The sequence below is a fragment of the Papaver somniferum genome, chromosome 4, assembly GCF_003573695.1.
Source record: "Papaver somniferum cultivar HN1 chromosome 4, ASM357369v1, whole genome shotgun sequence".
NCBI classification, from domain to species: domain Eukaryota; kingdom Viridiplantae; phylum Streptophyta; class Magnoliopsida; order Ranunculales; family Papaveraceae; genus Papaver; species Papaver somniferum.
The window spans coordinates 21402817-21474905 of NC_039361.1; the positions used below are offsets into that span (position 1 = coordinate 21402817).

Consider the following 72089-nt stretch of genomic DNA (forward strand, 5'->3'; position numbering starts at 1 on the left):
ACACGAAGAACGGACTCGCAGCAGTAGTCGTTTATCAACAGTGTCTAAGACACACACTCGTGGGTCGTAGTTCGTCGTACAACAGCAGTTATCATTTATCGTTCTTCTTGTAACAGCTGAACAGCGCCTTTGCAACAGTTATTTCTGTTGCGATTTTTCTGTTCAATTGTTTTACACCTTTTCATCATTTGTAAACCACTTTTTGAGCAATAAATAATTATTTTGAGAGCATTTTTACTATGATGAGCTAAAACCCAACACTGGGACGACGAAGGAGGCCAAACTTCATACTTGGGGTAATTTCATTAATTCTTTTTAAGACTTTTGCATTAATTTAAAATTGAAATATGATTTGAATTAATTGGTTGTTATTTAATTTGATGATGTATGCTTGGCTTAGGTGTTTTGATACATCATGCTTAGGACTTACAATCAATGTTTTGAAAATCTATTTTGGCAAAATAAGAGTCCATATAATTTATGTTTTGAGCGATTATTGTTGAGAATAAATCATTGAGCCCTATGTTATGAAAATTGGCCGAATCATTAGTCCCAGTACCTCTCGCCCATTTTGACAAATATTGTGTATATATTTTTATTTTTAAATCCTTACAAGTCCGAGCAACGAACTTTTACTACCACTTTCAAAACTATAACAATAACCAATTTCTGTTAGGGTTTTGGTAAAAGGTCGTTTTAGAAATTTATCCCCTATCTTCATACCTTTTAAAGATGAATTTTTTCCTCCTTAATATGAAGATTTCATATTTCACACTCTATCATGTCCTCTTCAAGTCTTTCAAGCAAAGAAAGTGATGTTTGGACTGTTCTGTTTTCCTCTAAGAAGATTTGTTTTGATTCTTCCGATAATGAGATGTACTCTGACAAACGAGTTTCCTCTCCTGATGGGGACTCCTCTGTCTCTCATTTTGATAAGCTCTCTTTAAACATGAATATCGTCTTGGAACAAGTACGTGCCCTGAAAAGTGAACTCGAAGCTTCCTCCAAGAGACTTGAAGAGAAGATGGATAATCTTGAATCTAGGATTGATCTGATCGAAGATGAGATTGATGAATACATGGAATATGAAAAGAGGATTGAAAGTAAGTAAAATGCTTCATATGAGTTGATTTTGTCTAGTAAATCTTCTTATGAGAATTTTATTCTTGTGTTTTTAGGAAGAATAACTAGAGTTTGGAATATCCATTATTGTGATTACACATAGCTATGTCCAATGTTTTCATCTTTATTTATTAGGTTTATTTGATTAAATTCTAAAATTGTTTGGAGGATGATTTTTGCAGTATTAATCTTTATGGTTTTATATATTACAAATTTATTATGAGATATGTGTGTTTGCGTCTGTGAACTATGATTGTCCCATACCTTGTCAAAAGTTAAGTCTTTCGTATGTCCACATGCGAGTATTGATAAAAGAATGAATTAATGAACTTTTGACATGACAAAAGTTTTAAGCATATTATATGTCATTATGCGAATATTGATGGAAGATAGGATGAACTTTTGTTTACGAGGATTATGTCTATTGTATGTCATTGTGCAAATAGTGATGGAAAATAGAATGAATCCTTGTCTATTCCGCAGTATTGATCTTCCATGATCCATATTTTTTATGTGTATATTGTGTGGCTCCATGAGTTCTCTTATGTTGAGCATTTCCGATTAAATTAATCATGGGTTTTCTTGTGGTTAATTTAATTGAGTATTTTTGGATTCAAATTCATATTCGTGTGTGATTTGTTATGGCCAAAGAAATCCTTATTTTCTTGCGAAAGTAAGGTCTCTCTTGTTGTTCTTTCGGGAATGAAATTTTATGGGGGAGAGTTATTAATTGAACTTGTGCTTAATTTCCAAATCTTTGTGGGGAATGCGGCCGTTGAATATTATAGGAGTTATCTGGTATCTTTATAAACTCCTTGATGAAAGCATTTAGCTTCGGCAATATGATTGCATCTAAAAAGTTGATAAGTGCTTTCTTTTGGTCATGAATGTCTTTATGGAAATTTCATTAGGATCCCACTAGTTTTCGTACCTTTGCCAATTTTATTGACAAAAAGGGGGAGAATTAATGTGTAGTTCACACTACAAATAGGAGGAGAATTAGTGTGAACTACAAAAACATATGGTTTTCGGATCATTATGTAAGGGGGAGTGGTTTCCATGTGAAATGGAGTATTGACTAAGGGGGAGTATATCACCATAGTATCATTGTCGAAGTTGTGATACAATTGAACTTTGATGTTGAATAATAATATTATGACACTGGTAACAATGATCGAGAATTCTTTTTTTCTCATTGTTATAGCTACGGATTTTCAACAACCATGATACTAAACTTACAACCTTTGGAATCATTGGAATACTTGGAAGTGACGAAGATTTCGAGTAATGTTGAAGAACCAAGAAGATCATGCATGTGGAAGAGAATCTACAAAGTTTATTTATTTATTTTGTATTCCATATGTATTGATAGTTTTGTCACTAAAATTGACAAAGGGGGAGATTGTTAGAGCACTGCTCGGTCAAACTCGCATGCATTGCTATCTCAAGCATGTTTGTCAATGTTAGTGATCAAAACTATAAGTCTTGATTTCTAGTCTACTTATAGCTAAGTCTCGGACTAGGATAGAAAGTGTAGTTGAGCTCAAGACTCCATGGTGATCATCATACAAAGACGAAGAACTACTCAAGGAACTGGTGGAACTTCATCGACTAAAAGGTATGTGGAGACTTGAACTTATCTATCACTCAAAAGTCTATCTACTCTATCTCATATCTTGAGACAAAAGTCGTTTTGCTATACAGACTTTGATTATACACATTTGCTATTTCGTGCCGAGTTTATCTCGCTTATCTATTTCTCGAAATATGTGTTGGTAAGCTTTCGATTTGGCCAAGTTCATCTTTACTAGTGACGAAAGTCATGATATGTTTCAATTACTTGAAAATGGCTTTAACGAAAAATGATTTGTGAATAACAATCATATAACGTCCTCTAAGAATGTTTCAATGATTGAAATGAGAGTTTAGATTATATAACCATGGTTGGATATAAACATTTTGAGGTAACTCATACGTGTATAAGTCCTTATTCCTTGAACCAAAGTATGTGTACTTTATTGCTCAGGAAAACCGAAACAAGAGTCTGTGTACCAAGTCCGCGTACCATGTCCGCGTACTGTCGGAAGTTCTCATACCGAGAATTTCTGCTGGAGTTTGTGAATTGAAAACAAACTTATTCCGGGTACTTAAGTCCGCATATTTAAGTTGGTTATTTTCTAAAAATGATTATTCGTGAACTTAAACTTATATAAACTAAGGAATGCAAGTTTGCAAACCGAGGATATAAAGTTCATGAATCGATTTGAGTGAATCAAATCGTTTTTGTTTCAATTGTGTCTATTATAAAGATATAAACAATTGAACAACTCTCTAACTAGTTCATTTGAGTCATTTGAACTAGTTGTGGTAAAGAAGAATATGGTTGATATGAAAGTGCTCATATGGCTAACCATTTGGTTAACTACTGTTGCACCAACTAGATGTACATGTTTGGGTACGGTTACACAAACCTAAAAACGTGCATTTCATTTGTGTGTAACAAGCTAAGTTTCTATCTAATAGTTGAAAGATATTAGCTTGAATCTAATCAGGTTTTCATCTAAAGGTGAATATTGAATGCTTTGTTACTAAGCTAACATTGATTACAAACCCTGATTTGAAAGACTATATAAGGGAGAACTCTAGCAACTGGGAAACCTAATCCCCACATCTCCTGTGCGATACTAGTTGTATTAGCTAGCTAGAGTCGATTCTCCTTTAACCTTAGGTTTATTCTCGAGACCCTATAGGTTAACGACTTGAAGACTTCATTGGGATTGTGAAGCCATACCGATACTACTTTCTTGTAGTTGTGTGATCTGATCTTGCTGTTTCTATCGTATTTGAGTACAATCGTAAGATTGGCTTGAGATTGATATCTCCGATAGGAAAGATATAAAAGTAGTCACAAACACCTTCGTCTCATCGTTTGTGATTCCATAATATTTTCTTTCGCTAGTCGATTAAGATTATTGTGAGGTGATTGATAATTCTAGGCTGTTCTTCGGGAATATAAGTCCGAGTTATCAATTGGTTCCTGTTCACCTTGATTTATCAAAAGACGGAACAAAAACTCGTAGGTATTTCTATGGGAGACATATTTATCTATTACCGTATACTTTTCTGTGTTATACAAATTTGTTTTTTAAAGTCTTCGACTTTTCGTCGTAGCAACTCTTAGTTGCGGGTGAGATCAGCTAAGGGAATCAAGTGCGTAGTATCATGTTGTGATCAGAGACGTAAGGAGCGGAACTGTACCTTGGATCAGTGTGAGATTGATTTGGGTTCAACTGCAGTCCAGACCGAAGTTAGTTTGTAGTAGGCTAGTGTTTGTAGCGGCTTAATACAGTGTGTGTTCAATCTGAACTAAGTCCCGGGGTTTTTCTGCATTTGCGGTTTCCTCGTTAACAAAACTTCTGGTATCTGTGTTATTTCTTTTCCGCATTATATTTTGTTATATATAATTGAAATATCACGGGTTGTGCATTGAATCGATCAATTGGGAAATCCAACATTTGGTTGTTGATTGAAATTGATTGATCCTTGAACATTGGTCTTTGGTACCGTTCAAGTGATTTCTCTTGTATTCAATTAGACTCGCAGATTCCTATTTGCTTGAGTAAGTATTGAGTCGAGAAAGAGAGATATAACTCTTTGATATACTTTTATTAAGATTGAGTCTGTCTGTCTAGTTGATTCTCTTAAAAGTATATTGGAGTTAGTCCATACAGATTGCTAAGCGAAATATTCGGTGTGGTTGTTAGACCCCTGCTTTTTCAATATCGAACAAGTAGAGAACCACGAGCAACATGCTCTCGAACAAAATGATAATCAATATCAATATGTTTGGCACGAGAGTGCATGATAGGATTAGAAGCCATGTAGGTAGCACTGATATTATCATAAAATATAATAGGTGGTTGCTTGATGTATAAACCCAAGTCATACATGAGATACAATATCCAAATAACTTCAGCTGCAGCAAGAGCTAAGGCACGATATTCAGCTTTCGTACTAGAACGATAAACTGTAGATTGTTTCTTGGAGGACCAAGAGATTAAATTAGGACCAACAAAAAAAAAAGTGCCAGCAGTTGAATGACGATCATCAGGGTTACCAGCCCAATCAGCATCACTGTATGCATATATGTGATGAAAAGAACCTCCAGGTATCTGAAAAGATGATGATGTCTTAAAAAATAAACCCCTCCAAATGTGGCTTTGTGATAACGAAGGATTCGCTTGACCGCAAGAAAATCAAAGTCAGTAGGAGCATGCATAAATTGACAAACCTGATTGACGGCATAAGTAATATCCGGCCTAGTCATTGTTAAATACTGTAAGGCACCTACTAAACTGCGGTATAAAGTAGCATCATGAAATAAAGTACCCTCATGAGCTGACATCTTTGAACCGACAACAATAGGAGTAGAAACTGGTTTCACAGTTAATAAATCAACACGCTGAATAATATCAAGAGTATAACGTGTTTGAGATAAATGAAGACCAGAAGAAGACCTGTGTGCCTCAATTCCAAGAAGAAAAATGTAAATCACCCAAATCTGTCATAGAAAACTGTTGTTTGAGAGCCGCTAACAGATGAGAGAAATAGCGATAGTCAGACCCTGTGATGATAATATCGTCCATATATAATAGAAGCAATAGAACACCAGTAGAAGATTTGTGAACAAACAGAGAAGCATCTGACTTGGAAGCAATAAAACCCAATTCTGAAAGATAACAAGTGAACCGCTGGAATCAAGCCCTGGGAGCTTGTTTTATCCCATATATGGCTTTATTCAGTTTACAAACATGATTGGGATATCTTTTGTCAACAAACCCCGGAGGTTGAGACATGTAAACTTCTTGATCTAAGAAACCATGCAAAAAGGCATTCTTAAGACGAATAGGCCAAGAACAAGAAACAACAATACTTAAAACCAATCGAATAATAACAGGTTTGATAACCGGACTGAAGGTTTCGTCGTAATCAATACCAAATTGTTGAGTATACCCCTTAGCAACTAAATGAGACTTCAAACAATCGATGGTGCCGTCTGATTTTCGCTTAACACGATAGACCCATTGACAACCTATAATATTCATATGAGGTTGTCGAGGAACATATGACCAAGTGTCATTAGTTTGCAGAGCATGGTATTCATCTACCATAGAATTTTTCCACTGAGGAATCTTGCAAGCTTCAGTAAAGGATTTGGGTTCAAGGATAATATCTTGCAATGTAGAAAAAAAAACATGAAGCAAGGGCATGCTTAGTTACATCAAGGAGATTTATGGTATAGAGCCATTAGGGCTGTCTTTCTCCTTTTTTTTCTCTTCTCTAGCAATCCTAGTAGCCATGTCTACAGAATCATCAACTATTTCCTTTACCATGTCCTCTATCATCTCTTCTCCTGTTTCTACAACTCCTTCTTCTTTGAAACTTAAAACTTCCTACATCTCTTTCAAACTTGATGAAACCAATTATATTCAATGGTGTCATCAGATTCTTCCAATCCTCTGCTCTCATGACATCTATAGTCATGTGGATCCTGATATTGCATCTCCGTCTCATTTTATTCATGGCTCATCTGCTGAAGCACCTCTTCCAAACCCTGATTACATCACCTGGTTTCAAGTTGATACACATCTTCTTAGATGGCTTCAAGCTACCCTAACTCAGTCAGTTTTTGCTGATATTCGTGATTTCACCTCTTCTCGTGAACTCTGGCAATACCTAGCTAATACCTATGTTGCTCCAACTGTTTCTCGTTCTCTTCAACTTCGTCATCAGCTGCAAATTCTTCAGAGATGCAAACTTTTCCATCTCTGCATACTTCCAAAATCACCTCTATTAGAGACTCTCTTTTAACCTCATCTTCTCCATTAAGTGATGTTGAACTTGTTCTTAATACCCTTCAAGGTCTAGGGCCTGATTATCAAGCTTTCTCAGCTGCTATTGAAACTCGTTTTACTCTCCCTTCCTTCTCTGAGTTGAAACCATTGCTTCTCAATCATGAAATCAGACTTACTCAATACAATCAAACCATGTCATATTCTACTCATACCACAACCTTCTATGGTTCTACTTTTTCCTCCTCTTCTTCCTCAAACTTTCCCCCTTCTCGGTTTTATAATAACTCAGGCCGTGGTGGTAATAACTCCTACAGAGGTTGTGGTGGTGGTAACAATGGCCGTGGTTATCGTGGTGGAAGTCGTAGACATGGTGGTTACTTCTCTGCTCCAACCCATTCCTTTGGTAACAAGTCTCCACAACAGAATCAGTCCATTCTTGGTGCTCCTCCATCGCATCTTGCAGGAAGTAAACAACCTTTTCAAATTTGTGACTCAAAAGCGCATACGACATTGACTTGTGCAAACAGGTTCAATCATTCATTTCAGGCTCTGATACCATAAAGTTGTATGAACTTTCTTAACCCTAAACTGGGTTTGAGATAGCTATTTATATTAATCAAGAATACATAGGTTTCCCATTAGGCAAGTAAGCAATATTATAAACCATTACAGACACATCCTATACATAGCAGGCTAGTCCTAGGTTACACCAACAGGGTCTTGTGTTAACAGCTATTGTTGCCGAGACAAATTAAGGGTTTCATAAGACATTTTAACTAATGTGGAAGTTGGCTGCGTATGACAATATTTGGAGTGTTGGTGTGAATTTTCTCTTGTCAAAATCTAGGTTTGAGACTTCTGGTTGTGGATCCATGTATCTCCGTACAATTGACAGATTATGTCACATTTTGAACACTATTTGTTTTACAGAGACCAAACTGTAGAATATTTGAAGCCAACATTTTGGGTATACGTTAATGTTACAAAGCTCTACATACCCACAAAAAATAAGTACATACCGAAATTTATAACTTCACTCTTTGAAAATCAACGAATTTTTAACCGTTCAAATTAAGATTGCTAGCTGGTGACGTTCTGATATTTCGGTATGAAAAGTTTTGTAAGACGAGCATATCTTCAAAATATTAGCTCTAAACACACAATCGTTTAAATTTTATTAAGAAAAAAATGTCTCTCAAAGTGTGAGATATTGTGAAAATAAGAGTGTGAAGAGATCCTTCCTCAAAATTGAATACAAATTAAATTTAGTTAGTTACACCAAATTGTGTAGAGTTGTTTTCACTAGTGAAACCTTTCAACAAAAATTGGAAACTTATCCTAAGAGACATGACACTCCGTAAACTTATTAAAGTATAACAAGTAGTTGAGGTTATTATGAAGAGAAAAACTGTAACAATTGTGGAGGCAAAGCAAGACAAAGTATTCCAAGATGTTGTGTGATCTTTATTTAACTAGATTTTTAGATATACTTATCATGTTAATGTAGTTCTACTAGATAACTATTAGATCAAAAATGTAGGTTTAGTAGTTTATTTCTATCACTCATAAATAAGAGTGCTTAATCTAAATATAGTCATTATAGAATCATCAAACTATGGAGGTCAATAATAGTTTCACTCTTATGGGTTTGTCTGTAGATGGAGTGGTGTTGTAACTAGTTCTAGAAAAAATTTGCCTAGTTCTTATGCAAATCTTACGTATCGTCCTCGTACTGTTAAAGATGGAGTTTTTGTTGCATCTATCAAGGATGCTGGTATTGCTACTCATAAGGATGGGTATGAGAAATTATTATTTGGTGGATTTGTAGGGCGTTGTTTCCCTTTTAGTTTAGTGAAAAGTTCCACTGAGAGGCTTGGAAGATTAAGGGACATCTCAGTATGACTATTCACGGAGATAAGGAATTCATCCTGAATTTCTCTCTTGAAGAAGATCGTATCACTTCTCTTGAACATGGTATGGTGTTTATCTCTGACACTCTATTCTTTGTCAGAGCTTGGGAACCATTTATTGAAGATGAGTTGGAAAACATCCAGGCGATTCCAATCTGGATGATCATTAGGAATGTACCAGTTCATGCCTGTAATCCTGAATGGTTGAGATGGAAAACCATTATTGCTAGATTGGACAACTGCATCTACCAGGATGGCTTTTGCTCGTGTATATGTTTGAAATCAATCTAAAGTACGAGTTAAAGAAGTCTATCCCAGTGGTGTTTGAGAATGGTAAGGAATGTGTAATGTATATTTGGTATGTGTGGAAACCTCCACAATGCTCTTTGTGTTTGACCTTTTTGCCACAATGAGAGTAAATTCCCTTTGAGGTTGTGACTCCTCCTCCTATTCAGCCATCTGCTTCTAAGGTGAGTGAAAAGGTCACAACCCCTTCTGGTGTGTTACCACAGACTAGTTAGGTTGCTGAAATTTAAATGAGTTTCATCTTGGCTAAGGAATGGTCTCGTGTCTCTCACAAGAGGAAAATTTTGAAATTCGGAGGTACTGAGAATATTGGTGAAGGTACATATGATGCTCAAGCTTCACCTATTTACCTACCAAGTTTTCATCCAGAAAGAATCCATATACAAGCAAGTCAGTTTCAACCTTTCAGAACAGTTTCTCACCTTTGTTTGAAGATGCTAAGATTGATGAAGAAGATACATTAGAGAGTTCTAGAGATCGATCATGCCATGTTAGAAATTACCAATACTTAGGGTGCAAGTTTGTCAGCTGCTAGCTTACCTAGTAGTTGTGCTTGCAGTAAAATGGTCAAGAGTGGTTCTAAGAGTAGTACTAACAAACCAGGTGGGTCTTCTTTAAGGGTGTTAAATGTGCTGACCTGAAAAAATCAGGTCGGATTCGGCAGTCTCCCTCCAAACTTGCCATTCATGATTAATATAGGTTGTTGGAATACAAGGGGGATTAATGACACCCCCTTAAGAAGGTATAGGCAAGGAATTTAATTAAGATGAATAACATTAAGATTTGTTGGTTAGCAAAGACTCGTTTTCAAGGTATGAATAAGGTTAGAGTTAAGAATAATATTCAACCTTCTCGGTCGGTTTTAGATAACTATATGTAGTTTTTATGCTTTGGGACGTATTTGGCTCATATGGGATCTCAATTGGGCCAAAGTTAATTTTCTTTATAGATCTAATCGGTATGTGTTTGATAGAGTCTCCATTCATAATGGACCCTGGTTTTTTTCTTCCATTGTGTAGGAACACAACTCTGAAGACTTGGAAGAAGATTCGTATAATAAGATCTATAATTTTGCTAAAGTTAATCATCTTCGCTGGTGTATTTTGGAGACTTCGATGCTTGTTTGTATGCTCATGAATAAGAAAGGGAGATTCCGGTATCTGTTGTAAATTAATCTCCTTAGAGTTTAGAATTTCCTTTAGAATTCTCAATTGTTTGATTGCCGTTATGTGGGCTTTTTTTTTACTAGGTCCAAGAAGCAAGATGCTCCTGCAAGAATCACTTGCAAGCTTGATAGGGTATTTATTAACTTGAAGTAGCTTGAGTTATACCATGATTCTATCACTGGGTTCTTGATTAGTGGTGTTTCTGATCACTCACCAAAGTTGTTTAGCGTGTTTGCTGGCAGAGGAACTGGGCATAAGTCTTTTAGGTACTTTAATACTTGGGATGAGGAGGTGTATTTTCTTGTATTAGTGGACGAAGCATGGAAGTTGGAGGTCCAAGTTACCCCTATGTATAGGTTTGTCTCTAAATTGAAGAGTGCGAAGCATTTTCCTATAACTTGTAGGGGGATTTTTTTTTTAATTTTAGTGCTCAAGTAGAAGCTTTCAAGTCCCATATGCTCAACATTCAAAAATCCCTACAAGAGACTCCTTTATGTCCTGTTACCATTTCTAATGAGAGGGATGTAGTGCATGATTATACCAAGAAAGTCAGGTATGACGAATCAATAAAGAAGCAACAATCCAGAGTTTAGTGGCTGAAGCTGGGGGATAACAATACTCTTTTTTTCACAAGTCTATTGTGGAAATAAGATATAGGAACATGATTTTGGTTTTCTATAATTTTGATGGCACAAAGCTTACAACTGATGAAGAGATTGCTCAGGAATGTGTATCCTTTTATACAGCGATCTGTTTGGTCACCATCCAGATGTCATATTTGATGATGATACGTGCCTGAGACAAGATTGAACTGAATCATCATGTTACACAGGAGGAAGCCAGATTATTTACCAAACCCGACACAATTCAAATGGAATCATCTATGCATTGTCCACCATTGACTCTGATAAAGCCCCGGGGCCGGATGGGTTCTCTGCACATTTTTTACAAGCAGTTGGAGAATTATAGGTTCAGACTTTATTAAGGAAGGTAAGAGTTGTTTCTCTAGTGTCAAGTTACTTGGTGAGGTAAATGCTACCCTAATCTCTTTGGCTCCTAAGAACTCTAATAGTTCTCCTCTAAATGATTTTAATCCAATTGCATGTTGTAATGTGATGTGTAAATGCAACACTAAGATTTTAACTATCAGATGAAGCATGTGTGAAGAAGCTAGTGAGACCTTACAAACCTGCTTTCATATCAGGGAGCTATCTATAAAATACAATATCATGTTGGCCCATGAGTTACTTAGAAACTATCACAGGGATTCCGGTGCCCGTAAATTTACTCTCAAGATAAACTCGAGGAAGGCCCATGATCATATCAAGTAGGACATCAGTTCATTCGTTGGTTTAGTATGTACATTACTTCACCTAAGTTCTCAATCATGGTTAATGGAACTGATTATGGGTATATAGAAGGTAAAAGAGGCATCAGACAGGGATGACCATTCTCCCCTTATCTTTTTGTTCTCATTATGGATGTGTTCAACTCTTTCATGCTTGAGAAGGTCAGGTTGTGGTTTTTGTCGCTTCATCCAAGGTGTAAGGATCATGTATTTACTCACCTTTGCTTCACATATGACCTTATGGTATTTATGAAGGGGGGTGTTTAATCATCCAGAGCTCTATCCACCATTCTCACTTCTTTTTCTAAAAGAATCATTTTGATTGTTATCAACGGGAAAAGTAATATCTTCCTCTCGGCTGTTGATCCTACTTATATTTCAAGCATTAAATATGTATTAGGGTTTGAAGTTGCCATCCTTCCAGTCAGGTATCTAGGCCTACCTCTTCTCTCTACAAGACTTTCCCATAAATACTGCTCTCCTCTGCTGGACCATGTAGTTGCTAGGATCAAAACTTGGAAAGCTAGAACCTTATCTTTTGCATGGAGGGTCTTACTCATCAAAGTGATATTGAGTAGCACGTTAGTGTTATAGATCTCTTGTTGTGTAATTCCAAGAGAACTTTCAACATGCTTAATTAACTCTTTCTTCAGAAAGTTTTTATGGTCTGGTGTTGATCTGATTAATAAGCAATCTTGAATCAAGTTGTCAACTGCTTGCCTCCCCAACAATGAATGTCGGTTGGGTATAAGATGCATTATGACAACTAATATTGTCTCTAACCTTAGACATATATGGGACATAGTGAGCAATAAGAACACCATTTGGGTACAATGGGTGCAGCAAAATCTGATTAGTGGCAAAGAATTTTGGCACTTGAAGCTTCCTCCTAATTCTGTATGGTGTTGGCATCATGTTCTGGATCATAGAGCCATGGCTAGTCAGTTTTTCATCCATCTTATTGGCAATGGGGATATAACTAAATTATGGAAAAATATGTGGCTTCCTCAAGGTAACCTTCTTAACTTTTTTCCTCCTCATATGTTGTATGAGTCTGACCACCATATGGAGGCTAGAGTGAGTAGCTAGTTGTTAGGATAATTGTGAATAGTCATTATCCCCCAACTTAGTTCATGCTTTAGGAGATACTTACTTGGAGATACCTAAGGTGAAAATTGATCCTTTGATTGAGGATATGATTGTGTAGACTGCTGGTATGTCAGGTGAATGCTCTCTTGAGGATACATATAATGCACTCAGACCTCATGGGACAAAAAAAGATTGGTAGTCTCTAGTGTGGTTTTCTCAACATGTCCCTAAACACTGCTTCATAGTGTGGATGTCCCTAGCACAGAGGTTTGAAGACAAGACACAATTACTCTATTGGGGCATGAAAGTTGACCCAGTGTGTGTTCTTTGTAATATGATGCTTGCGGATGATTTCCATTTTCTCTTTAAGTGAAGTTTGATGTTTTTTTTATAGGAGAAGTTGTTTCCTCTATTGGGTCTCATGATAGTTACTTTTTCTGACTGGGAAGATCAAGATAATTGGCGTACTGTTTGATTAGTTCAGTGGGAATAGGTCAGTTGGCACTTTGAGAAAGCTGGCCTTCAATGCTTGTATTTACATGTATGGGGAGAGAGGAATAAAAAAAATTTCACTCATAGTTCTCTCCTTCCTGATCTGCTCCTTTAAAATATATTTTCTCATGTTAGGTGCAAATCGAGCTCTGTTGAAACTGTTGATAGACAATAATGAGAATAAGAACTTGCAAACTACAAGATCTCTAGACCATGCTTTCATATTGCTACCTCTTGGATCAAACCATCTCCTGGTGAAGTTGCAATCAACTCATATGGCTTTGCAAGAGGGGATAATGTAGGGTTTGGTGCCATTAATAGAGCGGAGGACGGAGAACCTATTAGTGCTGTGACAGGAATTTTTACTCCTGGTTCTATAACTTTACACGAGCTTCAAGATGTTGAGGCTGGACTCAAGCTTGCTGATATGAAGGGTTGCTCGAAAATATCACTTCCTACTGACTCACAGATTGTTGTATCGTACCTTACTAAAGCTGGTCCTAAACCTCCTTGGTCTTGCCATCATGTCTGAGAATCGATTTTAAGTCTTCCTGAAAAGTTCCAAGGTGGCTCTACTGTGCACACATATAGGGAGGCCAATAAAGCTTCCGACTTACTGATAGCTACTATCCCACAAGGGAGTTTGTAGAAATCGGTCCAGAGTCTCTCTGAGGAGTTAAAGAGGATTGTTGTAGATGATGTTAAGGGCTTTAGTAGCAGTTGAGCTGTGAGGGAGTTTTGTAGCATGAGTTATGTTGATCTCCTTCTTGGTGAGGGTTTGATGTGTGTTTGATTCTTTGTTTTACCTTTTCTTGTTGGTTGGGGTCTCCTTAACCCTCTCCGCTTTCCAGATGAAAAAAAACCGAATCAAGTTAATTTTTTGTCTTAATTTTATTTACGTATTCGATGATCCGTCTCAATACCCATTATTTACTAGTACACCATTTTAATAGCTATGATAATGTTAAGCAGATTAAAGAAGAGTAATGAAATCGAAACTAAAATCTCATTAAAAGAGACCAGTGCGTAAATCTTCATATTTAAACATCAGTGCACGAGTGCGAAGAATACCAGCAAACACAAACAACCACAACTCACACACATATAACAAAAAACTAACTTAACAGACTCTCATAAATTTACATTTCACAAACACTATGCAGATAATCAGAACGCTAATTACCAAATTTGTAGAGCTCCCACAATAGAAATGACATCTTTCTTTATGCTAATATGCATTATGCATCAAAATGGTGTTATTTCTCCATGGGTAAAGTAGAGCCCGGAAGGTCCGTCATTGGGTATAAGAGCCAAATTCACAATTCTTTTTGCACCTTCTGCAGTAGTGTAAACTCCAGTATTGTAGTTCAACTCTGTCTTGACCCAACCAGGACATACACAATTTACGCGAAAAGTAGGCAATTCTCTTGCTAATATTCTTGTATAAGCATTCAAACATACTTTAGATATCGTATACGCAGGTATATATGTAGGCCATCCTCTTGTTTCCAAGGAGTCTTCCTTGAAATCCTTATAAAACATGTCCACACTCTCATCCACGTTTTCTTCTGTTAAGCCACTGCCGTCACTAAGAAGTTCCAAAGCCTTTTCATTGGAGATATACTAAAATCAAAACAAATGAGTGCATTTGGTGAGAATTATAAAAGAACGACTGAATTGGAAACATAATTCTCCACTCCATCCAAAGGGTTAGTCAACATTGGGAGCTCAGCCAACGGTTAAAACTCTTGTAAGGATATACTACCTCCGTCCCAAATTAGATGAGCTAGTTGTAGTTTGCACAATTTTTAAGGCTTGGAGGAAATGGGAACATGTTTAAGTTTTTTTTTACAATTATACCCTTATTGATAATAACTAGTAAAACTTAAAAATGATTTATCTCATAAACTATACCACAGTTTTTCGTAAACTTTATACCGTTAAAAATCATTATAAAACAGCTACACAACGAATATAAACATGACTATCAAATTATACATATTTCTTATAGTAACAATAATCAATTAAAAGGATAGTTTTAGAAATATTCCCTTGATTAAAGAGATAGCTCATTTATTTTGGGACAAAATTTAAAACCAACTAGTTCATCCAATTTGAGACGGAGGGAGTATATATCAGCACTAGGCTCTTAACCATATGGGTGTACAAGATGTAAAAATACGAGGTTGTAGTAAGTACCTTGAGACTTCCACCCGTGGAGGTAACATTAACAATTCTTGGTGAATCAGAGAGTTGAAGCAAAGGAATAAGTGCTTTAGTCACTGATTTGACACCATAATAATTTGTTTGTATGCATTCCACCGCTGATTCATACGTCTCTATTATCACTTGTTTCAAATTTGGTTTTTCTATGTTTTGGTCCTCCTGGAAGGGTGAGATAATAATCAATTTGGTTAATTAACCAGATATATTGCCATAATCTCACTCACAAGAATGTCATTAGATGGATATTTACCTTAACAAGAGCTTGCATCATTGTCATAAAACCATCAGCATCACTTGTAATTCCAGAAACCCCAGCATTATTCACCTTTCACGTTTTAAAACCAGAGTTTAAATAGAAATTCAGTTGAAAGCACAAACTTTGTTATTTTACTATAATCTTATGATCTCTAGCCTCAAGGATTAATAATGCTATATGGCAATTGAAGTTATCGAAGTACATCAACAACCCCGGGGATCACACCCATGGTCTATGGGTTCGTCGACAAGCAACATTGCTGATATTGTTCTACGACTTGTCGACTTTAGTAGGAATCGCATCTAATTATAAGAACAAGAAATGAAGTGATCAGATTCTTCTTACCAAGATATCTAATTTTCCAAAGTTGCTTTGAATGAATTCCGCTAGAGAAGAAATAGTGGTTGGATTTAACACATCAAGTTGATGAAAAACAACATTAGTAATTCCAAAAGAAATTTTGAGTTTTTCAACGGCTTCTAATCCCCTAGTTACATCTCTAGCTGTTAACGCAACTGAAATCCCATTAGAAGCTAATTGTTTACAAATCTCAAATCCAATTCCCTTATTTCCACCGGTAACAACTGCACACCTGAAAATACAAATAGCAACATAGATAAGAAAACATACAATTTCATACTAATTCAGAAGTTAAGATTACATTTTTTTTCCCTTTATAAAAATACCTGAGTTTTGTTTCAGTTTTTGAATCCATTTCTGCAATTATGTTTATTAGAATGCTGCTAGACAATAAGATATATATACAAAGCCTGGAGAATATAGGTGATGTCATTAGTGACTTCATGGTATTTCTAGACTGGTATATTAATGTTCAAGATTAGTATTCCGTACAATAATCAGTATTTAGTGTTCAAGAATAAAGATTAGTATTCTATACGATAATTAGTGTTCAAGACTGCAACTGATGTCATTAGTGGCATCATAGCTAGTATTCCACAAAAACTTTGGGTACCATGTTAGCATGTGCATTCGGAAAGATCCGACAATTGATTCTACTTACCAATTGTCGAAAGCTATCCAAATTATAAAAATAAAAGGACACCACTGAGAAAAAAAACACAAAATTAGTTAAAAAGACCAAAATCAACATTTCCTAGGTGAAATGGACAGTTAGATTTTGATACTGTTTAAATGGACAAAAATGTAAAAATAGACAGGATATAACCAGTTTCATTGTGCCCATTTTCAAATATTTTTTCTTATTTTTAATTTACACAAGATGTATCCAGTTTCATCCTTGCTATTTTTTAAATTTAAGCAAACTATTTTTTCTGGCCATTTCACCAAAACTATTTTTTACTCGTCCATTTGAATCGTGATTTAAAAATATTTGGACAAATGACCCATTTTCCGAGAAAAAAAAAAACTGATATATAATCTTTCCATTTGTACGTAAAGGAATCTAATTGGTTCCAAATGCTTTGCTAATAAATCCACTCCAAACAAAGCCCTACCTGATTCTAATTAACAATTAGAGAAAGAATCCAAATGATGAAGAAGACGCTAGGAAAATGAGAAGAATAAAAGAAAAGAAAGTGGATGTACGGACTAATGGCTCAGAAAGTTTTGCTGCAAAGAAGCTTACAGCACACATCCATTTTAAAGGTAAAGTATACATATGACACATCACTCCTAAAATCATCAAGCATCAAATCAAACTGTTAGAGGATGAGTATATATATATATATTGTACACTTTTTCCATTTTTATTGTTTTGAAGGAAAAAGGTTAAAATTCTGTTAGAAGAAATCACAAATAGAAATATTCCGTAGAAGAAAACTGAGCACAACTAGTGCAGCAGAGGTGAAAGAATGACACCAAAGCCAACCCATCACACAGAATAGAGCAGCAGCCAATCATATGACCCAATATAGTCTAAAATCAACTGCTATGCATGGTATGGGCATGCTAAAATTTTTTCGTTGGAGTTCATTTCCCACGCCATGAAATCATTACTTGTAACTTCCCCGGCCGTTCCACTTAATCCTTAATTAAGTGTTAATTCTCTTTACTCTTATCTGAAATTCCCGGTAAGAGCAAGTCCTACGGTGGAATCCATCCTATTCCAAGTGTGGAAAAATCATGGAATGTCAAGTCTAGTGGCTTTCAAATTGGTGTTTTTCATGAAAAATCCAAGCAATGTTCCATGGTTTCGTGTAATGGTCCGTGAAATCCATGATAGTGCTAATCAGATTAGCGTAAAACGTTATTGGGAATAGCGCACTAGAAGACGAGAAACGCTAATCAGAATAGCGCTCAACGCTAATCAGAATATCACAAAACGCTATTCAGAATAACACAAAGCGTTATTCAGAATAGCGCTTTTTTTTATCCGTAGATTTAAAACGAGCCATTGGAAATCTAATGGCTGAGAAAAAACGCTAATCTTAATAGCGTTTTGTGCTATCCTGAATAGCGTTTTGTGCTATTTTAATTAGTGTTATTCTGATTAGCGCTCAACGCTATTAAGATTAGCGTTTTTGTTGTTCCACCACTACACTTGGGCTTCCATCTACAATTCCAAATATTGAGGTGGCGTGGAAAATGGAAGATGAAACTCTTCCACCATAAGACTTACTCTAATAATGTGTTGAACTACATAAGAGCTTCCACATTTTGTTCACTCTTGAATCTAGTCTGCATGTACATTTTCTGAATCACCAGTTAAGATATTAATGAAAAGATTCTCGCACAATGGTTTGGTTTGGAATGTTTGAGATTATTTCAGGAGAGAGAAAATAGTTGATAGAGGAAAAAATGCGATTATTTTTTCAAATCTAAGATCCTTGATTTCTCCCTACTTTCTCACCCAAATCCTTTGATTCTTTGTGTCTTTTCTTCCTTTTTCTGTAATCTACAAGCATGAGGTAGAAATTTTGATTTTGATTAGAGTTTTGGGAAGTTCTCTTCATCTTTTTCAAAACATGGTAGAGAATACTTGGGTTTTACTGATTTTTCTCCTTTGATTGCTTCTATTGGCAATGAAGGTGCTGGTATTGATATGAGTAACAACAAGCTTGAGATGGTTCTTCAACGGAAAGACGTTGGGGGGTTTGATTCAGTCGGAACAATTGCTGCAACAATTGGGGGTAATTTAAACCCTAATGTTAAAGAGTGGAGAACCCTGTTTCCCTATGCAAAACCTATACCCCCACAGCCTCCAATGAAATTCTTTCCTTCAACTGATTTAAATGGGAAGAGGGTGGTGGATTATGCAGCTGGTGATTTCTCTTCTGGAATCAAAAGATGTGAGGATTATGTAGTTGGTTTTTGTGTGGGTAAAAGACTCTCCTTTCCAGCAGTCAAGGATGCTGCAACTAAGCATTGTAAGCTTAAGAATGAAGTGAGTATCAAACTTCACAGTAATTATGCTTTCACTTTTGAATTTAAGGAAGATGAGGATCGTAAAAAAGTGCTAGAATTAGGTTCGTTCTGTATTTCTAGTTGCCTATTCACTGTGAGACCTTAGTCTAACTTGATTGAATGTTCAATTGCTAGCATTAGAACCCTACCCAATTGGGTATTGATTTACAATGTGCATCTGCACATGTGGGATAATGAAGGCCTTAGCTTAATCTCGAGTTTCCTATGAAAGCCTGTACTTGCAGATGATTATACTTTAAATAGAACAAGATTATCCTATGCTAGAATTTGTATTGAAGTTGATGTATTTTTTTTTTTGTTGCCTGTTATCTTTGTTGTTACCTTGTCTTGGAGTTGGATTTTCCACTCCTTTAGTTTTCTTCTCTTTGTTTTGGTGTGTTTCTGACATCACTTTTAGACTCGTTTAGGCGCCCCCCTGTATTCTTTTTCTCTTTTTAGTTACTGAAATCAACCTTTTAAGTCAAAAAAAAAAAAAAATTCTCGCTGCAGGTTGGTTCTTGTAAAACCGTATCAGAGTACAACTTATCATTTTTTCTTGAAGTGGTCTTTTTCCTTCTGGCATAGGCCAACTGCCGAAATTTTGACCATAAAATAATCAGTGGTTCTAAACATACCGACGGTCTAAACCACACAAAAACGACTTTTTAAAAAGCTCTCACTGTTTCGTTGGTGGGTCTTGGTGGGCCCTGCCGTAGGACAGCAAGGGGCCATTTATGGTGGAGCCCATTGAAAATTTTGTGAGGAGTTGTTTTGCCGTACTCTATTTCGGCGGTTCATATAGACTTTTTGTAAAACAATGTGTTATTTGTATAACACGAATAGTGTGACAATCGTATAAATGTCAGTAGCATTCAGCAAGCCGTGATGATGGTGATTGAATGTCAATTAACGTCATCCAGGTCTCTTTTAAAGTGTAGAGATGAACTAGATTTCAGTACAAAATCCACAAAGTCAATTTAATTCAAGCTTACTCAGTCTGTCGTAAAATCAAGTAAATTAATGAAATTATTCTTCATATAATTACATGATTATTTGAATTTTGTGGGAAAGTAAAACATTTTACCAAGCATACAAAATAAAAAGTGATGAGAATACGAACTACATAATTTGTAGCATAAAAACAGTAGAAATGATCATGTCAATGACAACTTTCTTGCTCTTTGATATGCGTGATGCATCAAAATAGTGTTACTTCTCCATTGCTAAAGTAGAGGCCAGTAGGTCCATCATCAGGTACAAGAGCCAAATTCACAATTCTTTCTGCAGCTTCTGTGGTAGTTGAAACTCCACTGTTGAAGCAAATATCTGTCTTGACCCAACCAGGACATGGACAATTTACACGGAAAGTAGGAAATTGCTTTGCTAGTATCCTTGTATAAGCATTCAAAGAAGCTTTTGAAACTGTATACGCAGGTAGACATGAAGGCCATCCTTTTGATTCTAATATATCCCCCTTGAAATCCTTAACAAACATATCCACACTCTCTTCTTTTAAGCCATCCCCATCACTAAGTATTTCCAAAGCATTTTCATTGGAGACAAACTAAAATCAAAACAAGTGAATACATTTGGTGAGATTTATTAAAGAATGAATCCACAAGATGTAAATAACATGTAAGAATATGTGGTTACAGTAAGTACCTCCAACATTCCCATGGTGGAGGTAACATTAACAATTTTCTGTGAACCAGAGAGTTGAAGTAAAGGAATAAGTGCTCTAGTCACAGATTTGACACCGAAATAATTTTTTTGCACGCATTGCTCTGCTAATTCATAAGTCTCTGTTATCACTTCTTTCAAATTTGGCTTATTTTTATTCTGATCCTCCTGGAACATAATAATACTCAACCATATTATTTAGATACTCTATCATATAGTTGTGAACTTGTAATATTAGGATCTACAACGTGTCTTGGTGGATTCCTATCCCCTTCCCTGAGGATGAATGAGATGGGTCGTGAGTTCGACGCTCACCCACTTGTAATATTAGCAATCTTCTCACTAATATGATATGTCATTATTTACCTCAGGGGCTACCATTGCCTCAAGATCTTGCAACATTACCATAAAACCAGCTTCATCAGTTATTGCTCCAAGAATTCCCGCATTATTCACCTTTTGAAGTATTCAAAACTAGAGTTAAATACAAATAACACACACCACTACTGATTTTGTTTGGCGACTGCACCTAGCCGCATAGTATACATTAAACAAGAACAGTGATTGAATATATTCTTCTTACCAAGATATCTAGTTTTCCAAAATGGCTTTTAATGAATTCAGCCAGAGAAGGAGGAGAAATTGGATTCGTCAAATCAAGTTGATGAAAAACAACATTAGAAAGTCCAAATGAAGTCTTGAGCTTCTCAAGAGCTTCCAAACCCTTAGTTACATCTCTAGATGTTAACATAACTGAAATCCCACTAGATGCTAATTGTCTGCAAATTTCAAACCCAAATCCTTTATTTCCACCGGTAACAACTGCACACCTGAATATATAGATCATAGCAACGTAGATATATAAGAAAACAACTTGCCAAATTTTAGGTTACGCCAACGGTGTAGTCTTGGCCCTTGGGTCATGATGATCTAGATTTTGTTGTCATCAATGGTCACGAAGAAAGTTTTGGTTTACAATGTAAACAGATTTATGAAAATATTTATTCTTTTCTATCATACATGTGATTTTAAGGCAGATGGTAAATTTGAATACAGATTCGAATCATTCCCTCCATTAATTTTTCTCTTTTGAAATACATTCCCTCCATTCTTTGTTCCCTTTTCTTTCGAGTTGTTCGTATTTGGTACTCTTTATAGTATTTCAGTACTTCTATTCATGATATACATTCAGTAATTTTTACTTGTATTTTTAATTTTTATTATTTGATCTACTTAAATCTCACTCCTCTGTTTCTAGAAAAATGATATTTTTATATTTCAGTTTGGTTTATGTTTAGGCAAAAGTGGAAGAACAAAGAAATGTATCCATTTTCTGAAAATGGAGGTAGTGTTAAATCTTCGTATCTCGGACATTTTCAAATCAATCAAACCCGATGTAAAATGTCGTTGAGATGAGTGACTATCAACAATTGCTGGTAACAAATTTAATGGGGCTCAACAGCTCAACATATCTCTAAAATGTCATTGTTATGACTGACTATTAGTAACACAGATAAAAGAGAGAAACATAATTCTTCATTACACAACAAGAGTCCGTACAAAGTAATAAATATACACAGACTCTAACAAGAAAATAACAGTAGCCACACACGTGTGGAGATCACAACCACAGAAACAAATAAAGATTGTGTGCAGCCTATATACATAGAAACAAGAAAGTATTGTGTGCAAATCATATACACAGAAGTGAAAAACTAAATACTCTTGTTACTACCCCCGCAAAATAAAGGGGTGTTAAGACCTTCAGTTTTGATTTGAGAAACTCAAAACGTGGTGCTGCAAGACCTTTGGTGAATATGTCAGCTGTCTACTCCAGTGTTGACAGATATATAACTTGCAGAGATTTAGACGGAACCAACTCTCGAACAAAATGAAAGTCCAATGCCAAATGTTTCATTCTGCTGTGAAAAATAGGATTTGAAGCTAGAGATATTGAACTTTTATTATCACAAGCAATAGTAGGTGAAGTTGGCAGAAATATATCTAAATCTTTAAGAAGATTACATAACCAAAAAACTTCAGCTGCTGTTGAAGCCAAAGATCTGTATTCAGCTTCAGTGCTGGATCTTGAAATAGTGGTCTGCTTTTTAGCTGACCAACTAACTGGTTATCTCCAAAGAATATACAGTAACCACTTGTTGATTTTCTATCATCAGGATTACCTGCCCAGTCTCCATCAGAGTAACCTTGAAGAGCAGTGAAACCTTTTGTAAATAGAAGTCCATGATCTAAAGTACCTTTGACAAATCTCAGTACTCTTTTAGCAGTTGTGAGATGTACAGAAGTTGGTGTCTGCATAAACTGACAGAGTTGATTAACTGCAAAACACAGCTCAGGCCTTGTCCAAGTTAAGTATTAAAGAGAACCAACTATGGATCTTTATTCTGTAGGATTTGAAAGAATTTCACCATCAGTTGCACTCAGCCTTTGTGAGCTAGAATAAGGAGTAAAGCATGGTTTAATACCTACCAAATTTGTCTTACCTAGTAAGTCAAGAGCATACTTGGTCTGACTTAGAAAAGACCTTTGTTGTTTCTCTTAACTTCAAGTCCCAAAAAATAATGAAGAGCTCCTAGATCTTTTACTGGAAACTTGGTGCAAAGATAAGCAATGATAGAATCACAATGTGGAGTATTATTCCCTGTTATGATTATGTCATCCACATACACTAAGATGATTGTGAGCTTAGATCTAAGTTTCTGAACAAACAAAGAAGAATCTGCTTGAGAAGGTATAAAATCAATTGCAACTAGAGCATCCATGAGCTTTTCATACCAAGCTCTAGGAGATTGTTTAATACCATATAAAGATTTATGTAATCTGCATACACAATCAGGATGTTCTTTATCTTCAAAACCAGGAGGTTGTTTCATGTAGAATTCTTCTTTTAAATCTCCATGTAGAAAAGCATTACTCACATCTAATTGTTTGATATTCCAATTAAAATTAACAGCTAGAGAAAGAACAAGTTTGATAGTTGCAGGTTTGATAACAGGGCTAAAAGTCTCAGTAAAATCAAAACCTTCAACTTGGTTATATCCTTTTGCTACTAGTCTAGCTTTATGTCTCTCTATAGTACCATCTGGTTTGTACTTTATCTTAAATACCCATTTACATCCTACCACATTTTGAGTATGATCAGGTGGTACTTTTGACCAAGTGCCAACATCTTGTAAAGCTGTATTTTCTGTCTACATAGCCTTTAGCCAAACTGGAATTTTAGCAGCTTGAGTGTAACATGTAGGAGTAATGTGATTAAAGTGAGATATATGAGAGGCATATAATGCATATTTGGTAGAAAAGAATACCTTTAGTTTGAAAGTACCAACCTTTGCCCTTGTAGTCATTTGATGAGTATTCATGGTGTTTCTATGAGAAGTACCAGAAGTAGATATTGTTGTTGTAGCTGAATTATCAGAAGTAGATGTTGATGTTGTAGTTGATATACCATAAGTATGTACTGAAGTATCAGAGGTGATGCAATTATCACTTAGTGCACAAATATCTGTAATATCTAGAGAAGTATCTAAAGTAGTAGAAGTACTTGGAAAATCTAAAAGTACTGAAGAAGTAGAAGTACTTTGAGTAGAAAGAGTCTTATAAGGAAAATTTTCTTCATGAAAATCAACATGCCTGGATATAAACACTTTACCAGTAGAAGGATCTTAACACCTGTAACCCTTGTGTTGTGAACTATACCCAAGAAACACACATTGTACACTTCTAGGTTGCAATTTGTTGTTAGTGTAAAGTTTCAACCAAGGAAAACATAAACATCCAAAAGTCTTGAGAAAGAAGTAATCTGGTGCTTTGTTAAAAAGAGACTGAAAAGGAGTTGAAAAAGATAATGAATTTGCTGGTAATCTGTTTATGATGTAATTTGCAGTAGACAAAGCATCAAACCAAAACTCAAAAGGCAAAGCAACTTGATATAAGAAAGTTCTAGTAATTTCTAAAAGATGCTTATGTTTTGATTCTGCCACACCATTTTGTTCAGATGTGCGTGGACATGAAATTTCATGAGATATACCACTGTTAACTAACACCTTCTTGAGAGTAGCATTGACAAATTCTCCTCCTCCATCAGTTCTTATAACTTTGATGTGTAAGTTCAACTGATTTTCTATATAGACTTTAAAGTTATCAAAGGTAGTCTTGAAATCAGATTTAAGAGTCAAAGGATAAACCCAGCAAAATTTTGTGAAATCATCAATTATATTGACATAATATCTGAATCCATTTACAGAAAGTACCGGTGCAGGTCCCCATACATCCATGTGAAGTAATTGTAAAGGAGCTGTAGTTACAGACATTGACATACTAAAGGGTTGCTTATGACTTCTACATACTTGTCACTCAGTACAAGTAAGACATTTTTCTTAAATGTTAAGTATCCTAGCTAACCTACTAAGAGATTGAAAAGATGGGTGAGCTAATCTTCTATGCCAGATTGTTGAAGAAGCTTTAGTACATGAGAAAGTTGATGAATTGACTGGAGAAGTAATGTTGCCTTGAAGAGGATAAAGTTCATTCTTACTAGGACCTTGAAAAGAATCTGTCCTGACCTCACATCCTTAACATAAAGTCATTTGAAGTGAAAGTCAGAGAACAATTGTTATCTCTAGTAAATTTATGAACTGAAATTAAATTTTGTGAAGCTAAAGGAGCATGAAGTATTTCTTTGAGAGTAAAACTGTTATTAGGTATTTGCACTAAAGAAGAACCAGTTTTAAGAATTTTCATACCTTCAACATTTGCAGTAGTAACTGATTCACTGCCTCCATAAGAAGAAGTAGAAGCAATGTTAGAAGCATCAACAGTCAAATGGTTTGTTGCCCCTGAATCAACATACCAAGGATTTTGCCCCATAATATTTGCAGAAGCAAGCATAGCTTGTAGGTTTCTTGGAGGATTTCCCCCTTGATATGAGAAATTCATTATATTCCAACATTCATCAGCAGCATGACCATATTTATGACAAATTTGACAGGTTGGTCTTTCACCAGAAGAAATATTTGTAGATCCAAAAGAAACAGGTTTTGATACAGAAGTAGGGTAAGAAGCATTTGTTGTTGTTGGAGAAGGTAGAATACCAGCACCTCTACTAAAACCTCTACCAGAATATGAATTATGACCCCCCCCCCCCCTATGAAAACCTCTAGAAGTCCATCTACCATTGTTATTACCAGAAGCATAGAATGCTCTATTAGTTGATTCAAGAGAGGAACGTTGCAATTTTACTGTTAATAACCATCTCTTCACTAAGAAACAAATTGTGTAATTCAAGACTAGACACAGGTGGAGTTCTCATTCTTACAAATGTAGCAAAAGAATGATAATTAGCATTCAAACCACCTAAAGTAACAACTACAATTTCATCATCAGATATTACAGATCCCGTAGCAACTAATTGATCAGTAATAGTCTTAATCTCGCTAGTGTAGGCAGCAATAGTAGAATTTCCTTTCTTGATATTCATAAGCTTTGTTCTTAATTGTATAGAATGAGTAGGAGAAATTCGAGCAAAGCGATCAGAGATACCTTTCCAAAGCTTGTAGGATGATGTAGCAGTAGCAAAATAGGAGATAACAGTATCAGAAATTGTAGATGTAATCCACATCATAATCGTAGCATCCTCATCCATCCAATCTGTGTATAAAGGATTTTCCACTCCATTATTTGCATTAGTGCGAGTTGTATATTGCAGTGGACATTCAGAAGAACCATCAAGGTATTTCATTAGCTTGAATTTACGAATCACAGGTAGCATCAAAGATTTCCAGATAAGAAAGTTATCATCTTTCAGTTTTAACTGAACAATACTAGTTAATTGATTAAAAGGAACTTTAGAAATCGAATGAGCTGTTGGATTTTCCATTAAAGAGATCAAAGAATTTCAACAAAGAATCAAGAAAATATCAAGATGAAATATGTAGAAAAAGTAGATCTAGAAAAAATCAGAAAGAATTGAATGTTTGTGATGAAAAGAAACTAGAATTTGAGATAAGGGAGGAAAAAGGATGAAGATGAAGATTGAAAGAGAAGAAGAAGATCAGAATCGAGCAGAAGAATGGAAGATTAGATCGTTTTGGTGTCTGATACCATAGTAACACAGATAAAAGAGAGAAACCGAATTCTTCATTACACAACAAGAGTCCGTACAAAGTAATAAGTACACACAGACTCTGATAAGAAAATAACAGTAGCCACATCCGTGTGGAGATCACAACCACAAAAATAAATAAAGATTGTGTAGAGACTATATACACAGAAACAAGAAAGTACTATGTGCAGATCATATACACAGCGAAAAATTAAATACTCTTGTTACTTAACTATAACCTTATTCAATCATCTTTAAAACAGAAGGAAGGGAATAACACAAAATCGTAACAAGAAGAAAAGAAAATTGCTTCCCTGGAAAACATAGCGCGCAGCAAACATGGCAGCTTTTCTAAACATTGCCCGGGTACATATTGATTACACCTAGCTGGTATGGGTCCATATAAATAAGAATAATTGTGTGTTGAAAGATGCATGAGTAATAAATAATACGAGACCCTATCACCTATAGCCTTTATTGCTGGCTCTTCACCTCCAGCAGCTCTTTTCTTGAAAGTCGCCATATAAATAACCTTGCGTATTAGACAGTGATCCATACAGTTAAGTGCATGCATGGTACTCACTGACCAATATCAGACCTAGCTAGCAGCTGCATTCCTTCCCTTCCATAATAAGTCACATGCTCTCGACATGCACTGTATGCATTCCTCCCTGTACGGGTAAATGATGTCCCAAACTTGATGATTATACTGCCTGCTCTGATCTCTCTATCTCACTCGGTTTCCCAATTTCAAAATCTCAATTTCCAATGGCTCCCATTTACACCACCTTCCATAGTGCGGTTTACCACACCGAACTGTTAGAATACGGGCATCCAACTCAAAATCAATTGTCAATGAGTGGAGTGGCCCATAGAGTTATACACCACCTTCCATAGTGCGGTTTACCACACCGAACTGTTAGAATACGGGCATCCAACTCAAAATCAATTGGCAATGAGTGGAGTGGCCCATAGAGTTATAAACCGTAGGATCTTAGAAATCCAGACAATGTGGGACTAATAGTCTCAACACGCCCTCTCACATGTAGCCTCGGTGGGTCTAACAAGTGGACAATTAAATTGGGTGACGCAGAGTAAAGGCGCGGTCTAATGACTCGTCGCAAATAGCCTGCTCTGATACCATGTTAGAATATCGGCATCCAACTCAAAACCAATTGGCAATGAGTGGAGTGGCCCATAGAGTTATAAACCGTAGGATTTTAGAAACCCAGAAAATGTGGGACTAATAATCTCAACACGCCTTTACTCTGCGTCACCTGATTTATTGTCCACGTGTTAGATCCAACGAGGCTAGGGGACGTGTTGAGATTATTAGTCCCCCACACCCACCCCCCATTTGTATTCTCTCACGGTCTCATCCCTGAACATGTATATAAAACCCACCATTGCTCTTTTTCTCTCTAAGCTACGTACCACTGCAACCCTCTCAATTCATCATGAAACCCTCCTCCTACTCATTCACATCAATCCAAATCCTTCAGTTTTCCTTCCTAACTCTCTTAACAGCCCTTCTCGTGTTTCACTTCCTCTTATCCAACACTCCCTTCACCTACATCCTCACCATCTTCCTACAAAACATCCACCTCTCTGTAACATGCGCCTGCTGCACACTCATATCTCTATATTTCTTCATCTCTAACCGTCCATCTCCCATTTTCCTCGTCGACTTTTCATGTTACAAACCTGACGTCGACCGGAAATGTTCATTCGAAGTCTGCGAATACTTCTTACGCCGCAGTGCACGTTTCACAAATGAAAGTGAAAATTTCATGCGTGGAATATACAGAAAATCGGGGCTAGGTGATGAGACCTACGTACCTCCTTTCATTTTTAAATGTAACGTTGAATCCACTCTAGACTACGCCGTCCAAGAAGCTGAAGAAGGTATGTTCTCATCCGTTGATTCAATTTTCAGCAAAACTAAACTGGACCCACAGCAGATTGATGTCTTGATTGTGACATCTGGCACTTTTACATCCGTCCCTTCGCTTTCGTCGATGCTGGTCAACCGGTATAATCTCCGTCCGGATATAAAAACGTTTAATCTCTCCGGTATGGGGTGTAGTTCCGGTGTATTGTGTGTTGATTCAGCTGCTAACGTGCTTCGAGGTTGTACAAAATCTAAATACGCATTAGTTGTGATCACCGAGAGTATCTCATTGAATTGGTATTTTGGTGATGACCGTTCCATGCTTGTGACGAATTGTATTTTTCGCGTTGGATGTGCGGCTGCGATTATCACAAATGATCCGAGTCAACGCCGGTTTTCGAAAATGGAACTCGTTAACTCGCTTAGAACTCACCATGGAGCTGATGACTCTGCATATAAGGCAGCTTTTCAAAAGGAAGATGAGTTCGGTAACCTTGGAATATCACTTACTAAAGATCTGATACGCGTAGCTGGTGCGAACTTACGAGACCATATAAGACTACTAGCACCTCGGGTTCTTCCATTGATTCAACTCGCTTTGTATGCTTACTCGGTTATTCAGTCGGTTTTATCTCAGGGTGAGTTGAAACCCATTGTTCCCGATTTTACAACAGCTTTTGATCATATCTGTATACATACGGGAGGGAAAGCAGTGATCGAGCAAGTGAGTAGGGTTTTGAAACTTGGTGAGGAAGTGACTGAGCCGGCAAGAATGAGTTTGCACCGATTCGGGAATACTTCAAGTAGTTTGGTGTTTTATGAGTTGGCTTATTTTGAAGCCAAAGGAAGGGTGAAAAGAGGTGATAAAATGTGGATGTTGGCATTTGGAACTGGTTTCAAAGTGTGTAGTATTGTGTTTAAATCACTTGGAGATTCTCCCAACAACGATGATGAAATCGAAATGGATAATCCATGGAGAGATTGCATCCACAGATACCCAACAAAAACTTGGTGACTAGTAATTTGATTATCGCAGGAAGAGAGACATTGAGAAGCAACTATTACATGGTCAATTTAATTACCATTATTATTAATTTATTTATTATTTTTGGATATTCATGACGCCGAGGAGGTGAAATGATGATTTGTTTGAGGATTCTTATCAAATAATTGGCGACATGAGAAACATTACATTCTGCCATGTTGTCATATAAGATTCTTGTACTCTTGTAACAAATATCACCGTAGTAGTGTACTTATCAGTTTACTAGTTTCAAAAGGATTATGTGCTCAAATATGCACATTATACACATTGAAAGCTAGTCGCACCATGCCATGTACTATTGTTGCCTCTTGTGCTTGGTCTGATTATAATTAAGAAAAAAAAAAAAAGTGGTTCATTCTTTTTGTTGATTCTGTAAACAGTCATCATCAGAATGGAACCGATCTGACAAATGGTGGCAGTTTTCATTATCAGGATGCTGCTATAAATTCTCACATATCAAACCCAGTAACGGCAGTTCATTCAAATGGTCCCAAGCAGAACAAATCTACGTTTGACACCAGTGAAGTACAAATCCTGAAGGACCTTATTTTTTCTTTCCTGGCCACTTTACTCATGCATGGTTAAGGTGAAATTTACTCTTCTCATTACAACAGTTGAAGTACACTTAAACTTGTTTAGATGTACAGTACGAGCGGCTTTATTATTATCTAACACCGGTTATAGGTTACCATTACCAAGTACACAAAGTAAAAACTGATGAGAACAAAAATTACATGATCCGTAAAAAGATAATATGACAGCTTTCTTGCTCTGTGGTATGCCTGATGCATCAAAATGAAGTTATTTTTCCATGGCTAAAAAAGAGACCAGAAGGACCATCATCAGGTATAAAAGCCAAATTCACAACTCTTTCTGCACCTTCTGTGGTAGTTAAAACTCCACTATGGTAGCAAATATCCGTCTTGACCCAACCAGGACATACGCAATTTATGCGAAAACTAGGAAATTGTTTTGCTAGTATCCTCGTATAAGCATTCAAAGATGCTTTTGAAACTGTATATGCAGGTAGACATGAAGGCCATCCTTTTGATTCTAATAAACCCCCCTTGAAATCCTTAAGAAACATGTTCACCATCTCGTCCACACTCTCTTCTTTTAAGCCATCCCCGTCACTAAGTATTTCCAAAGCATTTTCATTGGAGACAAACTAAAATCAAAACAAGGGAATGCATTTGGTGAGATATGTATATACAAGAATTAGACCGTAACTGCCTAGTCCGGCCAAAGGGTTGGTCAGTCAAGATTGGGAACTCAGCTTCTAAGGATATTATCAGTTTAGCACTAAGGTAATGTCTTAACCATATATGGCTCCAGATATAAATAATGGTTATAGTAAGTACCTGTAGCATTCCAATGGTGGAGGTAACATTAACAATTCTCGGTGAACTAGAGAGTTGAAGTAAAGAAATAAGTGCTTTGGTCACTGATTTCACACCGTAATAATTTGTTTGCACGCATTCTTCTGCCAATTCATAAGTCTCGTTTATCACTTGTTTCAAATTTGGCTTCTCTTTGATCTGGTCCTCCTGCAACAGTATAATAGTAATCAAAATCTTATAAATCTAGGCATTAGGAATCACTATGTATCCCGGTATATTTTCCCTACAAGAAAATATGTTACCCCAATCCAAACTTTTAACCCCTCAATTCACATCGGATTGCCAACTAACATATGTTGTTTGATTCTCACTAATAAGATGATTACCCCAAGAGCTACCGTTGCCTCAAGAGCTTGCAAAGTTGCCGTGAATCCAGCAGCATCAGTTATTGCTCCAAGAATTCCAGCATTATTCACCTTTTCAAAACTATACTAGTTAAATTGAAATTCAGATTAAAGCCCAATCTTTGTTAATGACTTCTATAGATTATAAGCATTGTAGTAGATCAACAAACCCATTGCACTTGGACATCTAGTATATATGAAGAAGAAATTAAGTGATTGAATTATTCATACCAAAATATCCAGTTTCCCAAAATGGCTTCGAATGAAATCAACTAATGAATGAAGAGTAACTGGATTCATCACATCAAGTTGATGAAAAATAACATTAGAAAGTCCATATGAATTCTTGAGCTTTTCAACAGCTTCTAATCCTTTGGTTACATCTCTAGCAGTCAACACAACTGAAATCCCTTTAGTAGCTAATTGTTTACAAATTTCAAATCCGATTCCCTTATTTCCACCGGTAACAACTGCACACCTGAAAATAAAGATCATGCCAACACAAATATAACAACACACAATTGCATACTAATTCAGATGTTGAGATTACATTTTTCCAGTATATTACCTGATTTTTGTTTCAGTAACTGAGTTCATTTCTGCAATCCTGTTTGTTAGAGTGTTGCTATATGATAAGAATCGTATCTTGTTTATTGCTAGACTAGACTAGATGATAAAATGCGTAAAATAATTAGTGAAAGTTCCAAGAAAGTTTTTATCAAGAAAATACATTGAAAGTTGACAAGTTAAAGTTCGAAAGTTTGACTTGACTGATGCTATATTAATACTATTATTAGTGTTTTGAACTTCGATTTATTTTTTTTCGAACAAAGGGGATATTTCAATAAAGGAAAGATCTGGAGAGCAACGTTACAAGACTCTAAAAGTAAACCAGTTGCCGTAACGGCGACCCATAAACCGACAAGCTTCTACTAAATATTAATTGGAAATCCATACTATTGGAAATCCCCAAAGCAAATCATAAGGGATAACTAGCATCCATATTGGAGATTACTAAAGAAGCCAAACCGATATACAAGAAACCGACTCTGATAACAGATTCCACTGAAGAAGTGGAGACAACAAAACAGTTTACAAACACCAGAACAAACTAACAACACGCCTATACAAGGCCAACTTATAAACAAACTGAAACAGACAAGGCCTATACAAGGCAGGCCAAAGCCCAAACCCGAGAGAAATAGACCCGCCCGGAAACTGGCACTCAACAACCCGAACCTGACACCAGCTTCACCGGAATATCTCAAGGAACAACACCAACAACATCACCCGATCGCCGAGAGAAGCAAGTCTTCCACCACCAAATCAAGGAAATCCAACAGCAGCACCACTAGTAGTTATGACCACCACCAGAAGTTAGGGTCACCATCGGAGCCAGAAGAGGGAAGGAAGAACACCTGTTTGTGCAAAGTAACCACAATTCACAACTTTGAAAAACAACAACACCATCAACACCTCTGGGATGATGAAGATTCAATAAAGGGCAGACATGGAAACAAATCAACACCCAAATTCCTTCCCACAGAAGATCACATGAAATAATCGATCACCAAAAACAGCCCCAATAAACATCATCAATTGACCTAATCAGAATAGATCAAAGAGATGGAACCACCATCGATTGAAATCATGGAAGAAAAAGAAGAGAAACAGGCTAATTAAACAAGATATACATAAGTTTCATACTTGATTTGGTCCCAAAGAACCCCATCAAGTAGAAAACGGGAGAACAGGGAAGGGTGTATTTTGTGTCGCAGAGGATAAGAAAGAAAGGAGAGACAGGAACTCTAAAAGTTGGAATTTTCGAGGGGTCAGGAGATAGTTTTGAATTTAGATTAGTCCTGTTGAGGTCATCACTTACGGACTCTTTGTAGTTTGTGGCTAAAATGTACTTCCTGGTCGAAAGAAAGATCTGTTTCTTTCGAAAATTTCGTCAATCAAATCAATTGTGATTCGTGAAGGAGTGATGCTATGTTGACCGGGTTGTATCCAAAAAACATTCGGTGAGAGACAGCTCCATGGGTCCCATTGGAGAACTGAAGAGAGGTGGGCATTACTCACCATGGGTCTCACTGAAGTTGTCTCTAGCGGGAAATCCCACGGGATTTCAGCCCCGGTAGATGTAACATTATTGTTCGTGAATACTATAAAATCACATTTTAAAGTTTTTTTTCCCATGAAGGAGGCAAGCCTCAAATGCATTAATCATATCAATTCCGATTCACGGTCAAGAGTGATTAAAGGACTGACTCGATCTCCAACTATTACAACAAATCCATAATTTTCAGACAAACAATAAGAACATTCACAACATTTTAAACCATAATTCCGAGATCTAATATGAAAAGAGATTCCTATCATTCCTAATCGATTCCAAGGTATCGCAACAAGTTTAAATAGTCTTGGTTGGATCAACAGTAACATATCCAAACCATATAATAAAACTATAAACAATATAGATGTTAGGATCCAAAGATCCAACCATTTCTCAAGGGTTTTTTCAAAGTCACAGTAGAAAGGTGACAAAGGTGCACTAGAATCCATAGATTCATCATTTTGTCAGTGACTTTTTCATAGTAGCAGTAACACAGGTAACGAGTATAATGGGTTATCATTTGGAATCGGTATGGATGAGTTTGGGTCTTCTTCAAAATCGGTCTTGGTGTCTTTGGTTGCTTTGTAACTGCTTGTGTCTGGGTCTTTAGAACTGTTTCTGATGTTGGAGTGAGAATCGGCACCAGAATCATAATCTTTCCGATGATGCTACTAAAAGTATCTATGTTGCTGATGATACCTGAAAGTTGGTTGAAGTCTTCAACTGTTGAAGATGACAAAACCTCCTTTGGAAGAGAATCTCTTGTACTGTTGTGAGTTGGATCGAAATATCACCAAGAACTTAAAAAAGAGCTTGATTAAAATCCTAACCCTTGACTATAAATCAATTTAATCAACAAACAAAATAAGATCTACAATTTTTGAACATGAGATGAGGTTAGAGAAATAAGAGATGTGAATCAATACAAGGACAAATACCGAACTTAAACTAAAACACCAGACCAAATCTAATTATAGAGAAACAAAATTAGTTGTTGTTCAATCAGGAACTCAACCAACTCAGAACACTCAAAGAAGAAAAAAAGGATAAAATCAAGAACAAAGAAGCGATTACAAGAAGTAGTTCATTGGGTAAGATTTTTGTTGCTCAGATTTACTCCGAGGAGTAAATCTGAGCAGGAGAAATCTATGAGCGGCTAGGGTTTCAGAAGTTTTGGGGAAAAAATGGTTTGGAGAGTGAATAGAGAGAAAAAAATATTTTCTAGAAACAAAATTGGATTGTCACATTTTAAAGTTCATTGTGTTTTACTGTTTTGTTTGCAACTTTGTTTACTTTAGACACCCATCTTGGGTTTATCATGAGTCGCATATGTAGATCTTGGACTACAAGGGAAAATCCAAGATCACATTGGTTCTAGATTTTGGGTTTGGAATCTCCTAAAGAAAATTTGGCTTATGGATAAATTTTTGAATTGCGACAGATATTTCGATCACTACCGTAGTTTCGGTCACTGGGAAAATTACGGGTTTCACAAGATATTTTGATCGACGAGAGGTAGATTCTAACTTCTGTGTTATGACATATAAGTGAACTTCGCCTCGTACTGATAAATTTTTCCGCCTCGTAGTGATAAATTTTGAGTTGTGGAGTAGATTTTATGTTGGAATTTTTTAATAAAAATATGATATAGTGTGCCCACTCACTTATGCCTTTTTAACATATAGTGTCTTATCCTAAGGGATGTAACTCTCATGAAAGGATGTGACTCTTGGCGAAAGTGTTAGAGCACTAACCGATCGAACTCGCAAGTGTTGCTATCTCAAGCTTGTTTGTCAAGTTCAGTTGTCAAAACTATAAGTCTTGATTTCTAGTCTACTTATAGCTATGTCTCGGATTAGGATAGAATGTGTAGTTGAGCTTTAGACTTCACGGCGTTCATCGATTGAAGACGAAAAACTACTAAGGGGAGCTTGTGGAACTTTATCAACAAAAGGTATGTGGAGACTTGAACTCATCTATCACTCAGAAGTTTATTTTTATTCTATCTCCTATTGAGACAAAAGTCGTATGGCTATATAGACTTTACTTTATACAGATTGGATATTTCGATTTGAGTTTAACTCGCTTACATATTTCTCGAAATATGTGTTGGTAAGCTTTCACTTTAACCAAGTTCATCTTTTATTCTTGACGAAAGTCAAAAGATGATCATGTGAAAATCGCCTGGTAACATCTTACATGATTTGTGTGACACAGTCATTTGATGTAGACTAGGAATGTTTCGTATTGATCATTTGATCACTTGAAAATTTCTTTGAAGCTAATAGTTTGTGTGAGACAGCTATTCTCTTCTTATAAGAATGTTTCAATGATTAAAATGGGAGTTTAGAACAACTAAACTTTGATTGGATATAGCACAATATGCGTACTTGTATGCTAACTGTTGCACGTGTATTCCAAGTACGGGAATTTAGTATGTATACCCCTATGCGTATTGATTCAACAATTGAAGTCCGAGAACTATAATATGCATACCCGTATACATACTGATTAAACTGAGTTCGGTCATGAACGATAGTATGCGTACCAGTTTGCATACTGGCTAACAAGACCAAGTCCGGGAATTTAGGTATGCGTACCCACGCATACCTGAGTGGGTTACGTTCTAAAATTGGTTATGTATGTTTACATATTCATGAACGAGTACATTTTACATAATAAGGAACGCAATCTTCGCAAACGGTGGCTATAATGTTCATGAATTGATTCGAGCGAATCAAAACCGATTTTGCTTCAACTGTGTCTTGTATACTTCTATGAGGATATAAACAATTGAACAACTCTATAACTAGTTTCATTTGAGTCATTTGAACTAGTTGTGATTAAGATGAACAAGGTTGATATGAAAGTGTTTATATTGCTAACTTCGGTTAACTATTGTTGAGCCAACTAAGTGTACACGTTTAGGTACGGTTACCTATATCTAAATGAAGGTACATTTCATTTGTGTGTAACAAACTAAGACAATCTAACGGTTGAAAGATATAAGCTTGAATCTAATCATGTTTTCATCTAACGATGAATATTGAATGCTTTGTTACCAAGGTAGCATTGATTGCAAAGCCTGATTTGAAGAATATATAAGGGGGAAATCTAGCAACTGGGAAACCTAGCTAATCCCCACACCTCTTGTGTGATACTAGTTTCCACTAGAGTCGATTCTCCTTTAACTTATTTTTTTCCTAAAACCATTATAGGTTAACGACTTAAAGACTTCATTGGGATTTCTGAAGCCAGACCCAACTATTTTCTCTATAGTTGTGTGTTATGGTCTTACTTTGTTCTATCGTATTGAGTATTATCTTCTCTAAGATTTTCTCGAAATTTAATATCCGATAGGTAAGATAAAAGTAATCACAAAGCTCTTTGTATTATTCTTTGTGATTCCACAATATCTTGTTCCGCTACCATACGGTTGAGATTATTGTGAGATGATTGATATTACTAGGCTGTTCTTCGGGAATATAAGTCTGGTGTATCAATTGGTTCCTGTTCACCTTGATTTATCAAAAGACGGAACAAAAACTCGTAGGTATTTATGTGGGAGACATATTTATCTATTCAATATACTTTTCTGTGCAAGACAGATTTGTTTATCAAGTCTTCGACTTTGGGTCGTAGCAACTCTTAGTTATGGGTGAGATCAACTAAGGGAATCAAGTGAGTAGAGTCCTACTGGGATTCAGAGGCGTAAGGAACACGACTGTACCTTAGTCAGTGTGAGACTGGTTAAGGCTCGACTACATTCTACTCCGAAGTTAACTTGTAGTAGTCTAGAGTTTGTAGCGGCTTAATACATTATGGTGTTCAAATCTGGACTAGGTCCCGGGTTTTTTCTGCATTTGCGGTTTCCTCGTTAACAAAAATTATGGTGTGTGTGTTATTTGTTTTACGCATTATATTTTCTATATAATTGAAATATCACAGGTTGTGTGTAGTTCAATCAATTAGATAATCCAACCTTAAGTTGTTGATATAAATTGATTGACACTTGAGCATTGGTCTTTGGTACTGTTTAAGTTGTTTCTCATAATAATCAGGCTCGCGTATTTCTATCTGTTTTGTTTGATGATTACATTGAGAAACAGAGATATAACTCTTGGATGTATTTTCCTTGATTGAGTTTGACTGTCTAGTGGATTCTCTTGGAAATATATTGTAGTTAGTCCGTACCGATTTCTCCAAGAGTCTTCTTGAACCTATATAAACCCCACACATTCTCCATTGCACGAATGAGTTTTAGAGTCAGAAAAAACTAGTACTAGAAAAAAATTGTAGTTTGCATATTGTCTTCAAGAGTTAAAGAAGAGTTTGTGTTACATCCATTCGCGTTCGATGTTTGGTGGTCTTCGAGCGCTGCGAGAACAACCAAATGCATTGTTGAATGCTGAAGACATATTCCATATACTGTAACAGCATAACATACAGGGTATTAAATGTCTTAAGTAAAGAGATTACTCGCCTCAATACGCCAAAATAAATTTTGTTTAATTTATTTTTGGATTGATCATTTCTTTATACTCTTCTAAATTTTCTTGTTTTGGTTCTAGGTAACCAAGTGTATTACAAGATGTAATACATAAGAAAACCGTTGTTGCAAAGAGTTCTAACGAATTGATAGATATAATACACGAGTCGTATTATTGAGAAATCGGTAGAGAAGATATTTGTCCAACATTTTATCTTGTGAAAAACCAGGGTGGATGTTCTGAGTTGCGGGCTCATTTTTGGTCACTATGCGACTTTTTGAGTCGCAAGAAGATAACAAATCACATAGTATATTGTTCATGACGTCGAAATGTTTGGTTACAACGTGTTTTTGTTTCAAGGAGGAGATTACATGATAGAAAGTTTTGGGTAAAAAAGGTAAATTTTATGTCACTGGAAAAATTTAAGTCATAAGATAAATGTTGGTATCGATATCCTTTCTATTCTTTTTTGGATGGCAAGGCGAATCTTGGAATGAGAGGCAGAGTTTGGCCACACGTCCTTTTCACCGGCGAATTTCGAGTTATACCAGATCAATTAAATGTAAGCATGCTTTTTCGGTAGTAAATGTCTTAAGTAAAGAGATTATTCTCCTCAATACGCCAAAATAAATTTTGTTTAATGTATTTTTGGATTGATCATTTCTTTATATTCTTCTAAGTTTTCTTGTTTTGCTTCTAGGTAACCAAGTGTATTACAAGATGTAATACATAAGAAACCGTTGTTGCAAAGAGTTATAACAAATCGATGGATATAATACACGAGTCGTATTATTGAGAAATCGGTAGAGAAGATATTTGTCCAACATTTTATCTTGTGAAAAATCAGGGTGGATATTTTGAGTTGCGGGCTCATTTTTGGTCACTATGCAACTTTTAGAGTCGCAAGCAGATAACAAATCACATATTATATTGTTCATGACGTCGAAATGTTTGGTTACAACGTGTTTTTTTTTCAAGGATGAGATTATATTTGATAGCAAGTTTTGGGTAAAAAAGGTAAATTTTATGTCACTCGAAAAAATTTAGGTCATAAGATAAATGTTGGTATCGATATTCATTTTAGTCTTTTTTGGATGGCAAGGCGAATCTTGGAATAAGAGCCAGAGTTCGGTCACATGTCCTTTTCACCGGCGAATTTCGAGTTATACCGGATCAATTAAATGTAAGCATGCTAAAGCAGAGGCCACAAGGACCATCATCAAGTACAAGAGCCAAATTAATGATTCTTTCTGCAGCTTCGGTGGTACTGGAAACTCTTCTATAAAGCAAATATCTGTCTTGAACCAACCATGACATAATTTATGTGAAAATCAGGAAATTGCTTCGTTAATATCCTGGTATAAGCATCCAAAGATGCTTTTGAGATTATATGGTCAGGTAGACATGAAGGCCATCCTTTTGATTCCATTAAATCCTCCTTGAAATACTTAAGAAACATATTCACCATCTCATCTACACTCTCTTCTTTTAAGCCATCCCCATCACTAAGTATTTCCAAAGCATTTACATTGAAAACAACCTAAAATGAAAACAAATGAATATACCTGATTAGAATTATAAAAGAGTGAAACCTCATGATGTAAATAAGATATAGGAACATGAGGTTGCAATAAGTACCTTCAGCATTCCCATGGTGGAAGTAACATTAACAATTCTCGGTGAATCATAGAGTTGAAGTAAAGGAATAAGTGCTTCAGTCACTAATTTGACACCATAATAATTTGTTTGCAGACATTCCTATGCTAGTTCATAAGTTGTTGTTACCACTTGTTTCAAATTTGGCTTCTCTTTATTTTGGTCCCCCTGGAACAGTATAATACTCCCTCCATCCCAAATTATATGAGCTAGTTGTAGTTTGCACAATTAAGGCAAGGAGGAAAAGGGAATATGTTTAAGTATTTTTTTTACAATTATACCCTTATGAATAATAATTAGTAAAACTTAGAATGATTTATCTCTTAAACTATACCAAGGGTTTTTGTAAATTCTATACCGTTGAAAAACATATTAAAACACTTACATAAAAAATATAAACATGGCTATCAAATTATGGCAGTTTTTGATAAAATTTATGATTATCTATTTACGATTATAGATAATCATAAATTGATAAATGATTATGATATAATCATTTTCAAAATAATTTTTTCCAAACACTTATTTCAAATAATTGATTATCTTAGAATGATGATCTCAAAAAGGAGAGGAAAGAACAATGATCTAGGATATTTTTTTAGTCGTATGTTGTTTTTTTGTCTCTCTCTTAATAATTTAGAGAAAATAAGTAGAAAAAAATTCAATTTGAGTTTTTTAGAAAAAATAATTGATTATAATAAATTTTCAAAACAAACATTTTCCTGTTTATGGAAATAATGGATTTTTTCAATTATGATTAAAATAAGCAATCATTATAATGGTTACCAAGCGCATATATAATCAATTATAATCTGCATAATGGATTATGGGCTGATAATACATTAAAATAATGGTTACCAAACGGCCCCTATACATATTTCTTATAATAACAGTAATCAATTAAAATGGTAGATTTAGAAACATCCCTTGATTAGAGAGATAACTCATGTATTTACGGAAAATGGGTCATTTGTCCAAATATTTTTAAATCACGGTTCAAATGGACGAGTAAAAAATAGTTTGGGTGAAATGGCCAAAAAAATAAATAATAAGGATGAAACTGGTTTCATCTTAGCTTAAATTTAAAAAATAGCAAGGATGAAACTGGATACATCCTGTGTAAATTAAAAATCAGAAAAAATATTTGAAAATGGGCACGATGAAACTGGTTACATCCTGCCTATTTTTACATTTTTGTCCATTTAAACAGTATCAAAATCTAACTGTCCATTTCACCCAGGAATTATTGATTTCGGTCTTTTTAACCAATTTTGTGATGTATTTATGTGACAAAATTTAAAACCAACTAGCTCATCTAATTTGGGATGGAGGGAGTATTAATCAACCACATTATTTAGATACTCTAATATATTGTTGCGATATTATGATCTACTACGTATCCCAGTGCACTCATAGCCCCTCCTATGTGGATGTAATCAAGTTGATGAAATACAATAATAGAAAGTCCAAACGAAATTTTGATCTTTTCAATAGCTTCCAAACCCTTAGTTGCATCTCTAGATGTTAACGCAATCGAAATCCCACTAGAAGCTAATTGTCTGCAAATCTCAAATCCAATTCCCTTATTTCCACCAGTAATAACTGCACACCTGAGAATACAAATCATAACAACATAGATAAATAAGAAAACACACATAGACTTTCCTTTTAATTCAGATGTTGAGATTACTTCTCTTCTTTTCCATTATATAAGTACCTTATTTTTGTTTGGGTATTTGAATCCATTTCTGAGCGTAAACCTGTACAATCGAATGTTTTTTTTGTTGTTCTTGATGAAATATGTATTAGAATTTTGATAGATGAAAGTGTTAAGATATGTGTCCATTCCAACTGAATCAAGTACTTATATATAGTTGAAAAAGATTGAAGGGGCGAATGCTCGAACATGTGGCCGTTTATGTTAAATATTAGTAAAAAATTGAAAAGTTATAGTTAAAAGTTGTCTTGACTGATGTGATATCATAAGTGACATCATAGTATTACTGCAATTCATGGTATTAGTGCAATTAATATCATTTGCGACTTCATAGTTTCATTAAGTTTTGGGATTAATTTCATTCTAATTTTATTGTTGCATGCACCAGGTGACAATGAGATAAACATGTGTAATTTACATTATGCATCAATATGGTGATACTTCTCCATCGATAAAGTAGAGGCCTGAAGGTCCATCATCGGGTAAAAGAGCTAAATTTACAACTCTTTGTGCACCTTCTGCAGCAGTGAAAACTCCAGTATTGCAGTTAAAATCTGAATTGACATAACCAGGACATAAACAATCTAATATCCTTGTATAAGCATTCAAACATGCTTTTGAAATTGTATACGCACGTAAATATGCCCGCCATTCTTTTATATCTAATAAATCCTCCTTGAAATCTTCAAGAAACATACTCACTGTCTTATCTACACTCTTTTCTTTTAAGCCATCCCCATCACTAAGTATCCGCAAAGCCTCTTCATTAGAGACATTCTGAAAATAAAGTAAGTAACTTTTTTTTTTAAATTAGAATCATAAAAGAGTGAGAACATAATTCTTCCGGAAACAATATGCAAGAGCATGGGATTGCATAACTAAGTACTTTCAGCTGCCCTGCGAGGGAGGAAACATTAACAATTCTTGGTGAATCAGAGAGTTGAAGTAAAGGAATAAGTGGTTTAGTCACTGATTTGACACCATAATAATTTATTTGCAGGCGTTCTTCTGCTAGTTCATGAGTCTCTTTTATCATTTGTTTTGCATAGTAATATAATAATAGTCAATTATCTTAGCTAGATACTCTAGTAATTGAAACATGCCACCTGGAGATGAGTGAAAGGTTGTTTTTTATTAATAATTAAGATATGTCAATTTACCTCATTAAGGGCTAGTACGACCGTCGTAAAACCAGCAACATTAGTTATAAATCCAGAAACTCCAGCATTATTCACCTATCAAATATTCAAAACTATTGTTTCAAATAAAATCCAGATTAAAGCATAAATTATGTTTAGTTTTCAATTGATTAACTACTGACTTCTAGGTTATAAGGATATACTATAATACCCCGAGAATCATACCCATGGTTTATGTGGTCATCAACAAAAGCAACATTACTAATTTTGTTAACCGGACAATGGTTTCACTTGCACCTAGATATATTAGACAAGGAAATAACCAGTGATTGAGTTTTTCTTACCAAGATATCCAGTTTTCCAAAATGACTTCCAATGAAATCAGTAAGAGAAGAAATAGTAATTGGATTCGTCACATCTAGTTGGTGAAAAACAAGTCCAATTGAATTCTTAAGATTCTCAACAGCTTTTAAACCCTTAGTCACATCTCTAGATGTGACCCCAAAATGTAATGATAGGAAATACATTACATGCTTTTGGTTCATGTACGCGTCAGTTTTTGAATCACATAAATCGATTGCATCAATCTGTGACCACTCCGTAGGTGTCAATGGCTGTTTGGGGTATTTCTACGAGGATATATACCTTGCGCTAGCTTGCTGAATTCTGTCGTAAACAAATCCAATTTGTTGAGATGAGGGGGATTTATCCTTATTTTGGCTCAGTGTCTGTAGTTGGAATTATAGTGCAGTTATGGGTGTCGAACACATTTTTGCCACAATGCTGATATTGAATCACGCAATACGGATTTTAGGTGGTATTGTAAAGTTAAACTACGAGAATTTTCTTTTACAACAGACCCATTTTGATTAACGAGTAGAAACTAGAGTTTTGCAAAAATAATTCTTCTGCCTTGGTTGATCATTTGGCTGAGAGTGATTCAAAAGCGTTGGTGTTTTTTATTTGAGTTATTTCTTAGAAGGGTCGTAATTTTATTGACTTATTAGGATCTGGGTCGTGAAACGTGCAGTTGATGTGTTAGGATCGAAGACTAACCTTGACCGTCAACCTTGTTTACAAAAATGCCCTTGTAAAATAGTTAAATACATGATATCTCGACCCCAGTTAAAAACTTAACCGGGCAAATTAAGGGCTAACTGAAATTTATATAAAAATTCACAGAACTTAATGTGCAGCTTCTTTGCGTTTTCTCTCTCCAGAAACTCCGTTTAAGAATCCTAGATTAGATTTTGATTAGATCATCAGTCGAATGTCTATATAGCTAGTGGTCGAAATTAGTGCATCTTCGTCAACGGTTCTTAAGCATACAGGTTCAATATGAGAATATTCAATGGAGCGATTGTGAAGGAGGAGGAAGAAGTATTGGGGGATCTTAATAATTACTGACCTCTTAACGGATCAGTGTATTTAATTGATGAAGACGAAGAACACTCTGTAGAATTGGGGGTAGGGCTTTGTCTTGAAAAATTAGGTTTCAATTTTTATTTCATTTTCTCTGTGGACTATCTTGATGAATTTGAAATTTTATTTCTTTAATTTATTTCTATTTAATATCTTTGTCAAATTTAGTTTCTTCAACTTGTTATCTTTCGGATTCAATCAAAATTCAATTCAATATTTTGGATCGATCTGGGGATTTCTGATTTCACGGTAAATATCGAAATTTTACTTAAAAGAAGATGGAAAAGGACCAGAACTATATAACTTTAACAGTATTAGACCGTCAAAGCTAGTCAACTGATGGTCAGGGTGCTTTGCAAAACAAAAATAGTCAAGTAACTAATTTTTAACGGTTTTTGGTTAGTCTACGACCCTAACGCATTAACTGCATGTTTCACGACCCAGACCATAATTAGACAGTAAAGTTACGACCCTTTTACAAAATATATCTCTTTTTAGTTCTTTACTAATTTGCGTGACGCAAAGGGACAAAGATTTGTTTTTATAAACTTTTGTGATGGACAATTGCCTATATTTTTTTTTTAATAAAAAAGAAAATTATATTAATATCAAGGGTCGAACATTATTATGTTTTCACCATTTATAATCCCATGTAGCACCTTACTTTTTACAGCATTATGAAGCAAATCATTTCTCACAAAAGAGATTTTTTTTACTCTACTCCATCTGGCCAATTTGTCAGCCGCTCATGTGTAGTCTCTACTTATATATCCAATATCAACATTGTTGTTATTATCAGCTAAAAATGATAGCACATATTTTAGAATTCTCATTGTTCTCCATTCGCAGGTAGACGGCCTTTCATTCAAAAAGGAAACAACATTCTCACAGTCAGTTCGAATTTTTATGTTTTGTATCTTCATGTCCAAATCCCACTCCATATATTTTTGCATCGCTATGGCTTCTGCTGCAGTTGCTCCTGTAGTCCATCCTGAAAAAAACTCTTATGTCAGTTAATCTATTATTTAACCATTTAACCAATATGTTAAACCAATCCCACATGAGCCATCAGACTCTTCGAATGAAGCATCGATATAGAAAACATTGTCTTTCTGTTCCTCTAGACCGCCTGTACAGGAATGGAATTTACTATTTTGTAAATGGTGTTGCACGTCTTTTCTGCCATAAGTGGTTTCCCAATATTTAATAGATTTTTGAACCAATGCAATAAACTCAACAGGATTTGGCTTAACCTTGTTAAAAACAACAGAGTTTCTATACTTCCAAATGTGCCAACAGATTATGCTGAAAATTTCCTTCCACTCGTTTAGAGGGGAAACAAACCAAGATCTGATCCAATTTAAAAGATTATTATTGTAACTAGGCATTTGTATTCCCAAACCAAACCACACAGCCCTAGTGAAATTACATGAATGAAACAGATGTTGAGAAGTTTCCAAATGGAAGTCACTGCACATAACACAATATGGATCTACATGATTCAAAACATTATTCATTTTGTCCTTCAAAGGAAGAACATCAGCAGCCAATTTCCAAACAAACATAACAGTTCTAGGTAAAACATTCATATGCCATATTATAAGCTAGAACTTATCTGGATTTGGATGTTGTTCATTTGAAATGAGTTTATAGGCTGACTTAGTGGTGAATTCCCCATTTTTGGTTCCTTTCCATCTCAGTCTATCATGGTTGTTCACTGATGAGTGCTAAAAAGTGCATATTTATATATATTTTTCTTGGCATTTAACTCATCTTTTGTGCATTAATTCTACATTTTATCCCATATTCTGTATTTTCATTGTTTTCAAGAATAAATATTTTTATTAATTAATTTTGCATTTTTAGGTAATAAATAAAGTTTGGATGAATAGCAGAGCGAAAAGAGCAGAAAAGTAGTGAAAAGCCGGGAGGAATTACACAAGGAAGCCGCGAAGAATGTTGTGCACAAGACCAAAAGGCTAGAAGTGGGCTTGAAGAGGAAGAATTATTCTTAAAGAAGATATGGGCTTGGCATACCCAAGGCCCAAAACCCTCACCCAAACCCATTACCAATATCCACACCCGCATTCATCTTCAGCTGTCAGATTGGATCATCTCAGCATCCTACGGTCGCTTCATCGCCGTGCATCGAAGTCTGAAGCTCCTGTCAAACACCACAACACCTAACTCCATCTTGGACCGTCAGTTTTGATGTATTCCATATCCAACGGTCGCTCCACATCCATTTACATCACATCGTTGGATCTTTCCCTCATCCTATCATCCTACGGATTCCCCTCACAAAACATCGAGATTTGATGGGTCTGCTCAACACCCAAACAACCAAATACCCTATACCCAAAACAAACACACCCTAGCCAAAACCCATCGAGCCATCTCCTTCTTCCCATCTTCTGCAACAGCGACGCTGTCTCCATCACCACCACCATAACCCACAAATCACTCAACCACCACCACTCGAGCCATCATCACTTCTAACAACCAAGACCTACCTTTCTATCCACTTATAACATCACCTCCTAATCGTTTCATCTCACAGGAACCCTAGGTTAGGAGTTGATGAAATAAGTGAGGTTAGAGGATAAATCGAAGGCATGGGTAGCATCAGCAGAAGACAAGGAAGCATGGGTGAGAGCTATCAATCGTTTTCAGAGATTAGGTAAGGATTTTTTGTAAAACCCTAATTTCATAAATTGGGGATTTTTGGGGAAAGTTAGTGTACGTCTAATTAGGGGCATGGGTGAAAGTTCTCGAGTAGTTTTCAATGTATTAGGTGATTTAATCTCACTTTTTGTCAGAACCCTAGTTCACTGTTTTGGGGATTTTAGGTTAAAAATTATTGTTTGTATAAATAGATGTGTGGGTGTGTAATAGAATCATCCTGGGCTAGCCAGTGAACAACATGCTTTGAGTTATAAATTTTACTTCTTAAAAATTGCAATATTAATTTGATACTTGATATATTTTCACCTTGACTGTGTATGCTGTTATGATGATATTTTTGAGTATGTCTACACCTGTGAAGATGATGATAATGGTCATGTATATGTTCTAGTTTCATCTGCTAGGGATTTGAGGAAGCTTTAACTTACTGTTATGTATTACACTATGATTATGTTGTTCTTGATTGATAAACAAGTTTAGGAAAGAATCAAAGTTAGTAAATCATCATTCTACTCTCACATTGTATGTTATGAATACATTGTAGTTAGAATTATAGCATGTTGATAAAACTACAACTCATGTTCAACCAGACCACTCTTAATCCTTAGACTAGTTGTGTCTTAACCAAGACAATTAGTGCTTTGGAGTCATACTTTAGTTGATTTGATCTTTCTATAGGAGAAACTCCTTAGATGTAGAGAACCAAGAATGGAATCTTAATCCTTGCATCTTATAAGGCAAGAATAGCATAATCTAGTGAATACATGGTGTAAGTTAGAGGTGGACTTAATAACCCTAGTAACTCAATCCTTTTTATCAACTTTTGTCACTAGCTCCTTTGAATTCAGTTAACTTTTGAAACTTAGAGAACTTTAACAAATCCTCCAAGTCCCTGTGGACAAAACCCTTATTTACTTTTTCTTGCTTCAACTTCCCTGTGCACTTGCAGGCTATTTTAGGTACTTCTTTTCCTTTCTACCAAGTTTTTGGCGCCGCTGCCGGGGACTCGGTAGCGGTTTGCTTGTTTTCTGTTTTCTTTCTTGTTAATCTTGCTTGTTCCTGACCTGCAACTTCCTTGTTTGCTTCTACTGTTGCTGCTGCTGTGAAGCTGCTGTTGATGTTGCTGTGAAGCTGCTGTTGCTGCTCCCTCCTGCTTGCTGCTGCTGGTGCAATTCTGCAGAGCTGTTGATTAAGGTTGCTAAGGAAGATCAAAGCCCAACTGGGCTAGTGCAACAAAAAGGGATAAAAAGCCCAAATTTGGGCTTCCCTCCAAAAATCAAGTAAGCCTAACCCATGAGCTAACCCAACTGGGCCTCATTAAATTTCTTTGGGATTGTATTTAAGTATTTATATTTGGGCTTGTAATAATTTTAGTTTTTCTTTTTCTTTATTTTCTATTTGGGCTTGTAATAATTTTTATTTTTCTTTTTCTTTTTCTCTTTCTTTTATGGGCTTGTAATTATTTGTTTGTTATTTTTTCTTTTCTTTTGTGGGCTTGCACTTTAATTTGGACTATAGGTTTATATCCCATCCATTGGGCTCCTAACCTTACAAAAACAATTCGGTTGGGCTTAGAGGCAACAAAATTTTGTTGGGCCGTGAGTTAAGATTTTTCTCACCAAAATTCTTCAAAGAACCCAAGAACCAAAAGCCTTTTAGTTGGTTGGGCTTTGTCCCAATTAATCCAAAAATTTTCTAAACCCATTTTAAACCAAAGTTTCTAACCCTTTCAAACCAAAAATTTGGGCTCTACATTTTATAAACCAAAACCCATTGTGAAACCAAAACCCAACAAAACCAAATTTTAGGTCGTGTTTTTTTCATTGACTGTGGGCTTGTTAGTTGTTATTTCATTGATTAATGATCTTATTAGGATATGATTGTGACCTTTAGAGACCAATCAAACGACTAATTAGAATCAATCCAATAGACCCAATTGACATACCCACATCTTCTGAGGAAAACACACCGGACCAACCTGAGATAATGGAAGAACCCCGTAGTCTCAAGGATTACATGTACCCCACAAGGACAAGCCAACCCTCGTGCATTGTTTTACCAGAAGCTACTGGTCATTATGAGCTAAAATCGAGCACAATACAATGCTTCCCGTGTTTAGAGGAATTGAAAACGAAAACCCTTACCATCACGTGAGAGAATTCGAGGAGATTTGTGGAACTATACGTTTCACTCAGATGTCTGACGAAACCCTAAAATTGAGACTATTCCTTTCTCTTTGAAGGAAAAGGCCAAGTCATGGTTGTATGCCTTACATCCACAGTCAATTAGGACATGGGACAACCTCACAAAAGAGTTTTTCAAAAAGTTCTTCCCTAATCACAAGACTGCGACAATTCGTCAAAGTCTGAACAGCTTTGTACAATTAGAAGGTGAAACCTTAGCTAGATATCTTGAGAGATTCAATGAATTGTTGCTTAAGTGTCCCCATCATGGTTTTGAAAAATGGAGACTTGTGCAAATTTTGTATGAAGGTTTAGATGTCTCCACCCGAACAATTGTAGAGTCTATGTAATGGACTCTTCACAGATAAAAGTGCTGATGACTCTTGGGCTTTCCTAATTGAAGTTGCTGAAAAAACTCAACAGTGGGAGTCCATTCGTGAACCTAGAAAGACTACACTGTAGATAAGGTCCATAGAATTGAGTCTGATTTTGAGGGAAATGCAAAAATGGCAGCACTAGCAAGAAGAATAGAAGCGTTAGAACTTCAGAAAAACGTAAAACCTTCTACCACTGCTTTCTGTGAACATGTCGAAATGGCTATCTGTGATATATGTAACGGTTCTGACCATCAGGTCAGTGATTGTCCGGAAATGCATGCATTCCAAGAATCTAGGCTGGAACAGGCACATGCTATGTTTCAAAAACAAGAGCATAACCCTTATTCACAGACCTACAACCCAGGATGGAGGAACCACCCAATTTTTCATGGTCTAAAGGACCCATTCAAGGAGGACCATCTCAACCCACTCAAAGCTATCAAAACAATCAAGGCTATCAAAAAAAATCCTCAACAGCAGTCGTACCCTCAATACACTGCTGACAAGAAATTGTCTAGCATCGAAGAGAGTATCAATCAGTTGACCCAACATCTGATGAAAAATGAGAAAGCAACTGATCAACGAGTCTCCGCTCTAGAACTACAGATGGGTCAAATTTGCGATGCACTGAATACAAGAGAAAAGGGTAAACTTCCTAGCCACCCCAACAAAATCCAAAGAGGATATTTCAAGCAGGCACATCATCTTGCAATGAAACCTCACCCGATCAAGTCCATTCCATCACCACTCTCCGAAGTGGTAAGATTGTTGAGAACAATGTAGGCATACCACAATCAAATGAATCTGAGCCAAACATATCATTGCCTGCACCACCAAAGAAACCTCCAACTTAGAAAAGAGCCTGAGCACATTAGTGAAGCCGACAATCCCACTGTTGTGAATATCCCTCTACTCCTAATGCTCATGTTGCTCCATATCCTCAGAGGTTAGTTTATCAACAGAAAAGCACCCATTACAATGAATGTTAGAACTGTTCAAAAGAGTCAACATCAACATTCCTTTTCTTGAGGCAATCAAGCAAATCCCTGCATATGCCAAATTCCTCAAAGACTTGTGTACTCAAAAGCGCAAGCTTAATGTGCAAAAACGTGCTTTCTTAGCTGAACAGGTGAGTTCCATCATTCTAAACAAAACTCCACCCAAGTTTAAGGACCCAGGTTGTCCAACAATCTCTTGCACTATCGGAAAACACACGGTCAATAGAGCTTTATTAGATCTAGGTGCAAGTGTGAACCTCCTGCCATATTCTGTTTATGTGCAGTTAGGTCTTGGAAGTTGAAGCCTACACCCATAACTCTCCAATTGGCGGACCGATCCGTCAAAGTCCTCGTGGAGGTGTGTAGAAGACGTTTTGATTAAGGTTGAAAAATTCTATTTTCCTGTAGACTTCATTGTCTTAGACACTCAACCTGTACAAAACCCAAATTGTCACATTCCTGTCATTTTAGGACGTCCTTTCTTGGCGACGTCCAATGCGATCATCAACTGTCGGAATGGAGTGTTGAAACTATCTTTTGGAAACATGACTGTAGAATTGAATGCGTTTAATGTTAGTCAACAGCATGTGAATCTTGATGATGAGGATGTACATGAGGTCAATATGATTGAGAGTTTGATACAAGATTCATTGACTGGCATTATGTCAAAAGATCCCTTGCAAGCATGTTTGGAAGATGTTAACTTGGAGTTGTATGATGATGAATACATTGGTGAAGTCCAATCTTTGCTCGAATCTGTACCTCAAATGGACATCACTAAATGGCAGATACAGTGGAACAACTCCCACTTTCTGAGAAGTTGTTATATCTTCGGATGAGTCTCCTAAGGCCAAACAGGAATTGAAACCATTACCTGATACTTTGAAGTATGCATTTCTAGGTCCTTCTGATACTTTACCTGTTATCATTTCTTCACGATTAAACATAGAACAGGAAAACAAGCTTTTAGGAGTACTTGAGGAGCAGAAAGAAGCCTTAGGATGGACCATCTCAGATCTCAAAGGGATAAGTCCCACCATTTGCATGCACCACATTAATCTTGAAGAGAATGCCAAACCATCTAGGGAAATGCAAAGGAGACTTAATCCTAACATGAGAGACGTTGTTAAGAGTGAGATCTTGAAGCTACTTGATGCGGGTATCATATATCCGATTTCAGATAGTAAATGGGTTAGTCCCATTCAAGTTGTGCCTAAGAAGTCAGGCATTACTGTAGTTCGGAACGAAAAGAATGAGTTAGTCCCTTCACGTACAACCACAGGATGGCGAGTATGTATCGACTACAGGAAGTTGAACACAGTAACAAGAAAAGATCACTTCCCCCTTCCCTTCATAGACCAAATGCTAGAACGTGTGTCTGGACACAGTCACTACTGTTTTCTAGATGGCTTTTCCGGTTATAACCAAATTCACATTGCACCGGAAGATCAGGAAAAAACTACATTTACGTGTCCATTTGGGACATTTTCTTTTAGACGTATGCCCTTCGGGCTGTGTAATGCACCTGCTACTTTTCAGCGTTGCATGATGAGCATTTTTTCAGACATGATAGATAGTTTTCTCGAGATCTTTATGGATGATTTCTATGTGTTTGGTTCCTCTTTTGATGAATGTTTGGACCATCTGGTCCTTGTGTTGTCTAGATGTAAAAGAATCTGATTTTAAACTGGGAAAAATGTCACTTCATGGTAAACTCCGGCATAGTTCTAGGACACATCGTTTCGGAAAAAGGAATTGAAGTAGATAAAGCTAAAGTCGACCTCATTCAACATTTACCACAACCCCACTCTGTGAAGGGGATTCGATCATTTTTAGGTCACGCTGGGTTCTACCGGCGATTCATTAAAAACTTTAGCCAAATCTCAAGACCTTTGTGTAATCTACTTGTCAAAGATGTTGTCTTTAAATTCGATGCTGCTTGTGTGAAGGCATGGGAAGAACTAAAGACTCTCCTCACCTCAGCTCCTATTGTCCAACCACCCAACTGGGAACTACCGTTCGAACTCATGTGTGATGCCTCTGATTATGCCGTTGGCGTTGTTTTAGGACAGCATGTTGATAGACTACCATATGTGATATACTATGCTAGTAAAACTCTTAATGATGCTCAACTCAACTATTCGACTACCGAGAAGGAGTTACTTGCCGTGGTATTTGCATTAGACAAGTTTAGATCTTATTTGATAGGATCTAAGATCATCATATACACTGACCATGCGTCTTTGAAGTATCTTCTTTCTAACAATTGATGTCTGTGTCAAACCTTCCTTGGTTTGCCGACATTGTTAACTACCTTGCTACAGGTAGAATGCCCTCACATTGGTCGAGACAAGACCGCTCCAAGTTCTTGGCTGAAGTTAAACATTTCCTTTGGGACAACCCATATTTGTTTAAGTACTGTCGAGACCAAATCATTAGGAGATGTGTACCCGACATGGAACAGAAAGATGTGATATCTTTCTGTCATGACCAAGCATGTGGAGGGCAATTCAGTGCCAAGAAGACCGCTGCAAAGATCCTGCAGTGTGGGTTTTACTGGCCATCGCTGTTTAGAGACTGCCATGAGTATTGTATTGCTTGTGAGCGCTGTCAGAAACTAGGAAGTATCTCGAGGAGAAACATGATGCCGTTGAATCCGATTTTGATCGTTGAGCTATTTGATGTGTGGGGGATTGACTTTATGGGTCCATTTCCTATTTCTGAAGGCAAATTATACATCCTAGTTGTTGTTGATTACGTTTCGAAGTGGGTTGAAGCTGTTGCAACCAAGACGAATGACCACAAGGTGGTACTCTCATTTCTGAAGGAGAACATATTTTCACGTTTTGGTACCCCTAGAGCTATAATCAGTGACGTTGGTTCACATTTCTGTAACAAGTACTTTGAGTCTTTAGTACGCAAGTATGGCATAACCCACAAGGTTGCAACTCCGTACCACCCTCAGACAAGCGGACAAGTAGAAGTTTCTAATAGGGAAATTAAGCACATTCTGGAGAAGACGGTCAACCCGTCAAGGAAAGATTGGTCATTGAGATTGAATGATGCTTTGTGGGCCTATAGAACAGCTTATAAGACACCAATTGGCATGTCCCCTTATCGTCTAGTGTATGGAAAGCCATGTCATCTTCCTGTGGAATTAGAACATCGAGCTTACTGGGCTATCAAGAAACTTAACTTTTCTCTCGACAAGGCGGGTGCACAACGGAAACTTCAACTCAATGAGTTAGAAGAATTGAGGAACGAGGCTTATGACAGTGCCAAGCTGTATAAGCAAAAGATGAAGTTGTTTCATGATAAGCGTATTCTGCGCAAGTCATTCACACCGGGTCAGAAAGTTTTGTTATACGACTCTCGGCTTCATCTTTTTCTAGGAAAATTGCGGTCCCGATGGACCGGCCCGTTCCTAGTACGCACGGTATTCCCTCATGGAGCTGTGGAACTTGAAGATGTCTCCAACAAGAACATTTTCAAAGTGAATGGGCAGCGATTGAAACCGTTCCTTGAACCACTTCCGCCTGACATTGAGGCAACCGATCTGGAGGATCCCGTCTATGCGGCCTGATTGGTCCACCCTTGTACATAAACCAGGTTGAACATTCCATTTTATTTTTTCCTTTTCTGTACAGTTCTTTCTTTTGCACTTTTTAAACATTGAGGACACTGTTTAATTTAGGTTTAGGGGTGGTAATCAGTATATACCCTTATAACATGCTATAATTGAAAACAAAACTCCTCCCTCTTTTTGAAAAAATGAAAAATTAAAAAATGAAAAAAATAAAAAATAAATGGAGCTCATTTACCTTGAAATGTTGACTCTTGTGCAAATATGTAATACATAAGGATTCTTAGTCTAGATATTTAGGCACCCTGATTCTAGCACAATTCACATAGTGATAAGAAATTTGCACGCGCACGATCTACCAATACATGTATAGCCTCATCCTTGAGGTGTTCTATCGGAAGTCACGATTGCCAATCACTTTAGAATACTGAACGAAACTTGACTAGCTTGTTCTTTGGTTGGTTGGGATAGAAGGTGGAGGTTACATTAAGAAAGACAACCATCGAATTTAACTGGGTGCATCAAAAAGGGCTACCTCTTGCTAAGAGTCATGTAATTTTTTTGTTTCCTTTTGTATATGTATCAAAAGTGTTACTATGTTAAAAAAAAAAATAAAAAAAAAAATCAAGTATTCAAATTCCATTTGTGTCATGTAAAGAAAATAATACTCTCTTGTTCCAAAAATAAAAGAGAGTAGTCAATGTAAATAAGAGTCATGTAAAGAGTCATCTTTTGTGTTTTTGTTTTATAAGCAAGGAAGGGTGCATGCCATTGATGTACAACGCGAGTAATTGTGAAATACCTCCAACTCATTCACAATTCTCGTAAAGTCCGGACAGCTAGCTAGATTTCGACCTCGGTTCTTAGCCTGAGAAACTATCTCTTGGTGATTAGTAGTCATAACATCCGATCTTTCTTTACACATGTGTAGATACAATTTACACTCTCATCACATGTCTTTATTTGTTATCAGTGCTAGGATTGTGCCTTAGATAGCTAGATTGACATCTCCATTTTGCTGTGAGCTTAAACTGTCTTGCACATGTCACATTTGATGGAATCTGAGCTCATATTTTGGCCTAGAACTTTGTGGGTATGTTCTAAGAAAACCCTCACGAGACTTCCCTCGTCCACTAGGGACACTTAGTGGTTCAAAAGTCTTATTGCATTCGCTAAATGCATTCGAGAGACCAGCGACAGTGGTATAGTTAGGATTTCCTTAGTTTTGTTTTACTTGAGGACAAGTAAAATTGAGGTTTGGGGGTATTTGATGAGTGCTAAAAAGTGCATATTTCTATATATTTTTCTTGGCATTTAACTCATCTTTTGTGCATTAATTCTACATTTTATCCCATATTCTGTATTTTCATTGTTTTCAAGAATAAATATTTTTATTAATTAATTTTGCATTTTTAGGTAATAAATAAAGTTTGGATGAATAGCGGAGCGAAAAGAGCAGAAAAGTAGTGAAAAGCCGGGAGGAATTACACAAGGAAGCCGCGAAGAATGTTGTGCACAAGACCAAAAGGCTAGAAGTGGGCTTGAAGAGGAAGAATTGTTCTTAAAGAAGATATGGGATTGGCATACCCAAGGCCCAAAACCCTCACCCAAACCCATTACCAATATCCATACCTGCATTCATCTTCAGCTGTCAGATTGGATCATCTCAGCATCCTACGGTCGCTTCATCGTCGTGCATCGAAGTCTGAATCTCCTGTCAAACACTACAACACCTAACTCCATCTTGGACCGTCAGTTTTGATGTATTCCATATCCAACGGTCGCTCCACATCCATTTACATCACATCGTTGGATCTTTCCCTCATCCTATCATCCTACGGATTCCCCTCACAAAACATCGAGATTTGATGGGTCTGCTCAACACCCAAACAACCAAATACCCTATACCCAAAACAAACACACCCTAGCCAAAACCCATCGAGCCATCTCCTTCTTCCCCTCTTCTGCAACAGCGACGCTGTCTCCATCACCACCACCATAACCCACAAATCACTCAACCACCACCACTCGAGCCATCATCACTTCTAACAACCAAGACCTACCTTTCTAGCCACTTATAACATCACCTCCTAATCGTTTCATCTCACAGGAACCCTAGGTTAGGAGTTGATGAAATAGGTGAGGTTAGAGGATAAATCGAAGGAATGGGTAGCATCAGCAGACGACAAGGAAGCATGGGTGAGAGCTATCAATCGTTTTCAGAGATTAGGTAAGGATTTTTTGTAAAACCCTAATTTCATAAATTGGGGATTTTTGGGGAAAGTTAGTGTACGTCTAATTAGGGGCATGGGTGAAAGTTCTCGAGTAGTTTTCAATGTATTAGGTGATTTAATCTCACTTTTTTTCAGAACCCTAGTTCACTGTTTTGGGGATTTTAGGTTAAAAATTATTGTTTGTATAAATAGATGTGTGGGTGTGTAATAGAATCATCCTGGGCTAGCCAGTGAACAACATGCTTTGAGTTATAAATTTTACTTCTTAAAAATTGCAATATTAATTTGATACTTGATATATTTTCACCTTGATTGTGTATGCTGTTATGATGATATTTTTGAGTATGTCTACACCTGTGAAGATGATGTTAATGGTCATGTATATGTTCTAGTTTCATCTGCTAGGGATTTGAGGAAGCCCTAACTTACTGTTATGTGTTACACTATGATTATGTTGTTCTTGATTGATAAACAAGTTTAGGAAAGAATCAAAGTTAGTAAATCATCATTCTTCTCTCACATTGTATGTTATGAATACATTGTAGTTAGACTTATAGCATGTTGATAAAACTACAACTCATGTTCAACCAGACCACTCTTAATCCTTAGACTAGTTGTGTCTTAGCCAAGACAATTAGTGCTTTGGAGTCATACTTTAGTTGATTTGATCTTTCTATAGGAGAAACTCCTTAGATGTAGAGAACCAAGAATGGAATCTTAATCCTTGCATCTTATAAGGCAAGAATAGCATAATCTAGTGAATACATGGTGTAAGTTAGAGGTGGACTTAATAACCCTAGTAACTCAATCCTTTTTATCAACTTTTGTCACTAGCTCCTTTGAATTCAGTTAACTTTTGAAACTTAGAGAACTTTAGCAAATCCTCCAAGTCCCTGTGGACAAAACCCTTATTTACTTTTTCTTGCTTCAACTTCCCTGTGCACTTGCAGGCTATTTTAGGTACTTCCTTTCCTTTCTACCATTCACATTAACATATATAGACTTTATTCTATTTGAAATTTCATCTGAGAAAACAGAATCTATCAAATCCACATTCCAACAACCATTTTCATCAATAAGAGCAGAACCATATTTGATTTCCTCATGATTCCATTTATTGATAATACCCACATTTGGAACCCAGTTATCACAAGCTATTTGGATACTCCTACCATCTCCCACTTCCCAAATACTGTTATTTTTAATGATTTCGATTCCTTTTCTAATACTGGTCCAAATCCAAGACACACATTTATCTCTACTTTTATGAAATGGATTTGACCTAGGAAAATATTTTCCCTTAAGAAGTCTGACCCATAGATCATCAGGGTTGTTAACAAGCCTCCAAGCCAGTTTAGAAAGTAAAGATATATTCAATCGATGAGGATTCCTAATACCAACACCTCCACTAGCCTTAGATGTGCTAATATTACTATACTCCAAGCCTTAGGATAGTATGCCTTTTTAGGGTTGTTCTTGTCCCACCAAAAATCTCTCTGCATCTTATCTATCCCATCTAACACAGATTTGGGAAATGCAAAGCATTGCATTTGATGGCAAGGATAAGCGGAAAGAATATAGTTAATTAACATCGTTCTACCAGCTTGCGACAAAATTTTTTCCTTCCATCCACTCCAAGATTTATATGCTCTATCTAGAAGAGGTTCAAAATTTAAAGTCTTTTTCCTATTAATGAAAAGGGGGGTTCCTAGATATTTTTCATCTTTTGAAATTCTTTGGACTCTCAGCATTCTTGTAATGATTTTTCATGCTTATGATGCACTTTCTTACTAAAATACACACCATACTTATGATAATTGATGTTCTGACCAGAGGATCCGGTAAAAATGTCAAGAATCTGCATTAGTTTCCTAACCTCACCATGATCGGCCTTAGCAAAAATGAAACAATCATCCGCAAATAACAGATGCGAAATTACAGGACAATTCTTATTGATTTTAACACCTGAAAAGTGTTTATGCAAGAATAATCTAAAAAGACCTTCCAAAGCAGTAATAAACAAGTATGGAGATAATGGATCTCCTTGTCGGAGACCTCTCGAAGGACAAAATTTTACTCCAAGAACACCATTCAGTAGAACAGTGGATTTCACTGTAGATATGCACTCAAAAATCAAATCACACCACTTTTGACTAAAGCCAAACTTCCTAAATAGATGAATGGCAAAATTCCATTCCACTTTGTCAAACGCTTTAGAAAGATCAAGTTTTAGCGCAAAATACCCCTTCTTTGATTTAGTGTTTTTCATGCTACGCAACATTTCATGGCAGTCACTATATTATCAACAATCTGCCTCTTAGGGATAAAAGCAGTCTGATTAGGTGAAATGATTTTATCAAGAACAGTTTTGAGCCTAGATGCTAGAATCTTTGATATGAACTTATACAAGGCATTACTCAAACTGATGGGCCGAAAGTCTACAGGAGTGATTGGGTTTTCTGTTTTGGGAATTAGAGTTATGAATGACTCATTTACTGACTCCTGTAACTTTCCTGAAACAAAAACCTTTGTGAACACATAAATCACGATGGAATCCACGTGTTCACAAATAATTTTCGCACATACAAAAAACTCTTGAATTAAATGTGATAGATGCATAGAATGGATGATACTATCTATTCATCGAATCAAAGCCTTCGGGCTCATCACTGCCTAGTCGAGTAATATCAGGAGTTGATTGTATAAGGAGTAAGAATACAAACACGAACAAAATACAAAACATAAGGGACATACGATGAATATAAAAGTGCTGAAATATAAATAAGATGGAGATTTACGTGGTTCGGCACTAAGGCCTACATCCACGGGGGTTGGTGTTTCACTATGTATTGAACGGTTACAAAGATAGTCTAATGACTTTTGAGTGTACATAGGTATGAGGAGATAAAGGATATACTTACTCTTCCTATTTCTCTCTCTCCTATCTTCTCCTATAATTTCTCTAACTTGGTCGACCTCCTTCTCTCTTGGTGGAGAGGGGTATTTATAGGGTTGGACCGTGGGGCCTACTTCTGAGAGTCGCTGCAACCTTATCTTCTTGTGCTTTGTGTCCATCACGCAGAAGTCTTCGTCCTTTACGATGCCCCCTGTGTTCCATGCTTGATCACGAAGGGTTGTCCTCGTTCGTTACATGGGTTGATTGACACGTACACTGCTCAGAGTGTTTAATGCGGGTAGTTGAGACGTTTGCTCGTGTCAGACAAGTGTCTTTTGCCCCTGTCACATCCATGTCAGTCAGATTTCTCCTCGCCGTTGATCTTGGCTCTTTCTGGGGATAAGATAAAGTAGATCTTTGGGAGCTATTTGGTGCTCCGCAGTAACATCATACTTCGGTACACTTTAATTTTCTGCCATCGTATTATCTGGACGAAGATCTGATGTTGATGGGATATGCTTCTTGGTTGTAAGCGTGTCTCATCATGTTTCGATGGCTTGATTCACATGCCTTCCACGTTTTTCTTCATAAACACGTGGCTGATGGTGAAATATGTACACACAATTTGCCCCTTTTCTTCTGACTCGGGTGTTAGTGGGAGTTTAGAAGAAAAATAAAGTCACATATTCCTCATCTCTCTCCTAATAACTTCCCCTAAATATTTGGGCATGTTTTCTTCCCCCCATGCTATAACTGCTCTCTTAAAGGGAGGGGACGGTTATGGTTTTTCTCCTAAGCTTATTAATAAGAGAGAGAATGTGAAAAAAATTTAGAAATAAATTTCATTCTCTTTCTGTCAGTCTTCATTTTTTTAGAAAATTTTAGAGATTTTTGTTCCTTCTCCTTGTTCTCTAGCTATTAACTGCTCATGTCCTAGCATTAATCACGCCCTGCTCCTGATTCTTTCTGATTCTTCTTCCCTTTCCCGTTTGTTGGTGTTTGTCTTCTTCTTTGTGGTGCTGTGGATTCCTTCTATATAGGTATGGGTTTTTTTTTCACTTTTTCTTCTGTTGGTTTGTCCATCTTCCGCTGTTGTATCGATTTGTTTATCTTCTGCTGTTGTAACTTGTTTGATTTGTGATGAAGAACACATATGTCGAAGCATATATGCTTGCCCTTGTTCTTCTTTACAAAGCGAATAGGCTAGTATTTCGATTGATTGATTGTTCTCTAGTTTTAGGGTTTTGGGGAGAGGCTAAGATAAACTGTCAATTTATTGGTTTTTTGATCTTTGGTGGCCCCCTCGTATTCACCTCTAACCTATTTTTGTGTTTCCTCGGCTATGTATGATCGTCCGCGGGTTCCTTACCAGACCCCGCCGTCTAGTCCGCCAAGATCCCCTCCACGTAGAGACTTTGATATATCTCCACTTGGGGGAGGTTCCTCTAAATCTTCGCAAACGGATCCTCGTGATCATAGGGTTTCATCTTCTTCTGGTACGAAGGCTTTGCCTACTAAGAAAGAGGATCTTCCGAAGGGTCCTTCTGGGTCTAGGAACGCTGTTAACCGCGCTCCTTCTCGTCCTCGTTAAGATTCTAGGAATGCGCAGGCTTCCCCTCGTGATGATTCTAGGAGTATGCGGGCTCCTCCTCTTCGTAGTGAAACATTGGATATTCCGCCCCTTCGTTCCATGACTCCTCCTTCAGTGCCCCTACAGAATCCTTTGACGCCTCCTACAACAGTTTCTTTCAAGGGGAAGTACTCCAAGGGTACTATGTTGAAAGCTGATCCACCTAAAAATCTTCCTTCCAAAAGGAAGGCTTCAGAATTGAGTCCCACGTCATATTCCGCAGACGAGGAAGAGGCTTCCCCAGTGATACGCAGCGTTTCAGTTGGTAAGAAAAATGTCACATTCAAGCATATTGACCTTGACATGTTCAAGGAAAAACATGAGCTTCAAGCCTTTGAAGTTCGCTTATATGCCCCTGATGATGATATCACTTACGAACTCATCTCAAAGTATCAGTTTGATGAGTTTCATCTGTTGACTACGGTTGGAGCCTTCGAGGCGGGTCTCATGTTGCCCTTGTATAAGTCGGGTGACTCTTTTTATTATGATGTGATGGCTGGTCGTGAAGGTTCTTCCACAAACACTCATAATCGTTCTGTGTCGCAATTGTCTGGGAATTATCTTCGTGCACTGAAGGAATGTTATCTGCGGAGCAAGGGGGAGAAGATGATGACCTGCTACGTTCCAAATCCTGCTGAGAGAGAGTGGTACACTCCTCAAAATTTTAATAGCTCCTTTGGGGATTATGTCAACAGTAGGAACCATAAACCGTGGAGTGTTAGTCTTCGAAACATTGCTGCTCCTCGGGGTGAAATTCGTCTTTTAAGTGAGGTGAGCGATGCCAAGATGAAGTATGTTCCTGGCACCGAGGGATCTTCTAAACGGAAACTCTTTCCTGCTCGTGAAAGGATTAAGCGTGATCATGATTATTAGTGGCATGCCATTGTCATTGAAGTTGTTGGCCCTTGGGCTTACAATTGGATTCCTGGTCCGCGCGGTTGCCGTCCTTCTGAAAACAGCAAGCCTCGTGAAACTCCTCCTGCTCGTTATGGAGATTTCTGTCCTTGGCGTCTGAATTTTGCGGGCATGAATTTTCCTTACGCTCTTTATGTCGTTTATGGAGATGAGGAGGGTTCTGGTGTTACCCTTCCTCCGAAGAGTGCTGCTACTGCCAAGGTACGGTTTCTTCTTATATTCTCTATTCTATTTTCCCCCTTTTTTTCCTTGGTTAAAAATTTTTTAAGTGAGGGAGAAAATGAGCCTTTGTTGGAACGTGTACTGGTTTGTAGGTGTCGAAGAAGAATAAAATTGGGCCCAAGCAATCTTCTACTGTTGTGAATGGTGAGGCCGAGGTCCATGAGGAGGTTACCAGTCCTGTGAACGAAGGGTTTGCTGAGGATGAAGAAATGCCCGATGGAGAAGAACGCACTGATACTTCTCCCCCTGATGACGAGGGTGGTACAGGTGAGGAAAAAGTTGCCGCGGGTGGTGATGGTGAAGCTGAGGGAAATATTACCGCAGGTGGTACCGGAGAGGAGGGATATGCCCCTGCTGGCGATAATACTGGTGGTGTGGGTGGTGAAAGATTTGTTGCTGGTGGGAATGAGGTTGTGGGTACTCTGCCTGTTATTTCCCCAGAATTTTCCTTTGGTAGGATATATTCCGCAGGGGAATCCTTTGATGTAAACGTTGCCATGGGTCTTGCCGAAGACTTCTCATTGCTTTCCCCAAATGATGATTGGGATTTCTTGGGAATCTTGGTAAAGAGGGTGCCACTGGTCAGCAGGCTGAAAGCGCAGGTGGTCACGCCGTGGGTTGTGATGTTGAAACTTGCGCGGACGAGGAAACAACAGCCAAGGAGAAGTCTGCGGTTGAGTCTCCTTTGGAGGATTTCCTTCACTCGCTGATGCCTGAGGTTGAAGATGCCATTTTGGCTTGGCTTAAGAAGAAGAATCTGTTGTTCGTACCTAATCCTGCCCCAGTGGTTACTGGTGAGAAGAATTCCGACGCCTATACTCGTCAGATGATGCAATTGTCTTCTGAGGACCGTGTTGCGGAGATGTGGGAGAAGAATTTGAGAGCTTCGGAAGCTAACCTCGTGGTTGACCCTCCATCCTCTGTTGCTGATATGATGGCCATAGCTGATGGGTACCAGTACGGTTTTCCCCAGCAGCGTGTCTTGGAAGTAAGTCCTTGTACTTTTTTCTTCGTGATATTCGAACCCTTCGGTGTAATAATGTTTGTCGTTTGAAACATAGATGATGAGGAGCGAACATTGTAACCATGTTCTGTATCAATTCTTCAAAGCAAAATCTTTAAAGTTGGAGGCTAAGCTTCGTCATAGAGAAGAGGAACTGTCTGCGGTTGAGGTGGAGATAAATGGACTGAGGAGCCGCCTTCAGAAAAAAGAACAGCTGGGTAACGCTGAGGAGAGTCTTCGTTTAGAGTTTGCTGCAGTCCACAACGAATTGAAGCATACTCGCAGAAATGTCTCGTCCCTCACAGGTTCGTATTTTACCAATCTTTCACTCCTCGTGATTCCCTACTTGTACTTTGGTGTTCTGTCTGAGTATCCCCACCCTATCTTTAGTGGGTGGAGTCCCCGAGCTGATATGGCTTCAGAAAGAAAGGGAACGACAGAAATCCCATATTGTAGAGTTGGTGGAGAAGATGAAAAGCGAAGCCGAAAAGTGGAACGCTCGTGCTGATGAGCACAACGCCTTAGCAGCTGAGTGGCGCGAAAAGTGAACACAAATGGTTGACATGCAAAATAAGTACAACCAAGACCGTCGTCTGTTCAATGGTACGCTGCTATGGACGCGTGATAACCTTCGGGAAGCTCGAGGAATGCTTCGGACTTAGAGTCTAGGGTGCGCCTTTTGGAAGAAGAATTACGGCAGGCTCATTCCTTCTTAGGCCCCTGGGTTAGGGACAGTATGCTGCGTCTTACCGAAGAAATAGATAATGCTAGGGCCGAGGTCAGCGTTCTTAGTAAATCCCTAGCAGCATCCCAAGCTGATGTTGCCCGCCAAGTGGAGTCTGAGAGAGATCTCGAAGTAAACATGTATCGACTCCATAAAAGGATGGGGGAGATGAATAATGAAGTCAACCATCTTCGTCACTTGGATTCAATGAAGCAGATAGACTTAGATGCGAGTCAATTTTCTCTTACAAACCTTCAAATGGATTATAAGAAATTATCCGACGAGTATGACTTTCTTGATGAGGCACGAGACGCAGTTGTTAATGAGTATGAAGAGGCTTCGGCTAATGTCGAAGGTATAACCTCGTTTTATCGAGTGTGATTCTGTCATTTCTTTGTTTTAACCCCTTGGTATTTCTTGTTTTCAGCGCTCGAGGGACAGCTTCACGCAGCAAATGACGAGCTTGAAAAAGCTCAATCTGCCTTAGTGCAGCAGGAGGGACAAACCAACTATTTTAAAGGGTTGGACGCGTCTCGCGAGGAAGCAGCAGAGATTGCCTCCAAAGAGGCGGAACGCCTATCTTCATTGTTGTCTCAAGCCCACCAGCGGACCGCTGCTATCACATATAAAGCTCGATGTCAGTTAGCTGAGGAGACCAACAAAGTCCTAGACAAGATTGAACTTGATCTTAAAGCCGAACACGGTCTTGTCAAGAATTATCCGCGTCGTATCCCACCCGCGCCCTTGCGTGGTTCTTCTGGGCCTTCTTCAGGTGGTAGCGTACCTTCATCTCGCAGAGACAACCTTGCTGATGGAGCTGTCTCGTACAAATAGATTTTTCTTATTAGTCATAGAAAGTTGATCTTCGTTGATTATACAGTTTCAGATCATTTTTTGATGTGTTTCTTGCTCTATCTTATTTGCTCAACTTGTAATCAACTTTTTATGGAATGGATCATCCTTTTGGCATACATGCGTTATCAATTTATTTTTATTTTAAGTATTGTGAGGCGTTAAATTAGAAATAACTTGCTTTGTAAAAAGGTTCGAGTGTTTGGGTGCGACACCGAAGGTAGGTACTTTCGTGATCGTCTTGAGACCTGTCACCCCGCTGGCGAATCCTGGGCCAGAGGATTCCCAAACGGTGGGGGCCGAGGCAGCGTTCTAGGATATGGGATGCTTATTTGAAATATTTACATGCACCCATTCCGTTGACCCGCCGCCTTAAAATTGGTTGGATATCTCTTTCTGATGGGTGCCTTCCCCATGGTCTTACACTCATAAACACTGATAGGGGAGCCCTGAGAGATTGTAGATTAACTACTTTCCCCAATATTGATAATTTATTATGTAATGTACATGCGTTCACCCAGCGAGCCTTTTGACCATTTCGTTTTCTCGAATATTTTGCAAAACGTTTGTTTGATTGATAGATTGAGGCCTGCTACTCCTCGTCCAGAGATAGAAACATGTAGAGCGGTTACGCTGCCTTCTTCTTCTGGTATTCTCCACGCAGATGCAAAGCTGCGCTGCTCCTATGGGTAGTATGGCTTGAGCCATTTAGCATTCCAAGGGTGTCGGAGGACCTCGCCTTTCAGATTGCGGAGATAGTAGGAACTGTTTCCCGCAATGTCATGTATTATAAAAGGTCCTCCCCATGTAGGTGCTAACTTGCCCAATTTTTTCTCTCGTTGATACTGCAGGATTGTTCTTAGCACATACTGCCCTTCTACAAAATTTTGAAGCTTAACCTTTTTGTTGTATTCTCTCGCTAATCTTCGTTGATAATTTTCCATCTGTTGCAATGCTGCTTCCCTCCTTTCTTCCAGGTCGTCCAGTCTCTCTAACATCATGTCTGTTGTGAGATTTTTCTCCCATGCTTCGGTCTTTGTGGTTGGCATGAGGATCTCCGTTGGGATGACTGCTTCAGCTCCATAAGTGAGGAGAAATGGGTATTCCCCGGTGGCAGATCTTCGTGTTGTCCTGTACGCCCATAATACATTGTGTAGCTGCTCACACCACCGCCCCTTATGTTCGTCTAATTTCTTTTTGAGGATAAGGGCGAGGGTCTTATTAGTAGCTTCCGCTTCTCCGTTGCTCTGAGGGTATGTGGGCGTGGATTTGTTCTTCCTTATTTTGAAAGTGTCGAAGAGCATGTCTACATTTTTCCCTTGTAATTGCTTACCATTATCGGACACGATTTCTGCTGGTATGCCGAACCTGCAAATGATGTTTTGGAATATGAAAGTAAACACATCCACGTCTCTGATCCTGGATAAGGCTTTAGCTTCCACCCATTTACTGAAGTAGTCCGTGGATACTATCAAGAATCGTCTTTTCCCTGACCCTTCGATGAAAGGCCCAACGATATCTATGCCCCATTTTGCGAATGGCCACGGACTATCCACAAAATTTAGCGTTGTTGCTGGCGCGTGTATCTTTTTGGCGAAACGCTGACATTCTTCACATCGTCGGGACATTCTTGCGACATCTTGTATCATTGTGGTCCAGTAATATCCTTGCATTTTCGCTTTGTCGGCTAGTGATCTCATGCCGCTATGATTCCCTGCGTCACCGTAATGAATGTCGTTCAGAATTCGATGCCCCTCTTTCGTGGATAAGAAACGTAGTAACGGTCCGAGGAAAGATTTCTTGTACAGGACCCCATCCAGAAGATCATATCTTCCTACTTTGGAGAGTATTTTCCTGGCTTGTTTATGATCCGCGGGTAAGGTCCCATCCTTGAAAAACGCATGAATCACCGTTCTCCAGATCATCTTCGTTGCTGAAATCTTCGTCTTGATTTTCTCTTGACAGGGTTTCTTCTTCGTCGAAATCGTTATGGATGTCTTCTCCCACCTGATCCTCGATATTTTCTTCCACTGTATCTTGATTGGTAGCAAAGGAAAATTGTGATGCAATTGAAGGCTCGTATAATCTTGTTATTTTGATAGCTTCGATATTCTTGTCCTTTAGCATGGATGATATATATGCTAGGGAATCCGCGTGCCTGAGATCTCTCCTGCATAAGTGCCTGAACTTGATGTTCGGTATTTGCGATGCCAATGTTTGGACCAAGGCCATGTAAGCTGAGAGGGTATCTTCGTATATATTGTATTCGAACCCTATCTACCGTATGACAAGCTGCGAGTCACTTGTCAGTCTTACATCAGTTACCCCCATCTCTATTATCAAGCGAAGGGCATGTACGACTGCCTCGTATTCGATGATGTTGTTAGTATGCTCTTTGAATTCCAATCTGAGTGCATGTACGATCCTTTCTACGGTCGGGGTGGTGATGACAATGCCTATTCCCGCACCTTCCTTATTTTTGGAACCATTGACGAAGACTTCCCATCGTCTTTGACTCGCGGGTTCGAGGACGTCAACCGAGTCCTTATTTTCCTCGTCAGCTTTTGGTATGCCCCTAATCTCTTCATCGTTGTCCAGGGGGAGGTCTGCTAAGAAATCCTCCAATACTTGGGATTTTTGGGAGTGTTGAATTTCATGGATGATGTTGAATTGGTCCAGGTGGGTGTTCCACTTGGCTATTCTTCCTACTTTCCCCGCGCTTTTGAGGACTGCTTCCAATGGTGCTTTGCATGGGATGCGGATGAAATGAGTTAGGAAATAGGTTCTCAGCTTTTGAGTAGCCCATACTAGTGTCAGGATGAGTTGTTCGATCTTCGTGTAATTCCTTTCCGCAGAATTGAGGGTCTTGCTGACATAATAGATAGGTTGTTCTATCTTCGTATTGGTTTTGACCAACACTGCGCTTACTGCGTCTTCTTTCGCTGCTATGTACAGCGCCAAAACCTCATCGGGATCAGGTTTTTGTAGGATAGGAATTGAAGCCAGGTATTCCTTGAGTTTTTGGAAGGCTTCTTCACACTTTGTGGTCCATTCAAACTTACTCCCTTTTTTGAGAATATTGAAAAAATGTTTGCATTTGTCCGAGGATCGGGCAATAAATCTTCCCAAGGCTGCTAAGGATCCATTGATCTTTTGCACTTCTTTCAAATTCTTCGGAGATGGAATTTCCACTATGGTCTGAATCTTTGCGGGGTCTACCTCAATGCCCCTTTTTGTTACCAGGTATCCGAGAAATTTCCCTGAGGTGACACCGAAGGTGCACTTTTCTGGATTTACTTTCATGTGATGTTTTCTCATTGCTTCAAAAATATCTCTCAGATCTTGGTGGTGATCTTTGCGCAGCCTGCTTTTGACGAGCATGTCGTCAACGTAGACTACCAGGGTACTACCAATCCATGGCTTGAAGATAGCATCGACCATTCTTTGGTAAGTTGCCCCTGCGTTTCGAAGTCCGAAAGGAATTCTTGTGTAGCAATAAAGGCCGTGGGGGGTGTAGGATGCTGTGTGTTGTTGATCTTCTTCTGCCAGGGCTACTTGGTTGTAACCAGAATATCCATCCATGAATGATAGCTCTTTGTACCCTTCCACTGCTTCAACCAGTTGACCTATGCTCGGTGGTGGATAGATATCTTTTGTACATGCTTTGTTGAGGTTAGTAAAGTCGATGCATATTCTAACCCCTCCGTTCTTTTTGGGAACGATGACCATGTTCGAGATCCATGTTGGGTACTTGACTTCCCTGATGAAGCCTGCTTCTAGCAATTTTCGGAGCTCTTTCTCTACTGCCTTATGATACTCCGGTGCAACTTTTTCTGCCTGAAAGGCGGCGTGCCTGGTTTGATGCGTAGCTCGTGTTGGATTATTTTTGGATCAATCCCCGGCATGTCTCCTAACTTCCATGCGAATACATCCGCGTATTCCTTAAGTAGTTTAGTTAAGTAAGCTTCTCTTTCTTCGTCCATTATGGTCCCTATTTTGATCATCTTCGGATTTTATTTTTTTCCTATGTTGATTACTTTTACGGGCTCCACTGGTGTGAACATCGGCTTTGGGTCCCCAAGGACAGGGACATTCTTTAATTTATATTTGGTAGGTTCCTGTTCTTCGCTGGCTGCTGAAGTACTTTCCTCTGTGTTAAGAACATTATCATTCTTTTTCAAGCTCTTCCCCTCAGTTTCCTTGAGGAACAGGTCTATGGCCTTTTCTTTCGCAGCTTCTTTGTTTTTGGCCCTTCGGGTTTTTCGGTGCTCTTCCTGTTCGTTGTTGATACGATCTTGAGTGTCCTGGCACTCCTTTGCAGAGACTCGATCTCCCTTGATTTCCATTACTCCATCGGGTGTAGGGAACCTGAGATATTGGTAGTAAGTTGTTGCCACTCCCTTGAGTTTGTCTACCCATTTTCGGCCAATAATGGCGTTATATGGGGATGGGGCGTCTACCACGTTGAAAAGTGTTTCTACCTTCATGGGACCAGCGTTCACCTGTAACACGATGTCTCCTAATGGCTTTGTGGGTGCTCCGTTGAACCCGTAGATGGTGTAATAAGAGGACATCAGCTGATCATCATTGAGCTTCATCCGTTTGAAGGTGTCGTAGAATAGAACGTTAACTGAGCTTCCCCCGTCGATGAGGATCTTTTTGAGGTCACATCCGTCCACCGGTAGTGTGAGGACCAAGGGGTCATTATGTTCTTCCATATCTTCTTCGATATCTTCAGTATCGAAGGTGATAGGTGCGTCCATCCACTCTTCGTGCTCGTCCACCTCTACGCCATTAATCTTATATAACTCGCAGTAATCTTCGAATTGCTTTCTTAGCCTCTTTCCTATCTGCGCTGTAAGTGAGGGTCCTACGGCTTCGGAACATGAAATGGTGTTGATTGTGCGGTTTCCCTCTGGTAGTTGGACTTGCTTGCTTCGTTTGGATCTATCCTCGGTGACTTCTTTTTGTATGTATTGCTTGAGTTCGCCAGCATCAATCAATTTTTGGATCATTATTTTGAGGTTTTTGCATTTCTCGGTCTGGTGACCATTGAAGCAATGATACTCGCAGTAATATTTTGACTTCTCGGTCCTTGGGGGCTGTTTTCCCTTAGACCATGGCCACTCCAAATTTTCCCGTCCCTTGATCTCTCGCAAGATCCGAGCGTAGCTAGCATTGAGCTTCGTATAGACCCGATCTTCGAATTTTTGTCGATCATCTCTTCGTCCCTTCCTATCTTCGTGCGGTCGTTCCACTGAACTATTCCTTTTGGCCCCGCTAGTTTGTTCTGCGGAATCGGTACGGTGAGACCTTTGCGTTTGTGCCCTCGGGTTCTCACGCTGGATTTCTTCAATACGAGCATGCTTCTCAATAATTATTCGAAGATCTCCTTCGGTCTTAGGTACGCTTCCGTGGATCTCAATAAACCATGGACTCATTCGATCTAATACCCATTTGTAGCAGTTGATGCTCACTACGGGATCTACACTCCCTATAGCTTGGCAGATCTTGTGCCATATGTTGGTGTAGTCCCTTGTATTCTCCTTGTAACCGATTGCCAATGAAAAGAGTTTATCCATTCCGGTGTTGCCAGCTTTGTTGTACATGTAAGTTCTCAAGAATTTCTCTACGAGTTGATCGTAGGAATTGATGGAGTCAGGCGGAAAGTTGTCAAACCTAGACAAAGCCGAACCCTTCAGACTTGATAGGAAATACCTACAGAGGACAGCGTCGTTTTGACCCCACCGGGCTAAGATACTGTTATAATACCGTATATGAGCCACGGGATCACTAGACCCGTCATAGCATTCGAAAGTTGGGACAGGGCACTTCAGCGGAATAGGGGTGTTCGCCAGGCGATGAGTTAGGGGCGTGGAGTTAGCCTCTCTCATCACCTCTTCTAGCCTTCCTCCGCCTTGTCTGGTTTTTAGATGCCTGATCTCAGCCATCATCTCATCACCCAGCTCTTCCATTGCGCGGTGATGTCCCACGTTCTCATACTCAGTTGAGCGTTTTCTTCTTCGATCCCCACTGTCGTAATAATCTGAGTCCTCGACGGCATAATCCGGATCAGATGCACTGCTTCCCCTAGAGGCGTTTGCTAGGATGATTCTTCGGTCTCGATTAGGTTTCGGTGCCTTAGAATTTGCTTCATCAAGTTGTTGGCTGGTCTTCGTGCTTTGGGAAATCCGGTCTTTTAAGTCTTGATTTTCTCTGGCCAGCAGAGCTACGGCATCTGCGTAGACCTGCTGGATCTTCTTCAATTCTTCGAGCTCATCCATCAGTCGATGGGACTGGTTAGACCCCTGATTGGGAGTTCCTGCTTGTACCCCTACGGCCATGGTGCCCTCTTCATCTACAGTGTGTATTAATGGTGGTAAAGGGTCAGCTTCGATTGCTGGTATCTCCACGTTTGGTCCCGTCGGTTTAGTTTCCACACGCGGTGCTAGAACCGCTGGTATAGTTTGATTCTGATCGTTCGTTGACGGCATTCCGAAGGCTGGCGGGTGTGCGGGATGATGTGTCATATATTCTGCCACCCCTTCTCTTTGTTGATGGACCTTGTTCGTAGCCAAAGTTTTGTTAGCTTCTGCATCCTTGAGGGCCGCATCAGCCGCACTGCTCTTTGTTGCTGCTGCTTTGAGAGTCGCGTCTGCAATGGAGTTGGTGTTCATAGGTGAGGTGATTTCAGCAGTATCCTGCCTCTGATTAGATGTCTTAGCTTTGTCTCCTTTCTGCTTACTTCGGGTCATGACCGGGGTAGTCCTCGGTGTTTCCTTTGATGAGGCTTTGGTTTTTCCTTCCTCTTGTATCTTTTCCATCTTGGGTCCTTCTGCATAGAGGAATTTCAAACAAAGAGAACCAGAGCTATCCGCGTGGATCGGGTTAGTGTTATTCGTGTTCGTGTATGGAATAACTTTTTTTGCCTTAGAAAGAAGAGAGTTTCCCGAGGGCCTTAATAAAATAAAAAAGATACAGTCAACGGTCTTGTTTTCGAAGTAAAAATCCTTTAATAACTTGGACCGTGGGGCCTACTTCTGAGAGCCGTTGCAACCTTATCTTCTTATGCTTTGTGTCCATCACGCAGAGGTCTTCGTCCTTTACGATGCCCCCTGCGTTCCATGCTTGATCACGAAGGGTTGTCCTCGTTCGTTCCATGGGTTGATTGACATGTACGTTGCTCAGAGTGTTTAATGCGGGTAGTTGAGACGTTTTCTCGTGTCAGATAAGTGTCTTCTGCCCCTGTCACATCCGTGTCAGTCAGATTTCTCCTCGCCGTTGATCTTGGCTCTTTCTGGGGATAAGATAAAGTAGATCTTTGGGAGCTATTTGGTGCTCCGCAGTAACATCATACTTCGGTACACCTTAATTTTCTGCCACCGGATTATCTGGACGAAGATCTGATGTTGATGGGATATGCTTCTTGGTTGTAAGCGTGTCTCATCATGTTTTGATGGCTTGATTCGCATGCCTTCCATGTGTTTCTTCATAAACACGTGGCTGATGGTGAAATATGTACACACAAACTTCACAACAAAATTTACCACATCCTCCTCGACTACACTCCAATGCTTTTGAAAAAATCCAGGGGATACCCATCCGGATC

At 37.9% G+C, this 72089-nt stretch overlaps 5 protein-coding genes and 1 pseudogene across 5 annotated transcripts; 2 read left to right on the forward strand and 4 right to left on the reverse strand.

Moving 5' to 3' along the window:
• Positions 1–14275: 14275 nt before the first annotated feature.
• LOC113274906 (salutaridine reductase-like) lies at positions 14276–16604 on the reverse strand. Its single transcript, XM_026524323.1, has 5 exons — positions 16457–16604; positions 16116–16362; positions 15765–15839; positions 15488–15673; positions 14276–14911 (listed from the first exon to the last, which is right to left on the reverse strand). Exons 1-5 carry the CDS (start codon positions 16573–16575, stop codon positions 14534–14536), a joined length of 1005 nt encoding a protein of 334 aa, XP_026380108.1. The 5' UTR covers positions 16576–16604; the 3' UTR covers positions 14276–14533.
• A 1832-nt stretch (positions 16605–18436) lies between these two features.
• Positions 18437–19468, forward strand: LOC113274907. The gene is made up of 2 exons (XM_026524324.1): positions 18437–18658; positions 18779–19468. The coding sequence occupies exon 2, from the start codon at positions 18793–18795 to the stop codon at positions 19258–19260; it is 468 nt and encodes a 155-aa protein (XP_026380109.1). The 5' UTR covers positions 18437–18658; positions 18779–18792; the 3' UTR covers positions 19261–19468.
• An 8947-nt stretch (positions 19469–28415) lies between these two features.
• Positions 28416–29864, forward strand: LOC113272151 (3-ketoacyl-CoA synthase 1-like). Its single transcript, XM_026522044.1, has one exon. The coding sequence runs from the start codon at positions 28416–28418 to the stop codon at positions 29862–29864; it is 1449 nt and encodes a 482-aa protein (XP_026377829.1).
• Positions 29865–30475: 611 nt separating this feature from the next.
• On the reverse strand, positions 30476–33536 carry LOC113274908 (salutaridine reductase-like). Its single transcript, XM_026524327.1, has 5 exons — positions 32207–33536; positions 31870–32116; positions 31621–31710; positions 31256–31441; positions 30476–31062 (listed from the first exon to the last, which is right to left on the reverse strand). Exons 1-5 carry the CDS (start codon positions 32233–32235, stop codon positions 30685–30687), a joined length of 930 nt encoding a protein of 309 aa, XP_026380112.1. The 5' UTR covers positions 32236–33536; the 3' UTR covers positions 30476–30684.
• A 5987-nt stretch (positions 33537–39523) lies between these two features.
• On the reverse strand, positions 39524–41646 carry LOC113272152 ((+)-neomenthol dehydrogenase-like). Its single transcript, XM_026522045.1, has 4 exons — positions 41618–41646; positions 41297–41510; positions 39883–40002; positions 39524–39784 (listed from the first exon to the last, which is right to left on the reverse strand). The coding sequence occupies exons 1-4, from the start codon at positions 41644–41646 to the stop codon at positions 39524–39526; spliced, it is 624 nt and encodes a 207-aa protein (XP_026377830.1).
• Positions 41647–42043: 397 nt separating this feature from the next.
• On the reverse strand, positions 42044–43283 carry LOC113272153 (annotated as a pseudogene).
• Positions 43284–72089: the final 28806 nt, after the last annotated feature.

What these genes read in the sequence shown, in the direction of transcription:
- LOC113274906 (XM_026524323.1), bottom strand. Translation starts at nt 16,575, where the DNA reads ATGAAGTCACTAATGACATCACCTATATTCTCCAGGCTTTGTATATAT. An exon ending in TTGGAAAATTAGATATCTTG is followed by an intron (nt 15,840 to 16,115) that starts GTAAGAAGAATC and finishes AAAACGTGAAAG; the next exon opens with GTGAATAATGCTGGGGTTTC. An exon ending in CCACGGGTGGAAGTCTCAAG is followed by an intron (nt 14,912 to 15,487) that starts GTACTTACTACA and finishes TTTTGATTTTAG; the next exon opens with TATATCTCCAATGAAAAGGC.
- LOC113274907 (XM_026524324.1), top strand. Translation starts at nt 18,793, where the DNA reads ATGAGTAACAACAAGCTTGAGATGGTTCTTCAACGGAAAGACGTTGGG.
- LOC113272151 (XM_026522044.1), top strand. Translation starts at nt 28,416, where the DNA reads ATGAAACCCTCCTCCTACTCATTCACATCAATCCAAATCCTTCAGTTT.
- LOC113274908 (XM_026524327.1), bottom strand. Translation starts at nt 32,235, where the DNA reads ATGAACTCAGTTACTGAAACAAAAATCAG. An exon ending in AGGCAACGGTAGCTCTTGGG is followed by an intron (nt 31,442 to 31,620) that starts GTAATCATCTTA and finishes ATACTGTTGCAG; the next exon opens with GAGGACCAGATCAAAGAGAA. An exon ending in CCACCATTGGAATGCTACAG is followed by an intron (nt 31,063 to 31,255) that starts GTACTTACTATA and finishes TTTTGATTTTAG; the next exon opens with TTTGTCTCCAATGAAAATGC.
- LOC113272152 (XM_026522045.1), bottom strand. Translation starts at nt 41,646, where the DNA reads ATGGATTCAAATACCCAAACAAAAATAAG. An exon ending in CTATGAGTGCACTGGGATAC is followed by an intron (nt 40,003 to 41,296) that starts GTAGTAGATCAT and finishes GAACTAGCATAG; the next exon opens with GAATGTCTGCAAACAAATTA. An exon ending in CCACCATGGGAATGCTGAAG is followed by an intron (nt 39,785 to 39,882) that starts GTACTTATTGCA and finishes TTTTCATTTTAG; the next exon opens with GTTGTTTTCAATGTAAATGC.